This window comes from Labeo rohita, chromosome 1, assembly GCF_022985175.1.
Source record: "Labeo rohita strain BAU-BD-2019 chromosome 1, IGBB_LRoh.1.0, whole genome shotgun sequence".
Taxonomy (NCBI): domain Eukaryota; kingdom Metazoa; phylum Chordata; class Actinopteri; order Cypriniformes; family Cyprinidae; genus Labeo; species Labeo rohita.
The window spans coordinates 25184145-25245092 of record NC_066869.1 but is presented as its reverse complement, the minus strand read 5'-3'; the positions used below and the strand labels follow the sequence as shown (position 1 = coordinate 25245092).

The window sequence follows — 60948 nt, the reverse complement described above, 5'->3', positions numbered from 1 at the left end:
AACTATTTCAATTACCTTAATAAAGTAATGTAACACTGCATCTAGCAATGCCTTGGGGAAAAACAAACAAACAAACAAAAAAAGTAATAAAGGATATACACAAATCCAAATAAGAAATTAAACAGTTATCAAATAAACATATGTCCTAAACTCCTGAAACATTGAAAAGAATAGTAAAATAATGCGTGCGTGGCACAACTCTTTTGCAATTATTAACTTATGCATCATGTAGACGCCTATGCTGCAACACTTGTGGAAGTCTCCATTACACGTCACCACCCCGCACATCACCACGGGCCTTTTATGTCCTATCAATCATGTTGCACGCCCGTATGAGTTCATTCACACATCCGTGTGTGTCTGGATCTTATGGCTGCGTTGCGCGCGCGCGCACACACACGCAACTGCTGGCTTTTTTGTATCACTCTTTTCGTGACGGAATCATAGAGAGGACAGAGGGAGTTTAATTGAATAAGGGAGCAGAAGAGAGAGAGAGACACAGAAACAGAGAGTGAGAGGGACTCGATGTGGCCATACAGGCTGCGGAGTGTTTATTTATTTGTTCTGGCTCCCCCTTTTCTTTCTTTGTTACTATTTTTCAACTGATTTTCCAAAATGAGGTTAAAAGTTGGATTCATCCTTCGAAGTTTACTGGTCATCGGCACGTTTTTGGGGCTGGTTTTGCTTTGGTCTTCCCTGACACCGAAGGCGGTCGACGACAACCCGTTTGCTGGTTTACAGGTAAAGTATCGCTTTAATATTCTTTAGTTATCTTGATGCGTGAGTGTTTTCGCTGTGCTGTTACGCTGTTAATTTCACCCTGTGTTAGTATTCAGCTGACTCGGCTAGCATGATGATTAGCATGCTAACTGCTGCGGTTGTCATGGAGATGAGCAGCGAGAACTGACCGATGAATTGTAACAGACACAGACGTTTATATTTACCCTGAAATGTACCTAAATATGTGTTTCCATTCAAATGAACGGAAAACACGCAGATATGGCGGTAAGCTGCTAGCACGGAGAGCTAAATGTTGCTCTCTGCATCCCCATAAGTGTCAAATTCAGCGAAAACCCGGAAGGTCGTTACTGTAGTTACTGTTTTTTATTTGAGACGCGCGTCATTTATTTTAAAATCCCATGCAAAGCAGCTGTTTTCAAGTAAAATATGTTTATTTACGGTGATCTGTCAAGGTGGTTTGCTGTTTCAAAGCCGATTATCGACTAAAGGGGTCTTCAAAATTGAATAGGGGGTCGCTACGTTTGCAGACTGAATTAAAGGCCGAATACCAGCTCGACATAAACATTTGTACACCGACACACACTTCCATACTTTTACAAGAGAATGTGTAGATATTTAATTGTGAGCGCACTGACACGTGGCACCCTTGACAGCTTTCTGTCAGTGGCTGTAACAGCTGTCTGTTTTCCTTGGCTTGTCATTCTGGCGTTGTAGCTAACGTTGGATTAATTGCACACTACTTTAAACCGAGCATAAATTACTTGTATTGAGTCTCTAATTTGTTTACACGCTTCTGTTTAGGTTGTTTGCATAATGGTTTCGTATGTAAAATATTACTTGAAAGTTAACCCTGTAAAGCTGACGTGAAATAGTAGTCGGAGTTTATATTTTATAAATGAAACAGTCTATTGAACCAAAACAAAATATATAAAAAAGTTTACATATGTGTTTCTTATTGAGTATCATTTGATACATCAGGCTCATAAAGTAGGATATCTTACATAGAGATCTCAGCTTAAAATGTAAATCAGTGAGATTTTTATAACAGCATAGCATACATCTTACATAAAATGCACACAGATGTCAGGTGTATATCTCTATTGCCCAATAATATGTCTTTGTAAGATGAAATTTTATGTTTTTATGATGAAATCTCTGTGGCTTTTATTGTGGGACAAAACAATAGTGCAATACAGTGACGACTGAGAAATGGACACATAAACATTCCTTAAATGTTTGATGTATCATAACGTTTTTTCTTTTAAAAAAGCATAGTATAGATACTCAAGTAAACCGAAGTTGATTCTGTCTAGTAAATGTTCATATTAAGTTATTCATACATTTGCTGTATAAAAATCGTTAAGGATTTCAAAATGAAAACATGTGCACTACAATCTGTAACTATAAAAAACTATATTTTTAGAATTATACTATGAGTTCTATTTGCTTAGATTGTGTACAACAGGTTTTTAAGCAAAGTTTTGATCGTGTTGATATTTCATGTATTAAATATGTGTGTGTGTAGGGTTAATGTACTTCTGTTTAAACTAGTAACACTTCTTCCAAACTCCATCGCTTTGTCTCATATTTGTCTCATTTCATAGGCGAGAGATGCAGGTAAAGGTTTGCAGCCCAACCCTCCCAATAATGACATTGCTGACCAGTTCAAGCCGGTTGTTCCTTGGCCCCACGTTGAAGGAGTTGAGGTCGATCTGGAGTCCATCCGCCAGAAAAATGGTGACAAGCCAAACCCTGCATTCAAAGCCCAGAACCAGCAGAATGTCATCCAGAAGCAATACGTCACCTTTAAGCCTCACACCAATCCGTATAGTGAACCTGTGTTAAAGAAAGGAATTCTGGGCAACTTTGAGCCTAAAGAACCTGAGCCTCAAGGGGTTCAAGGCGGACCGGGAGAGGGCAGCAAACCGTTCGTACTGGGACCAGAATACAAAGATTCTGTCCAGGCCAGCATCAAGGAATTCGGCTTTAATATGGTAGCCAGCGACATGATCTCTCTGGATCGAACCGTTGGCGACTTACGGCATGAAGAGTGAGTATGAAGACGCAGGCTGTTTTGATTTGCGATTGTATTTGGTTGTGTGTAAGGGAAGAATGTGGGTGTGGTGGTAACTTTGGGGTTTTGGACATGTTTTGCATTGTTTCTAAAGGGTTTTTGTTTCATGAGATATTAACTGGATGATCCTTTCTTGTTTTAACATGTGTTTGACTACAGTTTTTATTTAAAAAAACTATTTACTTACGTTTTTAAAGATGCTCAGGCCAAACACACTATAGACAGTCAGGTTTTCCAAGTTATTTTTGTCATCACACCCAGAAAGATGAAAACGATAATGACACACCTTTTCAAACAATCTATTTCAGTTGCATAGTAGACAACAACCCACCTGCCTTTTAGCCACGTCATTTCTCCTTTTACAGGACACACTAACAGCAAATACCTATTTAGTTTGCTCATGGTACTAGGGCTGTCAAACGATTAATCGCAATTAATCCCATACAAAATACAAAAAGTTTGAGCTTGCCTTATATATGTGTGTGTACTGTGTGTAATTATTATGTATAAGTAAATACACACAAATTAATGTATATATTTAAGAAAAATGTGGTATTTATGTATGTTTTTTTTTAAATATATATAATATAAATTATATAAAATTATAATAAATACATATGCTTGTAAATATTTCTTAAATATATACATGAATGTGTTTGTATTTATATATACATAATAATTACACACATATTAGGCAAACTCAAACTTTTATTTCCTATTTGATTAATCTTTTGACAGCCCTACATGGTACTATCGTAATATCATGATTTTTGTGATGCAACACCATGGGACATGTACGTGCCTTCTAATATAAAAAGTGTACTGTATTGCAGTACATTAAGGGATGTGTCTTATACCCATTTCACTTAGAGGACAGTCAGTACTCAAAAGTTAATGTTCTGCTCTCTATTTATGTTCCTGACGTTAAATAGGATCGGCATCATGGCCATAATTCAGCCACCGAAATGTTGTTTGGCCACGTCACAGCTGAATGATAAGCTGCAGTCTCTCTCATTAACTCCCCTCAAGCTGGAAAGCTGGATTATCTGCCTGAGACTGCTTTATGAATTCGTACAGCTTCAGAAGTGACCTGAGGCTTTAACAACAGGTCTAACTTCATGTTTGACCCTTGTAGGTCATCCAGTTTGGAGACAAACTCATTGCTTAATAGGATCTCCTTTCTGGCATAGTTATGAAACTATGTGTTTTACTATCAACTATGAGTTGATTATAAAAACAACCTGCAGTTTAATCATTACTGCAGTTTTATGGCACTGTAGTCAGTGCCACTCCTTTTGCAGAGAGCTTGAAAGGTGGGTTTTAAAGAGATAGTTCAGCCGAAAAAGATATGGTCATTATGTGCTTATGTCATTCATCATGTACTGTATGATTTTTGTTCTTAAAGGAGAAGTCCACTTCCAACACAAATATTCACATATAATGTACTCACCCCCTTGTCATCCAAGATGTCTTTCTTTCTTCAGTTGTAAAGAAATTATGTTTTTTTCAATATAATGGACTTGTATGGCAGCCCGATTTTGAACTTCCAACATTCAGTTTAAATGCGGCTTCAAACGATCCCAGATGCGTTTGTAAGCGATCCGAGGAAGAAGGGTCTTATCTAGCGAAACGATTGGTTATTTTCATTAAAAAAATACAATTTAAACACTTTTTAATCTCAAACGCTCGTCTTGTCTTTTTCTCCATGAACTCTGTGTATTCTGACTGAAGAGTAGGGCTGTCAAACCGTACCAGGTTCGGTACTTTCGGTACTGAAATTTTAAAAACTTTCATTTCCCGCTCACATCTGAGTGCTGTTGAGCCGATTTTTAAACATCGCTGATTGGCTGATTTCAAATGCTCCTGTTGTGCTTATTTGTGAGCACTCGGTGAGGAACATGAAGCGCTTGTCATTGTAGCCAATCACAGTCATGTCTGTTGAGCCCGTGAACACTATGGCCAATCAGAAATGTTTAAAAATCAGCTCAACAGCGCTCAGATGTGAGTGGGAAATGAACGTTTTTAAAATTTCAGTACCGAAAGTACCGAACCCGGTACCGTTTGACAGCTCTACTCAAGAGACTTAGGGTCGAAAAACTCCAATTGTATTTTCTCCCTCAACTCATCCTACATCGCTGCAGAAGTTCCAACCCAGTTTTTTTTATGTGAACATGCAAAGAAGATCAAACACCCTTAACAAAAAAAGGTAAAACAGCAATATAGGATGATTTCGAAGTTGATGGAGAACATGAGATCAAAATCGGGGCACCATAGCAGTCCATTATATGGAGAAAAATGCTGAAATGTTTTCCTCAAAAAACATAATTTCTTTACGACTGAAGAAAGAAACACATGAACCTCTTGGATGACAAGGGGGGTGAGTACATTATTTGTAAATTGTTCTCCTTTAAGATATTTTAAGAAACCTGTTTTATTGTAAGGTCAATGGGAAACCAAACTTTTATGTTACCAGGATTCTTACAAATATCTTTTTATGTTACACAATCATACGTTTGTAACGACATTAATCAAATTCAGGAACATTAATTTAATTTCAGTTTAGTTCAGTCATGCTCATTCATTCAGATGTGTTGTAATGCCTCTACTACATGTTTTGACTCAATGCCAGGATGTCTTTTAATACAAGCATATGCATGCTTGCTTAAACTCACTTCCTCTTTTCTCTACGAAAAAACAACTTTTTCTTGTAGAGAAATCTGGATAGTGTCTGGACCCAAGTCAGGGCTGAAACAATGGACACTGCTGTTCTTTGGTACAGGCAGGGTGTAAAGGTGTGCAACAGCTTAAGAACTTGCAGTATTTGCACTAAATGTTACTGGGAACAGAAAAACCTGATCATTAGTTGGTAAATAGCCCTTTCAAGCTGATCAGGTGTGTGACATTTCAAAGTGCAACCGAGCTTAGTTCGGTTAGATGTATTTAACTTTCTCAGACTTATGTTGATTTAGACCAGAACGTGAATACATTAGGGCATTTGTATTGGATGTATTTCGTTTTGGGATATTGAATGGTTGGTGAATGTACAGAGTGATGCCAACTTTTGTCTGAAGATGTCAGTGTTTTGTTTGAAGTGATGTTTTTGAATTTAGTCATGCCTCATAAGACAAACACATTGAAGCATGTTAACAGTGAAACATTTTGTCATTTTAATTCTGGTATCTTTGCTGGCGCATCCAGGTTTTTTGAGGCAGTCATTTGGGCCTTGTGAAAATGACATTGCTCATTGCAACATGAAAGAAAACAGAAAAATATTCATTCATCTATTTGTATGCTTTTAATCCTTCCACAAATCAAACACAAACATATTCTAGCCTATTGATTTTGATTTGAGTAAAATAAGGTCATTGTGGTTAACATTACTGGAAGAAATCCTAACTGTAACTCTTGTTTTGAGTTTTAAAGCCGACTTCAATTTTAAAGACTTCAACCACCACAAGGATGTGGGTTTATGTGCTTCATAATTCTAACAACATTTGTAGTTCTTCTGTGGTAACTTCTTAGCAGCTTAAGTTTTTAAAACTCACATTTCATGTGTGATTTATATTCTAGAGCAAAACATCAAAGTTTCTTCAAGTAATCTCTTCAACACCATATTTTACACACAGATAAAAAACTACTATTCAAACAACCCAACAGAAATTCTCAAGGGATCAAATGATAAATTAGCCCTCTGAGTTGGCCTACAATTTGACGTCACGACCGAGCATTACCTCAGAGACTCATTGCTAAAATTAGCCAAAACATGCAACTAAATAGGATCCGTCGCCGTAGTTTTGAAGAACGGTTAGCACGAAGATGGTGACAGCTTGTTTGTGAGTAGTGCAGCACACCCTGATCTCCAGTGAGAATGAACGTCATGGGAGTGAGTTGCTCTTCCAGTTGAGTAGCTTTACCGTGCCATGTAAGACAAGTTAGGCCTTACACTTACATGTGACGTTAAAAGAAGCTAAACTGCAATAAGAATAAAAACTGCAGTACGTTGCAGACAGGAAGCAATTTTTGTATCGTTTTAGGAGGGAAATTGTGTGAGTTAAACATAATGAGTTTAATCTAGCCAAAATCACATGCTAGGCTTAGGCAAATGTCCTATTTACTTTACGCGTCAAGAGTTTCTTCATACATTTTCTATTTTCTAAGCTGCTTAAGCTTTTACTTTAAAACTCCTGTTTGCACTATATTAGAATCTGTACATAAACGAAACCCTAGTGCAAATAACCCACCTGGACTCGACAAACAAAGCCAAGTTGTTTCATTATTATGCTTTTTTGTGCTCATTCTTCAATTTCATAGCTCAAGTAGGCCTCTTGTTGTATCTTTTTTCCAACTACCTCCATATGAGCCTAAAACTTTTTAAAAATAAGACTGAGTTTGTGCAATTCATACTGTAGTTTACACAACATTTCTCCTCCAGTCAAACACACAATTGTCACTTATTTACTGAAAGTGAATGAAACTCGATGAAGAAACTTAACTTCGAGCTTAGAAAGAGAATGAGGAAGTGTGTTTGGGCATTGCTCTCCCTTTATACAGAGGAAACAGTGTGCAAAGTTGCTGTTTCCTGTCTCACAAATTGCTTCCACAGGATGGAGGTGGATGCAAGTGTGTATGAATGTACTGCTACTGTGTAAGTGCACACCATGAGATCAGATCCACAACAACATTTACTTCCAATATAGTGTGCGTTATAACTATGCATATTTGTCTACAGGTGTAAATACTGGCACTATGATGAAAACCTCCTCACCTCCAGTGTGATCATTGTTTTCCATAATGAGGGCTGGTCCACACTGATGAGGACGGTGCACAGCGTCATCAAAAGAACCCCAAGGAGATACCTGGCTGAGATCGTCATGATTGACGACTTCAGTAACAAAGGTAGTGTGAACATTGTTTTCATTTCGTCATCAAATACTCTACATAGCATATGTGTGTATTCTGTGCCTGGCACTTTTTAAAACAAAGCACAGGTACCGGCATTAGTTTGTCAAAAAAAAATAAAAATAATAAGTAATAATAAATAAAAAGTAATATTTACAATGCAAACATGGAAAAGAAAGGTGCGCTGATGCCAGTGTTTCTTAATAATCACAAAGGATACATAAATGTTTTCACTTGTTTCAGGGAGGAGCTACCTTAAATAAATTACAACATAACATTTTTCATTAGTCAGTACTGTGAGAATCGGTATAGATATTTCAGTAATTGGAAGTAGTGTTGCTTTTTTTTACATCCTCTGCACATTTTATTGTGTTGCAACAGCCAAATAAACAGAAGCAATAATGAAACACACTTTCCTGTCCACCTTATCAAATGTCTGAATCGAAGTGAATTGGCGGTCTTGTCTATATGGTAATTTCAAAGAAATTATTTAAAAGAGTTTATCAGTTTATTAAAGTGAAAAGTCGATCACTTTTTTCTTCTTAGTTATAGACTTTATATTTGCAAGTTCTCTAATTTTATTGTGCTTTTTGTGAATTCAGATGTAATTAGCTAAACGTGTATAAGATAAAAGTAAATTAGATAATCTGATGTATCTTTCTGATGCTGATTCTTATTTAATTGAAGTTGTGAAGAAATGTAAGTCGAGATACACTGCCATTCAAAAGTTTGGGATCAGTAAGATTATGCTCATCAAGGTTGCATTTACTTGATCAAAAATACAGAAACACTTTAATATTGTGAAATATTATTACAGTTTAAAATAATGGTTTTCTATTTTGATATATTATAAAATATGATGTATTCCTGTAATTCAAAGCTGAATTTTCATCAGCCATTACTCCAGTCTTCAGTGTCACACGATTTTTCAGAAATCATTCTAATATGCTGATTTATTACTTTTATTAACAATGTTGGAAACAGTTGTGCTGCTTACTATTTTTTGGAACCTGTCATTCTTTTTTAGGATTCTTTGATGAATAAAAACATAAAAAATACAGTATTTATTTAAACCAGAAATCTTTCTGATAATAAAAGCCTTTGCTATTACACAAACTTTTAAATGGTAGTTTATATTGTTTCAAATCATTTATATTTTAAATAAATGCTGTTTTTTAACTTTTCATGTATTAAAGAATCCTGAAAAAAAGGTTCCAACAAAACATTAAGCATCACAACTGTTTTCAACATTGATAATAAATCAGCGTATTATAATGATTTCTGAAGGATCCTTAAAGGAGAACTCCACTTCCAGAATAACAATTTACAAATAATTTACTGACCCCCTTGTCATTCAAGATGTTCATGTCTTTCTTTCTTCAGTTGTAAAGAAATTATGTTTTTTGAGGAAAACATTTCAGCATTTTTTCTCCATATAATGGACTGGTATGATGCTCCGATTTTGAACTTCCAAAATGCAGTTTAAATGTGCCTTTAAATGATCCCAAATACGGTTGTAAACGATCCCAGCTGAGAAAGAAGGGTCTTATCTAGCATAACGATCGGTTATTTTAATAAAAAGAATACAATTTATATACTTTTTAATGTCAAACGCTTGTCTTGTCTCACTCTGCCTGGACTGTTTTTGTTCCGGTTCATGACAGTTAGGGTATGTCTTAAAACTCTCATCTCATGTTCTCCCTCAACTTCGAAATCTTCCTATATCGCTGTTTTACCTTCTTTGTTAAAGGGGTCATCAGATGCCCATTTTTCACAAGTTGATATGATTCTTTAGGGTCTTAATGAAAAATCTACAATATACTTTGGTTAAAAATTCTCAATGGTTGTGTAAAACAACACCCTTTTTACCTTGCCAAAATCAGCTCTGCAAAAATCATCTCATTCTGGTCGAGGCTGCTTTAAATGCAAATGAGCTCTGCTCACCCAGCCCCTCTCTTCTCTCTGTGGAGAGACGAGCCTGTTTACTTTAGCCGCATTTAGCCGCGTTTAGCCGTTAAACTTGCTAACTAGCGCATTATTAGGAAAGGTGATCGCAAAGATTCATAAAAAACCCTTATACTCACTTCTGCTGTAAGTGAAGCTGGATAATGAATGATTTGCGCGAGCATAGATGGATATATGTAGATCGGGAGGCGCATTCTCTTCACAAACAAACGTAATCTACTGCATCTTCAGCGCCTCAGATGTCGGGAGTAAATGACGGCCACTATGTTCATTATTACATCCAGCAACACAACACCTCAATCACTCAATCAAAGATATTCTTGTCTAACTTACTGTAACAGCTGATCTAAGGTAAAACGGTCATGTCAGTCAACTATCGTGGCAGCGGCCTCTGTCGGTGTGACGCCACAATGACAGGCATCTGAGAATGGCTCGATATTAAAAAAAAGGGAATATTATTTTTACAGATTAATTAAAAACCACTGCATGGATTTTTATCATTATAGGGTAGATTTGTACATACACTGCCAACACACATTAATGTTCAAACAACATGTAAAAGTGAACTTAGCATCGATGACCCCTTTAAGGGTGTTTGATCTTCTTTGCATGCTTTCTTTGCAAAGACTGGGTCGAAACTTCTGTAGTGATGTAGGATGATTTTGAAATGATTTTTGAAGTTAAGGGAGAAAATACAATTGGAGTTTTTCGACATACCCTAACTTTCTTGAGTCAGAATACACAGAGTTCAGGAAGAGAAAGGCAAGATGAGTGTTTAAGATTAAAAAGTATTTAAATTGTATTTTTTAATGAAAATAACCGATCGTTTCGATAGATAAGATCCTTCTTCCTCAGCTGGGATCGTTTACAACCACATTTGGGATCGTTTTAAGCCGCATTTAAACTGCCTTTTTGAAGTTCAAAATTGGAGGACCATACCAGTCCATTATATGGGAAAAAAAAAATGCAGCAATGTTTTCCTCAAAAAAAAAACATAATTTATTTACGACTGAAGAAAGAAAGACATGAACATCTTGGATGACAAGGGGGTGAGTACATTATATGTGAATCTTTGGTTTGAAAGTGGACTTCTCCTTTAAGACTGGAGTAATGATGCTGAAAGTTCAGCTTTGCATCACAGGAATAAATTATTTTTTTGCTATATACTTGTAAAAACAGTTAATTTTACAGGGAAATAATATTTCACAATTTTACTGTTTGTTCTTCTGGATTTTTGAAAAAAAAAAAAAAAATGCGGTCTTGATAAGCATAAGAAACATCTTTAAAAACCATCAAAAATCTTACCCCAAACTTTTGAACAGCAGTGTAAATGTTTTTTTTTTTTTCATATTGTGATGTATATCCGAGTAATACAGATTATTAAAAAAATATTAATAATAAATAATAGTATGACAGGAACTATCCACTTGTTTTTGATTGGATACAGGCAAATCCACCAAATGCGAGCTTGGGGTCGACAGTAAGAAAGGGGTGGGGTTTAAGCAAACTAAATAATAGGGGTTATGCGCAACAGATTTCCGTATTCTGCTAAACAGGTCTTGTTGCTTCCGGTTCACATGTTTTGCATGCCTCGTTAAATATGAAGCTGTTTTATGCACGATGCCTTCAGAGTAGACACTAAAGATGATCGTAACCAATGTACATCACATATGTGGATTGATTTTATTCTTTTCACTAACATTTATATATAAAAATTTAATAAAACATCAACAGTAAAAACAGCTAGCTAGTTTAACTAATTACCTTAAATGTCCATCGATATCGCCATTATTTATTAGAGCTACTAACACGTTCTCTGACAAGCGGTAGCAATGAGACCTGTTTTCGTGATTTGGTCAGGTGACGTTCGACATATACATTGGAGAAATTGGACATGCATCACTAGAGAAGTCTGTTGTTTTACTGGAAGATTAAATTTTGAAATTTTATTCAAGAATTATAGGAATGAATGAATGAATGAGTGATATGCACAGATAAATTGTTCACAATAAAATAAACCTGCATTTACATAGCTCATAATTTTAATGTAGAGAAGCTGTAGTGGTCCAGAATACCTGAAAAAGTTTTAATGTCCATCCCTATTTAAGATCATTTTTCAAAATATGACTGTTTTGGATCATCACTGTCTTTTAGCAGTTACTGGTTTTTCAGGTTTAAGAAAGTAAAGAATGGTTTTAGGTTTGATACCCCTCTCTAGAGAGTCTATTCTGTACTCCTAAGTGAAAGAGACATATCATTACCACAACCTGTAGGCGGTCTGCCTGAAGACTAATGCTAGCCACTTGTTCATTAATATGGGGCAAGCAGACTGTTGCTGAATGGAGATCATTACTCTTTAAGAGATCGCTCACAGGGGAACTATGAATGAATGCAGACTTGGCCGATAAGAATCAATAAAGGGCAGATAGGCTCAGAATGTTTCATGCATTTGATAATAAAGGTCAGTAAAACTTTGTTCAGGCCGCACACAGTTTCGATTTGTTTTTCAAATGCAATCTTTAGGGCTGACTATCTGCATTTTTTTTTTTTTGTTTGTTTTTTTTTTGCAAGTGATCAAACTGGATCCACTTGCTCAGACATAATTAATGTCTAGTATATCTACACTGGTTGCTATAGTAATGATGTAGGTGTGAGCAATATGCCAATAACTTTCTTTTACAACTGAGTAGCAAGCCATAATTAAAGGGGTCATCGGATGCTAAGTTCACTTTTACAAGTTGTTTGAACATTAATGTGTGTTGGCAGTGTATGTACACATCTACCCTGTAATGATAAAAATCCATGCAGTGGTTTTTAATTAATCTGTAAAAATAATATTCCCTTTTTTTTTAATATCGAGCCATTCTCAGATGCCTGTCGTTGTGGCGTCACACCGACAGAGGCCGCTCCCACGATAGTTGACTGACATGACCGTTTTACCTTAGATCAGCTGTTACAGTAAGTTAGACAAGTTAGACACCTCCATTTTTTGATGCCGGAGCGGGGATGTAAGTTAAACAAGAATTGAACGATTGAGGTGTTGTGTTGCTGGATGTAATAATGAATGTAGTGGTCGTCATTTACTCCCGACATCTGAGGCGCTGAAGATGCAGTAGATTACGTTTGTTTGTGAAGAGAATGCGCCTCCCGATCTACATATATCCATCTATGTTCGCGCAAATCATTCATTATCCAGCTTCACTTACAGCAGAAGTGAGTATAAGGGTTTTTTATGAATCTTTGCGATCACCTTTCCTAATAATGCGCTAGTTAGCAAGTTTAAATGCGGCTAAAGTCCCAACAATGACTGATTGCAGAACAGCAGAACCATACGTCACAGCAGTCACACGGCAGCAACGCTGCGGCAGCAGGCTCAGACGGTAGTGGGCGGAGTCTCCGTCGCAGATCGGAAAAGGGTGAAAATAGCAATAAGTGATCAACTTATATTTTTTCTTGTCCTTTTCTTATTTTTAATGTTGTTATTGTTATTTGAAGAAAAAATAAAAATAATTATGAACACCAGAATTTGCTCTACTTATCTTTGTGGAGCGTTTCAAAGTTAAAGCTGTTAATGTTAAGTTCGTATTATGTATATGAGTGCTCGCGCCTGTTTATATATACACATATATACATACACGAAATTACTATTAACCGTAAGATACAGTTACACTATTAACTGTAATATACTGTATGTATGTATGTACATGCATACACACACACACACACACACACACATATCGTATCTTACAGTTAATAGTGTAACTGTATCTTACGGTTAATAGTAATTTCGTGTATGTATATATGTGTATATATAAACAGGCGCGAGCACTCATATACATAATACGGACTTAACATTAACAGCTTTAACTTTGAAACGCTCCACAAAGATAAGTAGAGCAAATTCTGGTGTTCATAATTATTTTTATTTTTTCTTCAAAATAACAATAACAACATTAAAAATAAGAAAAGGACAAGAAAAAATATAAGTTGATCACTTATTGCTATTTTCACCCTTTTCCGATCTGCGACGGAGACTCCGCCCACTACCGTCTGAGCCTGCTGCCGCAGCGTTGCTGCCGTGTGACTGCTGTGACGTATGGTTCTGCTGTTCTGCAATCGGCCCTATCTCGCTAAAGTAAACAGACTCGTCACATCACAGAGAGAAGAGAAGGGGTGGGGCAAGCAGACCTAATTTGCATTTAAAGCAGCCTCGACCAGAATGGGATGATTTTTGCAGAGCTGATTTTGGCAAGGTAAAAAGGGTGTTGTTTTACACCACCATTAAGAATTTTTAACCAAAGTATATTAGAGACTTCATTAAGACCCTAAAGAATCAAATCAACTTGTGGAAAATTGGCATCCGATGACCTCTTTAATATGTGCAGGCAGAAAGCTGGAAAGTTTTCCTCTGCATGTTATATCGCTAATGCCATTGCCGTGGTGCTCATTAGGTACATTAGACGATACCCTGCCATTCAAAACTTTGGGATCATTAAGATTTTTAATGTTTTATTTTTTTTTAAAGAAGTCTCTTATGCTCATCAAAGTTCCATTTATTTGATAAAAAAATACATGGAAAAAAATAAGATTTTTAAATATTATTGCAATTCAAAATAACAGTTTTCTGTTTTAATATACTTTTAAAATATGATTTATTCCTGTGATCAAAGCTGAATTTTCGTCAGCCATTACTCCAGTCTTCAGTGTCACATGGTCCTTCAGAAATCTTCCTAAAATTCTGATTTATTATCAATGTTAAAAACAATTGTGCTACTCAGTATTTTTTGGAACCTGTGATACCTTTTTCAGGATTGCTTAATAAATAAAAAATAAAAAAGAACAACATTTATTCAAAATAGAAATCTTTTGTAAAAAGTCTTTACCATCATTTTGTATCAATTTAACACATCCTTGTTAAATAAAAGTATTAATTTCTTTTAAACTAAGAAATAACGAAATAATTTACTGACCCGCAGGGCTTGAAATGAACTTTTTAACTTGGTAGCACTGGTGCTTCCAAATTCAAAAAGTTAGGAGCACCAAATAAAATTTAGGAGCACCCAAAGAATATTAAAGAGCACCACAACTGCCAGTTGAGAGGAACGGCCAGCAACATCCTGATGATTAATAGCTTCACCAGTCAAACCTGATTCTGAATTCTTTACCACACACTTCTTTTTAGTAATTCTGATGCAATTCTGATTGCCGATGCTTTACAAACAAATGGGCTATTTTAATAATTATTTATTGCCTTAAGAAAGGGACAAGAAAGAATGAAAATATGAGTACATGGACAAGATGTTTATTTTCTATATTACAGGTCAAACTCTCTGTAGCCATTTAAATTAGAGGCTACCACTGTATTTTTAAACTTAATCCACCCAAAGATGCTGAATGTATGAGCCATTTCTGATTTAAATTGGATTATGATTTCAATATCTGAAGCAAAAACAGAATGGTGTGACAGAATTTAGCTTTGTGAAATTATGCTACATAAAACACCTGAGCTTACTGAACTTACTCCGCGCACACTTCAAATGTAAGCGCATGTCAGAACTTCACGCCAATGAAATGTTTGCGCGTCAAGGTTTAAAGCACATGCAAATAATGTACTTGTGTGATTGCTAATAAGTGCAGTGTTTAGTGGGTGGAATTCTGTTGCTGAGTAAACATTTGGTGTGAATTTATGTCGCGTGAGACAGAGGCGCCACAACTGCAACTGATAGAATGTGCGCTGTAGCGCGATAGGCTTACTTCATTTCTTCAATAATAGCAGATTGTAGGGATATTTTAATCGTAAAAAATCAAAAATGTTCATATCGCATACTACCCCTAATTTCAATGCAGTGCAAATCTGGAACAGAGACTGGTTGAAAAAAACATTTGGAGCAAAAACCGGCCAGTTCCGAGTTCCAACGGAGCACAATGTGAGTGATTGACGGCTTATATCTAAAATCTGCATTAAAGCTAAGAATGTAAAGATGAAGTTTAATTGGTTATATAAGCTAATGTTGGATAGAACGTCTCACTGTATCAGTTCACAGCAGTCATATACTGTGCGGTACTCATTGAAAGTTTTGTAAAGAGATGAAAACAAGTCGCACAACAACAATTACTAACACTCGTACAAATACTGATCCCAAACTTTTAAACAGCATTATAAACCTGATCTGACAGTTTATGTGATTGCTTATATGTTTTCTCTCATTAGCTCATCTTAAAGAGAGGCTGGAGGACTACATAAAACAATGGAATGGGTTAGTCAAAGTGTTCCGCAATGAGAAAAGAGAGGGTCTGATCCAGGCCAGGAGCATAGGAGCCCGTAAAGCCACTCTGGGACAGGTTAGGGCCCTATTATCAACACATTGTTTAATGGGTCTACATTATTGTGATTTGCTTGAGTCACACTTTAGTTCTGTCCTTAGGTGCTGATCTACCTCGATGCTCATTGTGAAGTTGGGGTGAACTGGTACGCCCCACTGGTGGCCCCCATTTCAAAAGACCGGTATGATTTAAACTATAGGATGATTTTGTGTCCACTGAAAGAGACTTTGAGAATGCATTTATTCTTTAAATAATAATGTAAATTTAGTTTAAAATGCAAGTGCAGTGTTCTAGAAGTGTACTTTTTGTACTTTATGTATAATATGATACCATATTTTTAAGAGAGCGGTTTAAATTTGATGACTCTAAAAAAGGTCATGTGGTGTAACCTAAAAATGAATTGTTATATTTTCCTTGCATCTAGAATACAGGTGAGTGTGCACATCATTAAACGATTTTTTTTTTTTTTAAGTTTTTTATATGTATATATAAATATCATGATTGCATAAATATCATTAGTTTTTCATCAGTTTTGTGGAGTTGCACCACATGACATAAAATCTGAAATCTTGTATTGTCATAAAAAGGTCAAATTATTTGATATTTAAGACACTTTTAAGTGTTATCAGGGGACTACTCTATGAAATAGTCCTGTTTTATGTTTCTGCACACTGATTGGACGATGTTAACAAGTTATTCAGATAATAATATGAAATATTATTTTCCTTTCTAATGTGCTACCCAGGTATGTTTTATTTTCCTTTTTAAATCTTAACCTAAATGTATGTTGTGTTAATGTTGCAGAACGGTCTGCACAGTACCGTTGATAGATTACATAGACGGCAATGATTATACCATAGAGCCACAGCAGGGCGGGGATGAGGACGGTCTGGCGCGAGGCGCCTGGGACTGGAGCCTCCTGTGGAAAAGGGTTCCTCTGAGCAGCAGGGAGAAGGCTAAGAGAAAGCATAAGACAGAGCCTTATCGGTAAACCTCCACCCTCCCATAAGCATGATCATTAAACCCATTCTGTCTCTCTCTTGTTTTGTCTCCCCCATCCCCTTTTCCCCTTTTGTGTGTTTGTGTATGTCCATGTTTGCTTGCATGGACCTCCCCCTTGCCGCTCCTCCATCCTCTGTGGCTGCGTTCAGAACGGTGTGCACAGTGCCTCTCATAGACTCTATTAGCGGCACGACTTACACCATCGAGCCCCAGGGTGGTGGCGACGAGGATGGCTTTGCCAGAGGAGCATGGGACTGGAGCATGCTTTGGAAACGCGTACCTCTGAATAGCAAGGAGAAGCAGAAGAGACTAACTAGAACTGAGCCCTATCGGTAATTTAGACCCATAATCCTGAGCTGATTAGTGCTGACCACAATACATAAGTGGAGAGACCTTGTCGCTTACTTATAAAAACTGGTGGTGGTCTGCTTATCTCTGCTTCCTTAATGGTTTGGCTCTTATGATGCACATTAAATAATTTCTGCAAAGTGCTAAAGCTGTATACTAACTGCTATGAAGTGGTCATAAAATAATGAAGTGATTTTAACAAAATACTTCATATATTATGGCTCCACTATGGCTGCTCTGGTTTAGTCGCTCAACTACTAGAACTACTAAACTAATGACTAATAGACCTTCTTTCTGCTTCTCATTGCATGCAGTCTCCATTCAGTCTTGTTTATGATCTTCTCTCTCCTGTGATAGTGACTTAGCATAGGAGTACCCAAGTGCACATGTGCCTAGTCACCAAACAGGGGAAAGTGTGTATGCTGCTTGAATTTTTACTTGAACTTCTTTACAGTGTTATAATATGGTGTTTTCTGTTCTCTTCTCTGCAATGACATTTTTTAAAAGCTGTGTTGCTACAAGCAAGTAAAAAAGAAACACCAGAATTTTGCAGAAGGCACTAAGACAAAACATGGGCATTTTTATTTCATTTTTTGGGGGGGGGGAGCACTTTACAATAAGGTGTCAGTTTTTACCATTAGTTAATGTATTAACTAACATTAATAAACAATACATTTATTACTTTGTTAATGTTAGCTAAAAAAAAATACAGTCATTCATTGTTTGTTCATGTTAGTTCACAGTGCATTAACTAATGTTAAACAACTTGTGATTTTAATACTGCATTAGTAATTGCTGGAATTAACATTAACCAAGATTAATAAATGTTGTAAAAGCATTGTTCATTCTTAGCTGATGTTAACTAATCTAGTTAACTCATGTTAACTAACGAAACTTATTGTAAAGTGTTACCTTTTTTTTTAACTGCTTGTTTCTGTGTCTCTTTGGTTTTGTTCATACTGCAGGAAAAATCAGTTTTTTTCCCGCATAAATTTGATTTAAAAATGTTTTTCTACACCGACTGTACAAACTCAGGTTACCTGTGGTGAAAAAACACAAGTAATATGTTATGAACATTTAGGAGGAGACAGATTAGCAGATTTTTATTGCCAGTCTGAACAAAGCCTAATCTCTTAATGATGTAAAAAACTGTATTGTATGTGTGGGGAATGTAAGGGGAAACATTCCTGACAGGTAAATATGTGTGTTAGGTCTCCTGCGATGGCTGGAGGTCTCTTTGCAATAGAGAGAGATTTCTTCTTCGAGCTGGGCCTCTATGACCCAGGCCTTCAAATCTGGGGAGGAGAAAACTTTGAGATCTCCTACAAGGTAAACTTTTACTTTGAAGGTTCAGTGAGTAATATTTAGGAGGATCTATTGACAGAAATGGTGTTTGAAGACCTTACATAATGAACCGTTATGTTTTTATTACCTTACAATGAGGTGGTTACGATGGTCTCCGTACATCGAAGTAACTATTTTGCACCGCCATGCTTCTACAATAGGCCTAAACAGACAAACTGTTTCCCCACTGTGTTGTTCTTGCGAATAAAACAGACACAATTGCGAGTTATAAAGTCAGAATTGTGAGATATAAACTTGTTCTGAGAAATGCAATTGCTTGTTAAAGTAAGAATTGCAAGATTCTGAGAAATGAAGTCAGAATTGCGTGATAAACTCCAAATTGCAAGTTATAACGTCAGAACTGAGACATAAACTTGCACTTCTGAGAAATGTCAGAATTGCATGATAAAATTGCTATTGTGAGTTAGAAAGTCAGAATAGTGAGATATAAACTTTTTTATATCTTTTTACGTCATGCAATTGTGACTTTTTTTCTCAGAATTTTAAGTTTATCTCTCACATTTCTTTATAAACTCGCAATTCTGAGAACATAGTCTTTTTTTCCCCTCAAAGTTGGACTGTAACTCACAATTCTGACTTATTTTTCACAATTTTGAGTTTATATCACGCAATTCAGAATTTATAACTTACAATTGCGAGTTTATACAATTCTGAGGAAAAAAAAAGTCAGAATTTGCGAGTTCGTATCACACAATTCTGAGAAAAAAAATCTGAATTATGAGGTAAAAGGTCGCAATACCTTTTTTTAATTTTTATTCAGTGGCAAAAACAGGCTTTCATACAGAATTTTACTAGATTTTTTTGTTGTTTTTTTCCTAAGTTTGCATTCAATGATTTTTTTCCCCAAGACTTTTGTTTGCTTGCTTTTATGTTTATTTGTTCTATATTTCTCTGGTACTGATTCTGATTGGTCTCTTCAAGTTAATTCAGTCAGTTATTTCTAAATAATGATTTTTGTCCATGGCAACACTTGACTGCTCAGTGTTTTTATTGTGTGCTTGTGTTCAGTCTTACTAGCTGACTCTTCAAGTAGGATAATAAAATAATTTACTCAAATCAATACTTCATGCCAATATATTGATTTAAGTAAAAAAAAAAAAAGTAGGTTTAAAAAAAAAAAAGGGCAATACATCTTCTATATTAATTGCACAAAGCAACATATTTATCCAACTTAAGCAGTTTATTTGTGCGTGAACATTTTCTGAATTTGTGCCATGTGTGTGTGGCCTGTGTAGATATGGCAGTGTGGTGGGCAGCTTCTGTTCGTGCCATGTTCACGGGTGGGGCACATCTACCGTCTGCAGGGCTGGCAGGGAAACCCACCTCCTGCTCATGTAGGCTCTTCCCCCACACTTAAGGTTAGTTCAGCACTTTTTTTCCATAATTACACTTTTATGAATCTGAAAACAAAGTTGGGTCAGAGCTATACTTTACATTTTAAGTCCAGTCTGTAACCTCCACTCTTTTCTTTGGCTGCGTGTAGAACTATGTGCGGGTGGTGGAGGTGTGGTGGGATGAGTATAAAGACTATTTCTACGCAAGTCGACCTGAGACTCTGACGCTGGCCTACGGAGACATCAGCAGCTTGAAGAAATTCAGAGAGGAACATCGCTGCAAGAGCTTCAAGTGGTTCATGGAAGAGATCGCCTATGACATCCCTCTACATTACCCACTGCCTCCAAAGAATGTGGAATGGGGAGAGGTGCATATAAAATCAATACAAAGAAAAACACTGTTGAAGATATTGGCGTTTGTCATTATTCAGTTTTCTCTTTCAATAGATCCGTGGGTTTGAGACCAGCTACTGCATCGACAGCATGGGCCACACCAATGGTGGCAATGTTGAAATTGGGCCTTGTCATAGAATGGGTGGGAATCAGGTAAAAGAAAATGATTTAGCAGCACTACTTTGCTTCTTACAATTTGTATAGCTATTTTTTCTCATTTTATTTTGTATGCTATTCTCTAGCTCTTTAGAATTAATGAAGCAAACCAGCTCATGCAGTATGACCAGTGCCTGACAAAAGGGGGAGACGGATCTGCTGTCATCATAACACACTGCAACTTAAATGAACACACGGAGTGGAGATATTTTAAGGTATGTCACATTGGTTCCCGAATCAATAATAATATAATTTTTACAACAAATAAATAATTTTGATTGCATCAAAACATTTGGAATAATTATTTTTAGTCAAGTCCTATGCACAAATGAGCTGTATATAACACGTTACAATATGATTCAGTAGTCTAACACTAGTTTATGTCATGAAATGACAATAAAAAATGCTTCTATATTAATCTTGGTTAACTGTTAAAAATGTTGTATTATCTGTAGAATTTCAAGTTAATATACACTGTAGTTCAGAAAAGATTTGAAAAAAAAAAGTATCTTTTTCTCACCAAGGCTGCATTTATTTGATGAAAAATGCAGTAAAAATAGAAATATTGTGAAATATTATTATAAATTAAAATAACCGCTTCTGTTTGAATATATTTTAAAATGCAGTTTATTCCTATGATGGCAGAGCTGTATTTTTTTTAGCAGCCATTACTCAGTCTTCAGTGGCACATGATCCTTCAGAAATCATTCTAATATGCTGATTTGCTGCTTAGGAAACATTTCTTGTTATTAACATTAAAAACAGTTGAGCTGATTAAAGGGATACTATTATGCTTTTTCACTTTTTGAACTTTAGTCAGTGTGTGGTGTGTATCTTTGGGCATAAAAAAAGATCTACAAAGTTACAAATCTCAAAGTCCACTCCAAAGGGAGATATTTCGTTTTTTAAAAATCCCTTTTCAAGAACTACAGCAAAGGCTCCTTTGGACTACAACGTTTGTTTTCCGCATGCAATGATGTCACAACGCGGTTCATTAGAATATCATTAAATTAAATCCCGCCCACGGAAATTCAAATTGTTGTTGGTGTAGGGATGAGGTGGGGGATTAGCCTAACAATGCAGTGTGGACAGCCTTAACGAACCGCAGCACGGCAGGTATAAACACAATCATTGATTCAGAGCAGTAACGCGCAGCAGACGTGTGCAGTACAGGGGGTCGAAACACATGCCGAAGCCGCGGTCTACTCCGGTTGCCACGTCAGAGCCATAACGCGCCGCAGGCGTGTGCAGTGTGTGGTAAGAGATTTATTCATCATACAGTGTAGATAACGTTAGCTTCACTTATAACGCAGGTGTTTTTTAAAATGCATAAACTTGCACTAGAATAGGCTAGGCTAATCAGTGATGATGTTCTTTGATAATGTTAGGCTGCGTTTAGCCTTATGCTGGAGCTGGTTTCGGGCAATGAAACTAAGTATGTAAATAATTAAATACATAAGCACAATAATATCATGTATTGGCGATCTTGCAGGCTGACCACAGGACCCAGCACTACTGCAGTGTATTATTTACTCACCCTCCATGCATCCTAGGTGTATATGACTTCCTTCTTTCAGACGAATGCAATCTGAGTTATATTAAAATTTGGCTCACACAGCTCCGGGGGGTTAATAAAGGCCTCCTGTATCGAATTGATGCATTTTTGTAAGAAAAATATCCATATTTAAAACTTAAAAATCACTTTAATCTAGCTTGCGCTAACAGTTGTACACGGAACTTGCTTCTTTGACAAGGGGCGTGGCAGTACTGAAACACCGTCTAAGCTGTTCGCCAATCTCAATGCAGTGGGACAGCTAACCAATCACAACAAATTTCGTTTTTCAGAAGGTGGAACCCAGAACTAATCGAGTCATTTGTGCCAGGCTGGGAGAAATGTATTGTAATAATGTAAATTATGTTAAAAATAATCATTTTTTGAACCACCATGCATGAAAGCATGTTCTACTATACCCCCAAAACAAAATCAAGACTCTGTTAAAGAGCATAATAGGACCCCTTAAATATTTTACTAAAAAAAACATTATATTTAGATTTTTTGGCAACAAGAATGTTTAAAAGAACAGCATTTATTTTTTTATTTATTTAGGTAACAACGTAAAAATCTTTACAGTAATTTTTGATCAGTTTAATGGGTACCATAAAGGTACACTGTGTAACTTTTGGCACTCTAGTGGTAATAAACAAAACTGCATTCTTGCCGAAGACCGTTGTAGACGGAGCTACTTCTCTCTGTTTATGCATATGACGAGTCATGCAGGTAGCGGGCTATTCCGCAAACGGTTGTTGTCCTGACAGGTCTGAAGTCTTCCTAATATTATATTAAGGGCTTGTACTTGCTCATTATATAAAAGTTGTACCTTTAATTAATAAAAGTATTCATTTCTTTAAAAAAAGTTATAAACCTTTGAACAGTAGTAAAATGTAAAAACAATGTAATAACAATGAACAATATATTTAAGCAGATTAAACTAGATTCAAACTTAAATAGTGTAAAAATAGTTTTTGTTGCCTTATACCTAATTTATTAACTTTAGTGTAATGTGTAAACTTTACTCTGCACCATGCTGTATTAATTCTGATAGAACTTTTCCGATGCTTCTGATTTCTCACAGGATCTACATCGATTCACACATATACCTACAGGCAAATGCTTGGATCGCTCTGATGTCTTGCACAAAGTTTATATAGCTGACTGTGACAACAGTAAGAGCTCACAGAAGTGGGAGATGAACAACATTGTGGCGGTTTGAGAGCCAGGCTCGAATGTGCTTCAAGGATAAACACTCACTACAGCAACAGGTTTTACCAGTATACATGTGACTAATTAAGTTTTAGTCATCAGCCGAGTAACTCTGAACTCTGATCATAAACTTTTTTTCCTCCATTGAAGACAATGTTTACATCGGTTCATCCCCAGTGTCCATCGCATGGGTTTTTCTTTGGAATCTGTGGAATGGAGGGATCTACCTAAGAGAATGTTTTTCCCTTTCACAGAATGTGGACAATGTGTGCTGAGATAAATTATCTAATACCACTTTTTGTTGCTGCTCCATTATAAGATGCAGGTTGTCCATCAAGTACTGGGATGAATGCATATATTTTTTTAACACTGGACCTTCATTGTGTTTGAGATGACAACCTGCCACTTGAACTATTTTCGTCTTTGGCACAATGGCACATTTTTTGCCATATACTATGGGTATAGGATGGGAGTGGAGAGAAAAGGGAATATGGGGAATAGGATCAACAATGAAAAAAAAAAGCGATAAATTTATTTTTCTCTACTGCAATGTTTGCTTGGTTGGGTGAATAGATGTTTACTTATATGTGAAAATCAACAAATGATCATAAACTTATTCATGGCCAAAAATCATCTCAAGCATATGGAGCAAAGTTATGTTTTAAGGGCAAAAATGATTGCAATGTGTACATTTTTGTTTGTTTTGTACTATGTAAATATGATTATTTCTAAATTAACATTTTGAGATATGGTGGGCTTCCCAATGAAGGTGTAAATATCTAACTTATAATGGCTGTTTTCTCAAGAAAATAAATGGAACCTTTTTACCGGTCTGCTGATCTATTAAAGTACTCTTTTTAACAGGTTAAATGATGTTTCACCATTTAGATGAGCTGAAGTTGGCAGTTTTTATATTCTATTGGGAATGTTGCAGGTACTTTCCACAGAGTATCCTGTCTTTCCTGTAGCAAAATCATTATATGTTGGATAAAATATTAGCTAATACAACACTGAACCATGAAAACTAGGTCACTTTAAGCATGTTTAATGTTGAAGCCATGCTATTGTTTCTTTACTACAGAGTTGTATTCACAACAATTGCAAAGCTCAAATTTTAAGAAACTAAACAGGTTATAATTAGTTGCCAACATTTTGTTTTCCAGGATCCTGAAATAAAGAACCACCTCCCTTTATTAATGAGAAACTTTCATGCTATTTTGCACTCTATTCTTGGAAAGTGTCTACTAAAGTGGAAGCGATACCAGGCATTTGAATAATTACAATGGACTGTTTGTGTGCTGGTTAGGTTGTTCAAGGCAGCAGACCGAGCTTGTGCAGGAAAAGCATCAGCTGTGCAGTAGTCTCTTGGATGCAGGTGAGCAGATGTCATATGTATGAAACAGTACATCTTATTGTGACTGCGTAGAACAATATACCCAACCTAAATATAGGACCACGTCCCGTGACCAAGTAGGACGCCATCTCAGCCTGAACATAAATCATTAATGTACTCAAGTGTAACTCTGCTTACAGATGAGATTGTGTATGCATTTATGCCTCTTATTTTTCAGATCAAGTTATCCACTGGAGAGACTAGTATTTCCTTTTTATAGTCAACCAAACGACTAAAAATAAGGTCCAAAAATAAACAAACCTTGGTGCAAGATGACAATTGTACCCCATGCTTCTTAGAGCCCCATCACATTTATTTCACAGCCAATTCACAGTAAACTAAGCCTAATTGAAAAGTAGCAAATGGTTCAAAGTGTATTAGAAGTACAAAACTATTAAGAAATATAAAAAGACACCTACTTTTAATGTGGAGTTGCACCGTTTGTAAAACTAGAAGTACATACAGAACTGAAACAAATTTTTCTTTTTTTATTTTAAAAACCTCAAGTTTTAAATATAGTTTGCCTAATCCATTAATGTTTTTAAATATATCAATCTTAGTCGCTATCAGCACTAGCTGGTATAAAATATGGTCTGAGAAGACAAATTCTGCAAAATTCTTTAATAAGTCAAAATTGCACACAGTGAACAGGGGAATTGGTCATAATATACAAAATTTAATTAAAAAAAAAAAAAAAAGAGAAAGAAAAGTTCAGTCTACACAACTTTAAAGCTCGTTTTAAAACTTGAGACACTACACAAATTCAAATTGTTCCTTGTTTGTCTTAAAATGGCAGTAGAAATAATATGAAACAGGGAAAGAAACCAAAAGCAACCACAGCTATCAAGACAAAAAGCAGTGCTTAAAAAAAAGCTGTTACATTTACAAAACAGCACATGACCTCCATATGTATTGAATTATACACATTTCTGTACATGTATTGAAAAAAATTTAAATGCTAAAAAATGCATTCACATTGTTTTGCAAACAACTCAGCTCAAGTTTTCCTGATAGTTTAATCGTCATCATCATCCTCATCCTCCTCATCCTCTTCATCTACGTCCTCCTCTTCGTCGTCGTCGTCATCCTCATCGTCGTCATCAGCTTCTGCCTTCTTTCCTGTTGGCCGGCCAGGTCCACCCTTCTTGCCACCATCTGCTTTTCCTCCTTTGGCGCGATACGCAGCAACATCCTGGTGGTAAATTGTTTGTTAATATAAGCAAAACGGCTAAATGTACCTGAAGTACCTAAAATTGGGCCAACCTTTACCTTTTCATACTTCTCCTTGAGCTTCATGGCCTTCTGCTCATATGGAGACTTTTCCTTTGGTGAAAGCTTGGACCACATATCACCAAGCTTCTTCGCAATGTCACCAATGGAGATGCCAGGGTTGTCGTTCTTCACCTTAGGGCGATGATCAGAGCAGAAGACAAAGAAAGCAGATCTAATGGTAGAGGAGAGAGAGAGAGAGGAGAAAAAAAAAAAAAAAAAAAAAAAAAGTTAAATTTGACTCAAGTCAAAATATCAGAAATCTCATGGGACTACTTGTGCACTACTCACGGTGGTCTCTTGGGAGCATTTGGATCCTTCTTCTTTTTCCCTCCCTTTGCACCTTTAGGAGGCACGTAGTTTTTCATCTCCCGGTCGTAGCGGACCTTATCGGTTTTAGCCATTTCCTCAAACTTGGCCTTCTCCTTTGAGGACATGGTCTGAAAAACATGAGACTATGATTAGGTTTTGCCAGGCGCAGTGTGTGGCTCTTTATCCTCCCGCCCTACATTTGCCTCAGTCACTTGAGTAACAGATGCGTCGTGTAATTCCGCCCCACCCCCTCCCTAACAACAACAACCACCCCCCGGAAAAACATTGCAGGCAGCCCTTCTGTTCAACTCACCTTCCATCTTTCAGAGCACTTCTTGGAGAACTCTGAAAAGTTCACCGAAGTCCCTGGGTTTTTCTTCTTATGTTCCTCCCGGCAGGTTTGCACAAAGAACGCGTAAGAGGACGTCTTTCCCCTGGGCTTATTAGGATCTTTACCCATGGCTGTGATATGCTAAAAGTGATAAAAAGCACAAAAAGTGTTAAAAACGATTTAAAAAGCAGCAGTGTGTATTGTTGGTCAAACCACGTTAAGGTATTGCTTTCTGTACGCTCGTAAAGCAATGGAGAAATGATCGCTCACTAAATGCTAGTTAATCCGATCAAGTTCCTGCTTCGTTTCCACCAGATCACTCGACTAGAACAATAAGCGTCCCTCCATTTTGTTTTCCCGCCTAAACTGCAGGAAATATGCGCTAGAATGTCTACCGAGTGCAAATAGTTGCAGATTCTATGCTTTAAAAAGCAAATAAACCCACCGAAATAGCAGAATATACTACTTTAGAGGACTTTTAGCTGCTTCAGGCTCAGTACACGGGCGCTGCGCTCCATTACGACCTCAAACTCCTAGCCAGTCATGGCTGCTTACGCTCTTAACTTTACAAGATCACTAAGCTGGCAAAATCCTTCAAAATCTACGCGTTCACGAAACCAACAACGTTACAACTAATTTTAAATAAACACATTTGTTCCCACAAACACCACTTTACTTAAATTTTTAATAATAGTTAATCTTACGTTTCGTATAAAATACTTAATTTATACAATAATAATAATAATCAACGCCATGTAATGTTCTATCTTAGACATGCTTGATAAAAGCTCCATTTAAAAAAAAATTCCAAAAAGATCTATCGGATAAATAAGACGTGCTTACCTATAATCAGCCTCAACTGCTCGACAAAATGTACGTAGTCTTGTTGTAAACTGTTTTGTCGCTGTGCTGCAAGGCGCACAAACTTGATTAAATGCCCATAGACTCCACCCTCAGAGCTCTCGTCTGATTGGTTGGGACAAGTTCAAATTTGAATCGGTAACGTTCTGAGAGCGTTATTGCATTCCTATTGGTTGTCTATGACCGCAGTCAAGTTTCTTCGTGAAAATTAGATCCAGATGACGACGCAAGTGATCTCGTCAGCTATTGGTTGAACTGGGGATTTAAAATAATGAGCGGTAAGTCTTTGAATCAGGGAAATGTACCTCAGTTTTATTTTTATTTTGAAACCGCTTTTTGTTACAAATGTGAATCGGTTGCACACGCTGAGAGAAAGTGTTTGAGGGATCATCTCCGTGCCAAACAAAATCAAATTCCGGTTTTGTGGTAAAGTTTGTAGTGATTCAAACAATGTCGCGCCATTTGGACAAAAGCTGACGTCTGTGTTGATGCGAGTGTGAAGACGGCACGCCTTGGTTCTCGAAGTCCTGCAGCTCACACCTCCTCATACGTTAGAGTGTATGTTAAAACAATTCCATGGCTACATTTCAATAACTTTTCACCCACTTTGTCTGTTAAACGTCTTAAGCCGTACTTAAAAGTCACGTGGTTTCTGTAGTTTCTCATTTCTCTTCGTGTATATACATTTTCTAAATGTTACTAGGATTTACTGCTAAAAAAACAACCTTTTTACGTAACCCCAATTTCCCACCAAGAATAGATAATGTGTTGCTTTTTTGCGTGTTTGCAAGTATTGCTGCCCTGTAATATACACATTTGGTGACGTTATTGTTGCGTTCGTAAACATACATGATCACGTGATACTTTGACCTTTTGTGAGGATAAGGCGTTTTTGTTTATTTTTGAGTACCTTTGAATATTAGGAAGTATTCAAATTCAAGTATTCAGTATAGCAGAAGATAATGCATTGCATAGTTTATGAAAGCATTCCTAAAACTTATAACATGCATTAATTTTCTTCTGATCCTTAATATATAAACAAAGTCAAATCATTAGTATATGAAACTAGTATATGAAAACTGATAACAAGCATTAATTTTCTTCTGCTCCTTAATGTATTAACAAAGTCGTATCATTAGTAAATGAATCATTAGTATAGCACAATAAACAACAACCTATAGACTTGTTAGCTGCTGTTATTGCTATTATTTTGCGAATGCGATGAATTTGGGCCAGTGTTAATATCTTATAAATACACATATACATGTAAATGAGCCAGTGTGATGGGGAAAAAAAAAAATAAAAATAGGCGCTTTATTTAGCTGTTTAGTCTAATCTGAAGTCTTGGGCAGTTCAAGCCAGTTCTATGCAATGTGTGGCCATAAAGGTTCACTGTAGAAAACACTCTCAGCTGTTCTGTCTCAGACAACTGAAAGGCCAAGGGGGGATGGACAACTGATACGTGCATGAAGAATGACTGCAGTAGTTAGTGTTTAACAAAAGTAATATGAACAAAATTATGTATTTATATAAACTTTGAAAATATTACTAAAATGACACAAACATCTGATGTCTTTGTACAAAGTTACATATTTTAGAAATAACTGTAATGGATGACTAAATGAAGACATCAGCATGAATTAGCATGACATTGTTACCACCTATATTTGAGCATTAAAACAACACCTCACATTCTCCTGAATCACATCTCACCTTTTGCCACTGCATTTGAATAGGTTAGGACAATTGAAGTGTAAAACAGCCAAATGGCTCTGTAAGTACCCTGAGCACAAAAGGCATGATTGAAAGGCTAATTCATGTCTGAGCTGTGGTCAAATAAGAGGACTGGGTAGAACGATTTACACTAAACCCCTTTTGCTGTAGAATTTACTTAAACAGTTTTCACTCAGAAATTGCTAGTATGTTTCACAAATAGTTACAAAAAATCGGCAAGTTACATGAAATAAATGAAGTGGAAATACTGAAATTGTATTTTCTTTTAAAATGTACCCCAGTAATATTTGTTATATATATAGAGAGAGAGAGACATGATACTGCAATAAATTTTATAGCTTTAACTAAAAAAATTGTTTAGCACAACAACCAAAGCTGTTGGTTTTTTTGGTCATTGTGTGTCATTTTTTTAGACTTAACGTAAATCATAGGTATAAAAAAAATTTACAGGTGAAACACTACGCCTTTATCTCTCTTTTGTAACAAGCCTTTCCGTTTAGATTCGTACATGAAGCATATCCTGTTTGCATCTGTGGTGTGGCGCTATTAGAGTGCTCCAAGATCTGGCAAGAGCAGACATGCTGATACCAACCAAAACGATACTCTTATCGGAAATGTGAAGAGTGCTATAATTAGTTTTGGTTGATTGTACAGCAAGCTCAGTAGCAGTGCTTCTTTGCAGGATTGTATAGTGTGTGTGTGTGTGTATATATATATGTATGTATGTATGTATGTATGTATGTATGTATGTATGTATGTGTGTGTGTGTGTGTGTGTGTGTGTGTGTGTGTGTGTGTGTGTGTGTGTGTATGTATGAAGAGTTCAGATGCAAAAGCCTGTAAGTCCATCTGACGTTTTTCTTTAAAATAAGCATTTTTGTCAGGCTCCTATGTATAATTTTTTACTGATTGGGCTGAGGCTGGGATTTAGTGAGTTTGAAGTAAAAGTATTTGATGGACCTATACTAAGTGAATGCTCTCAACACACAGTATCATTACCTCATTTTTGGCAGAGGTGGGTTTTAGAGGGTTTTGCATCTGAAATATTAATATTAGTAAGCACAATTATTTTTTAATAAATCATTTCACAGTGCATTTGCCAGAAAGACTATCACAATGGCACCATTTAAAGCATTACATTTTAAATATTGCCCCGATCATAAGCTTTCTTCAAAACCGTGTCTCATACTGTACTCTCTCTAGTTTCCAGAGGTAAAACTTAACGAAACTCGATAAACATCCCCTAGTGTTGCGCCAGTAGAAAGAAGTGAGATATATCTATCTATCTATATCTACCTATCGCAGCAGATTAATCTGAATATTTAATTTTCCGATCGCTATTCCGAACTATTTCCTCGAGACTCAAGACTTCTTGCATGGAATTACAAAAGAGATCTTAAGGCCAGAACATACATGTCTTTAACCCAATTAAATGTCCCAAAACCATCGTAAGCTTTAGTACATCGTAGACCTATTGAAACCAATGGAGCTACGATCAACTTAAGCTTACGATGCTTTTGGGAAACGCAGCCCAGTCCCATTATTTAGTCACAGTTATCTTAATCATTACATTGGACAGAATGCAGGGTTCGTCTTACCAACTCCGGAGATTTGCAAAAGTATATCTATTTTCTATACATTTTGCATATCACTGTATTTCTGTATAAATATCTACCACGCTGACGAAGAAAATCCAAACAACAAAAAAAGCACTTTCTGTTGATCATGTGCATATATTAATAGATGGTTCAAAATAGCTACAAAGACGGCTCTGTTCGCCGACCGCCGCTGACCGGTTCTGGTGTGTCTGTAAACTAAAATTGGCGCCCTCTTGCGAAATTCTTAAAGCCTTCAATGGCGAATCTGAGCTCATAAATATTAATTAAGCAAAGCTGACCCTGCTTCGCAGCCTTCCAATAATAAGGGCGACGTTCTGAATATTAATTAGGCAGTGTTGACGTTGCAGCGCTGCTCCCGGAACTATTGTTCCCATTAAATTCCCTTAGGAATTTTTAAAAAGTATTTGTTAAAGCGTTATAAGCCATGAGCTAAGCCAACTAGCTACGAGGAGAACCACAACATTACAATATATAAATATATATATTTGAAGCATAAAGTAAATGAAAATCGGACAAAAAAGACGAAGGTACACAAGGTTAGGTAGCTAGTTAAAGGCTTTAAAGAACTATAACCCCATGAAGCACTGTGAATGAAATGAATAGAATTCAAATGATGGCGAAATATAAAACTATTAGTTTAAAGCTCAACAAATTCATTTTGTAGTTAAACAAGTTAACTGCAAAATACACATGCACATAAAAATATTTAAACAGCCCTTTCCTACCAGATCTCTAGCATACATGCTGCGCTCTAGCGGTCAGATCTTGTAATTACCGTGAACAGCACAGCAGTTCACTGTTGCAGATACAGTCCTCGTTGCACTCGTTGCCCTGCAAAAAAATGGTTCTGTAAAGTGTCTATTTGTTGCATGTTCTTCACTCCCTTAGTAAAGGTATGGCAGTCACGACCCTTGTAGCATGACATGAGGGGATTGTTCTGCTGCTGTCTATATCCAAGCAGCAAAGTAGAGAATACAGTGCTAATCAATGGTTTGGAAAATACGACTTTTAAATGTTCTTAATAAAATATCTTGCATTTACTATGGCTGCATTTATGTGCTCACAAATACAGGGAAAACGCTAATAATGTGAAACAGTATTATAGTTTAAAATAAATTGTAAGATGTTTTAAAATGTAATTTATGCCTGTGATGCAAAGCAAAATTTTCAGCGGCCATTACTCCAGTCTTTAATGTCACATGATCTTTCAGAAGTCAGTAAATATGCTGATTTGCTGTTCAGAAAACATTTATTATTATCAGTGTTGCAAACACTTGTGGTACTTAATATTTCTGAAGAAACCATGTACCATTCAAATGTTTTGTGTGTGTGTTTAATAAAAGTAAATGGTTTTATTTAGCAAAAATGCATTGAACTGATCAAAAGTGACAGTACATTTATAATGTTACAAAAGATTCCATTTCAAACAAATGCATTAATGAATCCTGAAAAATGTTTACACAAAATATTAGATGGCAAAAACTGCTTTTAACATTAATGATAATAAAAACCATTAATAATAACTGAGTACCAATAATAATTGAGCAGGAAACCATGTGACACTGAAGACTGGAATAATGATGCTGAAAATTCAGCTGTGCCTCACAGAATGAATTTACATTTTTAATTATATTCAAATAGAAAATAGTTTTTTTTTTTAAGTTGTAATATTTTATAATCACAAAATTGTATGCTAACATATGAATTTGCAATAAAGTGAAATGTTTTTTTTTTTTTTTGTTCTATGATTTTCATTAAATTATTTTACTGGATATTTGTGGATACTAAAAGGCAGAGGATATTAGAAGAATATGACAATATTATAGTTTTTATTATTATTTTTAATTTTTGTTTTGTTTATTTATTGTTTTTCTGTAGTACGTCGAATTTAGGCTATGCCAACTATATAATGTGTGTGTGTATGGGTGTATACAGGTTTATATGGTTTGAGGACATAAATGTCCGTAATGACATAGATATTACATCATGAACATTGTTAATGAGAACCTGTGTCCTCGTAAACCAAATGGCTTAATAAAAACATACTAAACTATTTATTTATTTGTTTTTATCTAAAATGCAGGAAGTTTTGTGGGGGGTATGGTTTAGGGATAGGCTAAGAGGATAGCAAATACAGTTAGTACAATATAAAAGCCATTACCTCCATGGAGAGTCCAAACCACAAGTACAATCACTACTTTGTGCAATTTACGAATGTGTTCACTTGTTGAGGAGCTTGCTGTAGCCTATATGTAGCCTTGTTGCTCGTCAGTGGACTTGTACTATAAACACGCAACGACCACAAGGTGGCGCGCTTACCCTATGTTCTTATATTTTCTGAAAGATCTGGATTATCAACAGCTATGAATATTCTGCAATTTATTTTTCACAGATACTAATCAGTGGTTTAGAAATATTTATGGGCCTGTTATAGATAGACACAATACGATGTGTTACGCCTTTATTTAATTATTTATTCGCACTACAAAATACATGTCGCCTGTTTTTCTTACAGAGAGTGTAGCTAATAAAAATACAGACGTGCGCTGTTTTCAGTATTATACTTTGAGACAGCTATGGATTATTGAGATGAGTTTATTCAGCAAATGAAAAAGTACTTATGAGATTCATTAAGTTTCGTTCACTGTTGTGGCCGCATGTGGATGTATTCCTTCTCCATTAAAGTGTTAAAGTAATAATTTTCTGGAGAACAGTTTTGATATTCCGTCATCCGCATGGTTTTAAGTGCAACCCTCATTGATCGTTGTTGTGGAAAGAAAATTTACGGTGCAGTTCACCGCTAGTGATTGTGAACAGTGACAGTTTCAGTAGTGGCTATTTGACAGCTCTAATCACCCAAAGTTTGTGCTCTAATCGCGCAGAGATCAGTGTCATAACAACAATCCTTTTTAAAGCTCCCACTGAATCACAGAGACTGAAACAGCGCTTTAGACCACAGGTTTGTGCAGTATGCCAATGTTTTTTCTTTTCTTTTCTTTTCTTTTCTTTTCTTTTCTTTTCTTTTCTTTTCTTTTCTTTTCTTTTCTTTTCTCTGAATTTTACCGTTTATACTAGTTTGACAGTGCATTGATATTGTTCTGGAATTCAACATTTTATTAATTTAATACACACAAACTACATGGGTTTGCATATTGCTGCCCATAATCCAGGTTTCCTAAAACAATACTTAGTTGTCTTCATAAAATTGTTATAATCGAATAGTAGGCAATAAATATTTTCCCACAAATATCGAAACTCCAAGCAGACAGTAAGTAAGATCGTACGAATCATCGAACAAGAGTCATCTTCAGGACAACCAAGAAAAATTACACCAAAACTTAGTACAGTTTCAATTAGGTATGCAATGACTTTTATAGCACTTTATTTTTTATTCACGTTTATTTTATTAATTGTTTGATTTAACGCATGTGTGTGATTTTATTTGATCTGTGATTTGAAATGTTAAGTTCATTCATAAGATAACAAATAGAATAATAAAGAAAGAAAATTTATTTGAGAGGAAACAAAGAAAACACGTATTTGACACCAACAGTGGTGAACAATTGCTTCATTGTCATTGCCAGGTTCAGTCACTTCAGCGGTGTGGCTCCATATACCTTGCAGAAGGCTTGCAACTCTCCGTACGGATCTGAGAAAATTAACAGATCCAGATTAAATCAGATAAATGGAGCAGTAAATGAGCAGAATATGTAGAAGTAATAGGCTGTTCTTCACAAAGCAGTAACACAAGTATTTATGTAGAAAATAACTTGAATCTTAAAATAAATACATAAAGTAAATGAGGTTACAGGTAACTCGCAAGCTATACGTTAAGCAAAAAGTGGCAAAATACAAAAAAAGGTTGACATTTAACTACTCGTGAACAAACAGCGATTCATGTGGAACTATTCGCGCCTTCACCTATTTCAGGGCAACCTATAGGTAGCCTCTGTAGCAAAGGCTATTACGAATTCACTTTAATGACATTTATTATGAATTAATCCGATTCAGTCAGTATTATCACATTTGAAGTTGACCCTTCGTCATAAAATATTAGCACTGTTGTTGCAATGTCCTAATATTGTGCCAGCTACACTGACCACCCTCTCCAGCATCATGGAATCAAGGTGTTGCGTTTTCCTTTGACCATGATCAAAACCAGTCTGCGGCAAGCAATGAAAGCAGTGGGGTGTGGTGTATCACAGTGGACTGGCCACCCGTGAGAAGACCTAATACCAGCAGACCTGTGGACTTGTGTGCCCAATAAACATGGGGCCGCTCAGTCCCAAATCAATCTGCCACCCACTTCCTAAATCAGTAAGCGTGCATGAGTGGGAAAAGCAACGATGGCAATTTAGTTGCACTTTATGGTGGGTTTCTCGTTCACCCATGACAAAAAAAAAAAAAAAAAAAAAAAGGATAAGTTCTTGAGCAAACTGTAAGAAACATTCAGATGTACCTTATCGCTTCTGTTTCAACTTATATAACGAGGTCTGGATGTTTGGAACAAGCTCGCAACAGGCATACAAACATTTTAGTTTCAGCGTGTACTCCCTCATTGACCCCAGATTATTTTCGATAAAAGTTCGTTGGCGGAGGAAATTATTTTTTTTCCTTTAACCTGAATGTTTTCTTTTGTATTATAATATTTACAGCCATTCTCTGTAAAAATCAGTTATTGTTCATTAACGAATATTGTCAGGATTACCAGATCTTGTAGGGTTTTTTTTTTCTTTTCCGTTTGCAGGCAAATACATAAGCCTGGTAGACGCTGATCGTGCCCTGTACTCGACTCTGTTTTAATATGGGCAAATAACGTCATTTTATTTTTGTTTTAATGCCGGACTGTTTTACAAAACACTGTCAGGCCGTACTCGAAAGAAGTTTTATTATGAGCAAATAACGTCATTTTATTTTTGTTTTAATGCCGGACTGTTTTACAAAACACTATCAGGCAGTACTGGTAGACAAGTTCTAAGTGCATGGCAAGCAGATCTATGCAGTCACCTGCAGGACAAACGCAAAATTACACTTAAACGTAATATCGCAATCAAAATGAGATTTAATGCCAGGTTTGTTTAAACAAACAAGGAATTTGTTTTGGTGACAGAAGAAGCTTCCAGTGCACAGAACAACAGCATGGACACAGACAGTAAAAATAAATAAGTAAAATAAGCAAATAAAGAAACAGAACACAATAGATAAATTACAAATGTACACAATATACAATGTATGTACACAAATGTGTATGTAGCTTAGTTGCAATCCAGTCGATACATTGTGTCTTTAATGTCAGCACAGTTTTTATTTTGCCAGTGATCACAGTAATGTTAAATACATTTAGAAAAAGAAAACAACTTAAAAGTAATAAATGGAACAAAATAATAAATAGGTAAATAAGTGAAACACAATCAAGGAAGTGGTATGATTGTTGTAGACAACTGTATGAATTAAATTCAAAGGGGGCGTTTAACGGGGAAATGGTCTAATGAGCTTTGCAGGCTGATGAATAGGGGATTGGCGAATGTCCCAAAAGCGCAGCTTCCCGAAATGCACTGCTTATTACTGGCAACAAGGTGAATGTCGTGCTCAATATCCTTATCATTATCAGGTTCCGTCACAGGGCCTCTGTCTCCATATCTCCGCTGACCCCTGAATCTTGCACCCGGAATCGCAAAAGTAAGAAAGTCCTGTAAATAAACAGATCGCTCGGCACAAAATTAGTCGATATTTAGGTGTATGTAAAAGAATAAAAAAAATTCCGGCCATATATTATAATATATTTTTTTTTAACTTAGCGATAAGCACAAACGAAGTCAGGAAAAGAAGCTTGACGTCTTAGGCTATATAAAGCGTTCTCGATGTTAATCTCATTTTTTTTAGCTTATAAATGTTTAATTAAGAACTCGTTTTTACAAAAGCTGGAGTTTTGTCTTTTTTAGTTAGATTTTCTCAATAAAACCTGCACCATAGTATGATAGCGACGTGTTTATCAGACTTAGCAACAGAGAGGCCTTAACTTTTCAGGCCGCTGTCTTTTCAGCATAGACATTAATCATTCGCCAGAGTCGTATGTCATTCTCTGGACATCTTATGTTTAGATTTGTGATATAAACCGGAACAAATTTTGAAAATGCACATCCAATATGATCATGCTGGGAAGTGTTTGTGGTCTAAAATAGAAGGCACCCTTTGTAAATTGGAATGCCTGATGAGATACATTAAGATGTAAGCGAGAGCAACAGAGAGAGAGAGAAAAATGTGATAGTAAATATACAGAGAGAGAAGGGTAGCTCAGAGCAGGAGAGCAGATAGCTGTCATCGCTGTGGTTTAACACAGTCAGCCACAGACTGCTCCAGAAACTCTCCATTACTGCCCATGATGGATGGGAGAGGAACCTATCCCCGGATATACTGGCCTGAGGGGCCCCTGAGTGACAGGAGAACCTGGGGTTGCCATGGTATCACTGTTTCCATGGTTACACCCTGATCTGCTCTTTATTATTGATTTATGCGTTTCTGTCCTTTCTCTGCCACTTAGAAGCCACTCTTCCCAAAAGTTGCACATTTCGGTTAGGCACCGGCACCACTCTCGACTCATACTTCACTGTATCAGCCACAAGCAGTGACTGAACGTTTGTATTTTACCACATGCCATATGAGGTTATTTTTACAGTCTGTTGTTGCATATTCAAGGTCTGTGGTGTGCACGGTAACAGATGTTTTCATGATTGGGAAAACTGACCAGCCATATGTGTATTGCAGGTCTGAGAACTGGTTCACCACTGTTAAAGCTAGAACTGTAGTTTATCTCTTGGCCCATCTCCTTGAATATTCATGAATGAATTTTCAGACTCCGCAAAGACTGAAGACTCATTTTTGTAATTATTTGTATCACACTTTTATAATGCAGTTAAGAAAATCCATTCATTACTCGTTTCATATCCTCTCATTTCATTACATGGCCATGAATATCATGATTGGGACGCATATCAATATATTTCAATACATTTTTTACATTCTAGTATATCCAGTATATAAATGCAACAACGCAACAATGCTGTGCTTGCATTTTGCCTAGTTCATACTGAATTTAATATAAAGGCACTTGACTCCTGGTTAATTCATTTTATTTGTACATTAAAAAAAAAAAAAAAAATCCAATACTGCGGATTTATGTGTTAGGGAGTTTCTTTCAAATTCGCTTCACTCTTTCCTCTTTCGATAGTCCCGATGTTAGACCCATAAGAGTATCAGAGGGAGCTTAAGATGGTCTTTATAGACCATCGACAATCAGCCAGCAATCGTAATGACAGCTTGGGCCCCCTAGGCAATAATGAAGGTGTCTTCTGGCTAGAGTTTACTTGAAATTTCTCTTTGTTCCCGACCGTGGACTTCGTTTTTCTAAATGCGTGTTTAAACTTTTCCGACTGTTGTAACCAAAAACAATGTTTCCCGAGACCGCATCATTTTACACTCTTTATATATAGTATCAGTTTTGCCTTGAATTAAATTATATAGCCTACAGTGGTATTCTTATTCTTATTAACATTGTACTTGTGATTGCATCGATTTAAAACATCAGCAGGCCACGTTTAATGAACGGTTGGCTTCAACAAAGCGAAAAGAAATTGCCAAGACAGTAATATTTTGTAATATCTCCTACGCTTCATTCACATTTTTGTATAGAATCGCAATAAAAAAAATCACAATCACTTCGTAACAACGTTATTATTTTTAAGCACTAATTTCACATTATTATTATTATTATTATTATTATCTCAGTTTGACTGGCGTCATCAGGAAATAGTCTTAGAAGCAGTAAAGTTATGTGCTTGAATATTAAGCGAAGACAGTCTGTTCCAGCTACTATATAGACATGCATTTATTTTGTCTAATTGGTCAGTTTAAAAGGTTAACACTGAATAATTTGTGTCTGTGATGAACGAAGTCTGTTTATTATTCACTGAAGATGTATTGCACTACTACTCCTATTGGTTCCATTTAAATGAAAGGTATAAAAAAGCTTGTATTTGGTGAGGGTCAGGCAATGTCAATCCTGGACGCTTAGTTGAAAAAACATTACTATTAGGCTTAATAGATGGTAATATGAGGCCTCCCGTTAATGATTTGATCGCCATCTCCTTACACAACCAACAGTGAACATGTGAGAAGATGAACATATGAAGTGAAAAGAAATCTTCACCGTCAGGCGCGATATGAAATTCACAACCATGAAATTTTATAAGCTGTAAAAGCACCTTTAAAAGTAACATTTGTCATTACAGTATTCCTGTTACATTTTTTATATTATTATAGCCTACTAGAATAGTATGAATCTCACAACAATAACTGAGTTATATAGCCCATTAAGTAACATGTTATTTTATTAGAATTACACATATATCGACACTGTATCACTGAACAATATAATGTAAAGTGTGACCCTTTGACATTTAGCATTTCTACTGTGTGCTATTCCTTTGTTATTGGCTGTATGTTCATGAAGACTGCACCCGAATTGATTAGTATATTTCAGGCTTGCTCAATTTTAACATATTTTAAAAGAGACACGCAATAAACGATAATTTCGTCGCCTGTTAAGATATCTACTCGAAGCGCTCAGTTCCGTTATTTTTGACAGGTCGGTTTTTGAAAATGCAGCCATTTTCATGTGATTTTTTTTTTTTTTTTTTTTTTCATCGGGATTTATGCTCTCGTTTAAAGGTTTTAAATGTTTATCACCGACAAAACAGAGCAGTCGCCTCATGCTCGCAGGGATAAATGGAGTGTTAGAGGACTCGCTTGAAATGACACGCATGCCCTGACCACTTGGGAGGTCTTTCTCTCCTCTCACAGGCTCAATACGTGAAGGTTTTTATGCAATATAAGCTTTTTCTGAAATGTCTGTGAAGGAGTCGTTGTGCTGAGCTCTGAGGCCAGCTGTTCAGCACACGTAAAGCAAATGCGCTTGGAATTTATTTTTAGCTAATTTGAATATTGTAATTACATGTAGCCTATATGTAACACTTTATATTTAGCCTGCATGATATTTTACGGTCAAACCTTTTGTTGTGTAAGATGTTCTTTAAATGATGTTGTAACTAAGCTGTCAAAATATAACATTTACAATCAGATTACATTTTTTTTTTCAAACATAATTTTAGTGCACTGAATCTATTAAAATATATAAAATATGCCATATGGCAAAAGCAGGCTACTGTGCAATAGAGTAATCGCACATAATGTTGTAATTGCAGAATTTAAAGTCGTTATCAGTGTTGAAGGCCAATATTTGTAAAAGCATGTCATCGCCAAGTTTTTTTTTCCCTTCTTTTTCGTAAAAGTACACATAAACGATTTTTAAATAATTTTCAAAACGTTGTCCACCGCAATACAAATGGTAAAAAATCAACATAAGTAGTAGGCTGCAATTAAAAAAAGTAATGACAAAAACAGCACAGCAGCGATAATCATTTCAAACGGCTGTTTTTTAAAACACATACGCCTTTGACAATAGTTAAAGAAAGCAAGCTCTCATTAGCTTTTCAGTAGTTTTGTTATAAGCCAACAAATCACTTTCCAGGAGGTAAAACCAGTTTACCGTAGTACACGTCAGTGATCCTGCCACTAGCTCGCCATGCAGATGTATAGCCATCTCTTCTCGTCAAACATAACCTAGTGGGGCGAAGCGTCTTTATTCCTTCAAAACTCATTCAGCTCATTCTTTCCGCGTTACCGTTGTTTGAGGAGTCTGGGTGCAAGAGTGCCTGAAGAACTTTTGGAGGACGGTTTGGAAGAAGAGGGAGTTGTTTCTGTGAGAAACTCAATCTCGCATACAGTAGCGGCCTCCATCTGGGAACTGTCACAACTGACAGCACCACGGGCACTGGCCTGATCTTCCGCGCAACATTCAGCAAAACAGTACACTGTCTCAGAATGGCACATTGTCTGGTTGTTTAATAATTAGGAAAACAGCTGATCATTTATAACCTAATACATTGGCGCCGCAATATTTGAAAAGTTTGGCTGATCGATATTCCTGTCTTGTCAATAACGGAAAACGTTTTAAGGGTCAATGACTTAGAATCCACTTATTTACAATGAAGGCGATTTCTTGTGTAGCCATTTAACCTCTGGGTAATAAATAAAGGCAATAAATAAATAATGAAATGTAAAGTAAGAAACGTTATAACAAAAAAATGGCGTGCCAGTGTTTAATTCATTCAAGAACAGGAGGATTCCGTAACTTTAGGTTTTGTCTATTTTATTCGAAAACACGTACTTGAACTTAACACTTACTTACGCATAGTCAAGTTTACGATTTATTCTTCTTGTTGAAAATAATATAGTGTGTTTAATTCTATATTTCAGTCAATAACTTGTTTTGTTGCAAAACGGCCAAAATGGCTGCAAAATTCGGCAGAACGCACCCACATCATTCAATTCGCATAACCTAAATTAACTTAGACTGTCATCTCTGTTATATCGAAACACATTTATGTGGGACAAAATGTAAAAATTTAATTTACATTTAATTACACTGAGGTGATCCAGTCTAATGATGTATTAAAAATGACATTAGTGTACAGAAAACGAACATTTTTTGCTTAAAAAAAGCCCTGCATATCTGTTCTGAATTTAAAATTAGATAAAGATTGTGACATTTAGGTTTTTTTTTTTGGAGGGGGGGCGATTGTATATATATTGAGTTCTTATAGATTGTGTATATATATCTTTTCTTTTTTTTTTCGAAATTGTTTTATATATAAAAAGTAATTGCTACACAGCGGATTTGATGCTTGGATTTAGGTTGAGGTAGGATCACAGGCCTTGTGATTACGTTTACCATATAGGCACAGGATGGCTCTGTTCTGACGTCAACATGTCTACTAGCCACTGCTGCAGACAGAAAAAAATGGAGGAGGGTCTTATGAGCTAATGGTTTACAGATGTCCGTAATACCAAGAAAAAGATGCTGTTTGGGCAATGCTTTAAAATATGATACGACGCTATAAGTTTGAAAACATCGTTTTGGAGAATTGCACAAAAGAGACCCACTATTTATTATTATGCTGGGAAGTGGCTTGTGCCATTGGCGAGAAAAAAAGTTGGTATAAAGAAGACTAGACCATACTTTTTTTTTTTTTTTTTTTTTTTTTTAATCCTGGTCGGAGTTCGTGAGTTTTAGAATTAGAGATATTGAATCATATGGGACATGAGGTGATGGGAAGTAAGAGATAAAAGAGCTATATACCAACGAAATTGTATATTCCTGAGTTAGACGACTTCTAGTTTTAGTGCCAGAGGAAATAAGGGCTCTATACTACTTTGGGCCTTCAGGAATCGTGGTGTCGAATGTAAGATATGTGTTCTCTTCCATTTGGAGAGTCGTTCATGTTACAGCAGCGGCAGCAGGTCACAATGAGGTCACAGTATTATCTGTATTCTTAATCAAGGGAGTACGAACGGTTAATTTTATCTGAGACGCCATCTTGACACTCTCAACAAATTATCTACAATTATTAGCGCATAGGACCTGTGGAATCAGACAATACATTGTAACGTAAGCGGTAATTTAATGCAACTGGATGGGCCTTAAATCGTCTGTGTGTCTTCCTATCTAAGCAGATTTACTCTGCCGGAGATGTCAGTTTAATTGCATGCCTTTGCGTAAAGAATCTTAGACGAAAACTATGAGGCCTGCGCCGAACGAAAATCGCGTAGCAAGTAGCACGTTAGCCCAAAAATATTCACCTAAAAAGCTAATAGCAATAAAGAAATATGTTGGAGAAAGGAATAGACTGGTCTTTCTAAATTGGCTACATTGAATGCACCATTTTTAAAAATCGTAAAACATGAAGAATCTATAATAAATCACTGACGTCATTGTATTATTCCATAATTCAGCGGATACTAGTGACTCTACTGTTGTTATGGCCGTTGCCAAAATTTGGTTCTATGAATTGTGGTGCTAACCCCCCTCCACACCAATGGGAAGTCTCAGATACACATTTTGATCGGCACCTTATCAATCATTTGCACATCCGAGCAGGCCTTCGTCTCTCCAGCAAAGTCTGGCCCTCCTCCGTATTTTGTTGTTAACGTCATTTGGGCATTTTCCACAGGCTCCAGCGAGTCTGCTCAATCATTTATTTTAGCAGTTATGGAATTAAACGTCTTGCCGTTTTCCCTCCTTATCGCTATTAAACAGCTTATAATTGTGTTTTGTACGACATTTGGCCTGTGCAGTTTCAGTGTTAGAATCGTGATTAAAAATACTTTTTGAAGATAGCCTAATTGATATTACATGAGTAGCATTCTTTGGGATTTATAGTATTCTGAATTTTCCCTAAATCAGTAAAATACTATTGTGATTTTTTTTCTGTATTACATCACCACTGTAGAAAATAAATACCCTATACAGTCATTAAATTTTATCATAATTTTCATTAATTAAATTATAATTTTTTTTTGGCACCTGCTGCAGAAGCCGTATCACCTGTTCAACACTCGTGTTCATTTAATGCTGCATGTGCAGTTTTCATGTACACTGACACGTTTCCAATTCGGATGAATTAAATACAAATCTTAATTTAACACAATAACAATAACTGATGAATATTATCATTATATATATATATTTTTTTTAAATGGTAGTTACTCGAACTACAGACAGCCCTATTACCCGAAACAGCCTGAATATTAGGCCTACTTGGAAAAAGTAATTAAGCAAGGCCGATAGCTACTGCTAGCATTAACAGATTTTTTTTGTAATCGTTTGTAACTTTTTTTTTTTTAGTATTTAGTGTTGCAATCATAAACTGTTCACAACAGCCACATTGCTGAACCTTACAGCAGTTTTGTCAAATGTAAACATTTGTCTTCAGAACTTTAGATTATCTTTTAAAAAGTCAATATGTCTCGAAGTTTGGGCTGCTTGAATCATTCTGTTTGTGCTCGAGGAGCTGCTGGGTATGCATCGCGTGAGTGCTGTTTGATTTGACTGTCACGTCTATTTAAGTATTATTGGAAAATATATTCAACAGTCTCTCTAGGCCCCGAAATGTATCATTAATTTTTTATACTGTAGTCTATGTTCTGCTTACAAACAGCACTTATCTTCTGTGAATAATTACTTAGTGTGCAATTTACCAAGTGGCATCTTTAAGTTAAGTTACATTTCAGTACAACAAAAGGTCTAAGATTGTTAAAAACACAGTGGTTTATTGAATTAATTACATTGTTTACATCTCCAATATTATTTAACTTTTGTGTCTCTGGACGGAAGTGCACTGGGTGGACTCAACAGTTGTTTCAGACACCAGCATTGTACGACCACAAAATGACATTATAACACTTCATGACATTTTCAAATAAAACATTTACTATATCATAACATCGACTAATCTTCCTCATAATTAAAGAAGAGGGAGACAGAGATAGATACTGGAAGTGAAAGAGAGACAGTATGAGACAGAACTTCACGTATTCCTTAGTGGCAGATATCTCATTTTGATTCACAATGGGACAAGAAAACAAACAATAATAAACCAATATCAGACAGCAACACACAATCTCTTACCAAGAGAGTATCCTCCTTCTAAAATGGAATGGTTTTTCCTCAAATATCCACTGTCCGTAGCGGGAAATTGCACATAAATATTCCATTAAATAAAGTGAGAGAACAACTAAAAATGAGTTCAGAGGGCCTCATTTCGTGTCTTTTGCATTAGTCTCATTGTTTCAGTTCCAATGCCCATACATGCTGCGGCCAACCAGTTCTCCCTTTAGTTTTCTTGTCATTGCTGCTCCCTGAATTTTTCAAAACGTCGTTCTGTAAAAAAAACCAAAACACAGAAGTGATTATTTGTATAGCTATTGCACATTACCAAATTTGATCAACGTACTGGTCACGGTAAAGTCAGCAAATGTAATATTTTAATTTATACAACAAATATACGGGCACAGCAGCGTTCACAAAAAGTTTTTCCACAGAATAATGTTTAAGCCTTTATATCAAAGTTAAAGCAAGTTTCCATTCTATGTAAGTCTAATATACGGCAATATTGTTTATCGACATTTATGAAGATCTGTTTACTCTATTTGGGATCTTACCATTTCTTTCTTTCGCCTTTCTTCTTTGGCGTCTGTCTTTTTGAATTCCGCTTTGAAGGCCTCTGCTTCCCCATTCTGTTCGTCTTTGTCCAGAATGTCCATAAGGTAAGCAATGTAACTGGTAGCCAAACGAAGGGTTTTGATTTTGGACAGCTTCGTATCCGCGGGCACGTTGGGAATGCATTCCCTGAGTTCTGCAAAGGCGCTGTTGATGCTCTGAGTCCTGCGCCTCTCCTTTCGGTTTGCCGTGGGTCTACGTTTCACTGTTCGGGGTCCCATTCCAACGGCGCCGGCCCCCGGTACTCCTCCGTAGTGCGAGTGGTCGAGCCCGGGGGCTCCTGCTGAGTATTCGGGGCTGTACGAGGGTGCCATACTATAGTCTGGAGGAGACATCTCCGGATGGCTGATAAGCCACCCATGAAAATAGGGGGGTTCTTCATGACAGCGACTGGCAGCAGCTGCAGCAGCGAAGGAGTAGCCGTCATGATGCATCACCGGGTGGTGGGGAAACCCTCCAACTAAACTCATGGCGACAGACTTGTGTACCCTAAGGCGAACCACAGACGGAGTACGCTTTAGCTCTCAGATCGCGCGTACTTTGACTTGACGATTTAGACACCGGCTTTCTCCCCATAAAAAGTATTCATTTGTTGCTTTCTAACAGAAAGTAAAAATGCAGTCCCGCTATTTGTCCATAACAAAAATACCGCTGAATTTCTAGCAGATCATTAACAGATGAACAAAACAGGCTTCAGTTGTAACTGCACTCGAGTTATTACTGAAAAATCACTTACTTACACTTATATTCTCCACTGCAAATATCCATCACGAGAAAGTCCCATTGCTAATAGTTATTAATGTTTTAGCGGTGTTCGGAGCCTTTTTCTGAATTTAAAACCCGTTATGGAGTCAATGAGGTGGAGCGTTGGATGGAAAAAGTTCCAATCCCAGTCGATGTTGTGCACGCAATTCGCAGCCTGATTCACTCTGTGGAAGCAGGCGAATTCCGCCGTTTGATCTCCATGTCAGCTACATCTTTTGAGCTGCTTGGGTTCATATATGTCGTCAAAACTGTTCTCAGCCAATAACGTTGTAGAGGAGGAGGGACATGAACTGCATCGTTAGGGTGTTTACGCTCCCAAATTGCACGAACCCTTGCAAAGATAGCGTAGCCTACTTATAACGTATATATACAACATGTATAAAATAAATGTGAAATACGTGCAAAAGGGACTGGTAACGTATGCTGCCATTCCATGTTTATTTGATATTTATTGCGTGTTTGTGGGGCGCGCTTGCGTGTGTGTGCCAGTGATATTCATGTTTGTGTTTTTATTCGTTTTAAATGTATACTTTGCGTGTGTGTGCCACAATAACTTCAGTCTTTCGTAAATTTAATTTAAAGTCTTTGTCGCAGCATAAAATTGGCTAAATAAACTGAGTTCATCAGATAATCTTAAAGTATCAACAATGGTATAAGATGCCTTTTTTAACAAATACAAGAGATATGGATCCTAATTAAACTAGAAACCTGGATAAGATTGATTTTATTTCTTATTTATTTTGTTGTTTTATTATTGTTAGTTTTTTAGGTATCACTGCTTTTTGAGGAAAACAAAAACAAAGAAAAGCAAAGTGCACAGCAACAGATTTGACGTTAAAACTTAGCCTACATTATTCAGTCCCTCATAGAAACTGAGGTATGCATTTTTTATCTGGAATATATAATAAGAAAGATGTGTATATATCATAATTTGAATAAGCTTAAGCCGGCTGTAAATTTTCTTAATCATGTGAACTTTTTAAAAATGCACATATGAGATAGACAGATAGATAGATAGATAGATAGATACATAGATAGATAGATAGATAGATACATAGATAGATAGATAGCGTTTAGGAAATATTATTATACTTTTCGCCTTGTCACTACAAACGAGTTCATATAAAGATAGGCTATGCACAGCGTTATTTTAAAAATAAATAATAATAAGGTGAAAATGCTGAAATTTAGTGTGTATGTGTATATAAATTAGACTAAATATTTAATCTATATACACATTCAGTGAATGAAACGAGATGTATTTTTTTTAATAGTAGTAGTAAGATAAACTGATGGCTTTCCTGTCCGTATTAGGCCTATAACTTGGTGTGTTGCGTAAAACTGTTCAGTGGACCAATAAAAACACTAAAATAAGTATAGAAAAATATTATAATAATGTAAAATAATATCGTAAAAGCGTTTAATCGTTTTGACTGCATTTCAATTTTTTGACTGAAATGTTCACGCCATCGTCAGCTTAATGGGATAATTTTTGTTCTGTTTAATAAATAAGCACCATCGCTGTTTCATCGTGTTAATTCCAAATAAGCGCGTAGTTGAAAAATTATTGGCGCCATTAAAGTTTAAACATCACCAAAAACAGGACAGTGATTTTGACTGTAATATATGTTTATATCGTATGTTTGTATACGAAACACTTTTCAAGAATTATGTTTCCGGGATCTGTTAATCCTCAATTGGCCGTTTATTTTGCACGACATCCATGTTTGAACACATATTTTAAGTGTAGTGCAGAAAAGTGTAGAAAATTTGAACTGAATCCAAAAGACTAATTCTAAAACTGAGCTCTGTTGCTTGTAATGCCTCTTCCACCGTGCGAGTAACGCTGCTGATTGCGAGCCTTTTCGGTGGACTTAGAACTGACATTTGAGTCTTTTAATTTTGACAGTTCACAGTGTATTGCTCCAGGTGCCAAATATAACAGCGATGTTAAACAATGTGTGAATATCTATGGGCATAGCTATTCTTGTCTGTGTGTCAGTGTGTAAGTGAGAGAGAGATGAGGGGAGAGGCAGAAGGAGAGAAAGAGGGAGTGGTGTGCATGCGTGTGTATTTGTGTGTGTGTGTGTGTGTGTGTGTGTAAATTTCACAAATTTCACAAAAGAAGGTTCATGATTTATTCGTGTTTAAGTGTTGTGTGTGGGGTTCAGGCGTAATTCATCTGTCTGAATGGAAGTTCTCGAGTAATTTAAATAGGCCGAGTCTCCAGTTAATGACATATAATCAGCCTGCAGGTCACTTGGTCAGACTCCTGGTACAGACCCCTCCTCCTCCTTCTGATCTCCTTTCAAACTGAATTTTGTAAAAATAAAGAAAGTTATGCAGAACTAAATATTTGAGAATGAGAGAGGCACTCAATATTCGTTGCATGGATCAAAACTAATAGACTATCTATGATTAGAATGTTTGAATATGTTTTGCCATTAGCGGGAATGAAGTAAATGATGAATGGGGAAAAAATAAAATAATAATAATAGCAAATGACAGTAAAATCTGCATGGCTGTAATTCTGTTTCATTAAAACTAAATTAAATTATTCATAAAGGGTTTTGTTTTTTTTTGGTTTTGTTTTGTTTAGTTTTTTTTACAACAAATCTAGATTTACAGTATGTTACAATTAAAAAGAAATTCCTAAAACCGTGATGTTGTCTTAAACCTCCTCGTATGCCGGCGTAGTGTCTATGCTAAATAGGCTGCATATAAATCAATATTTTAAAACTATATTTGATAATTATATCCCACCTCTGCTTTCAGTTTTCCTGCTCAGTTCTGAATGTTCATTGTTGTTACGTAGTTTAGTATTACACTAAACTATTACATGCTTTTCTGTCATATTAGACGGTCTAAATTTTAAAATGTGTTTAAAATGAACATTTTCTTTATTGACATACCTGATCTTGCAAAAGGTTGAAGCCTAATGTCCCATCCCCCAGTCAGTGCAGTGACCGGTGGGCTCCTTCTTTCCTCTGGAGGTCTCATTAAGAGAGTCGTGTGCTATTTTCAACGTTTCCTCAATCCAGTGACTTAAAATAAAGGCGCTCAGTCACACCGGCGGAAAATCCACCCAAATCACGTTACCCAACTCTTTGCCAGACGTTTGTTCTCTTTGCCGATGTAGTTGTGATAATTGACCGTCTCTGAAAACTGACATGTTTTCCCACCTTGCCTCTCCACTAATATGCCGACAGGTAAGCCGTAACAAGCGCCTCAGCTTAATTTATATCAGTATTAAGCCCATCTGATATGTCAACTGATATGGAACAGGCAGAAGGCCAGATTTAGGGGACATTTACGAGATTTTAATACAATTCATCTGACCTCATGAATCACAGTCATTATAAACAGGTTATTCTAAACATGCGGTGAACTTGCAGTTGCTGTGGCACACACCTTTCTTTCTTTCTTTCTTTCTTTCTTTCTTTCTTTCTTTCTTTCTTTTTTTCTTTTCTTTTCTTTTCTTTTCTTTTCTTTTCTTTTCTTTTCTTTTCTTTTCTTTTCTTTTCTTTTCTTTCTTTCTTTCGCTTAAAAAAAGACAAAATACAAAAAACAGTTTCAAAATTGTCGTTAATAGTGAGTTATTTAATTACTTAATTCCTTTATTTCCCGTTTTATTTTTAATTAAAAACCCATAATAAAATATATTTATATATATATATATATATATATATATTGCATTCAAGCACTCCACGATTTAGCCTAATTAAAAATGTTTAAGTCACCAATTAGTTCTTCACTGAAAAGTCTGAATTAATTTACAGTATTTGTACTTTATATGTAACTTTTTATATAACGAGTATTTGCTTGATTATTTATTTACCTTTATTTAATTACCGATTATTTGAATATAAAAATAATAGGTAACGTTTAAATTACCTAAATATCTAGAAATTAAATAATTAAATTACACAGGCACTCATTAAATAGTAGATCTTGGAGAAAAAAAGAATATTTACCAAGGATATAATAGAAGGAAAGATGGAAAAGGTTTTTTTTTCTTCTTCTTCTTCTGTTTTTATTGTAGAGTTTTCCTCAAAAAAAAAAAAAAAAAAAAAAAAAAAAAAAAAAAACCATGAACACGAACATGAACATGAACATTCAATGCATTTTGTAGCATTGTAATTAACATTCAATCGTGCAACTGTAAAAGTGAAAAAAAAAAAGCTTTTAGGAGTAAAACTCCCATCAATATGACATTGTACAAGCTTCTTTTATTGCATTTTCTTTTCTTATTCTATTTATTTTATTCTATTTATTTTATTGATAGTTTTTTTTTTTTTTTAAAAAAAAAACAGCTTGATTTAAAATCTGTTTACATTTATGCAGGCTCTAAGCCATTTTCACACTAATTAATCATAAAACGTATGTCAAATACATCTAAAATGGATTTATAAATGTAATAAAATATTAAATATATAATATTTTAAGTTATTTTATACTAATGAATGAAAATTTGGTACAGGTGGGTAGATTTTGAGTTTTTAAAAGGACACTAGCTGAAGGATAATTTTAACACCATATATAGCTATATATACCATTGTCTTTTACCAGTATAACTTTTATATATTTCCAAGTCTCTGAGGCTGTGTTTTGTTGGTAGCTGTAGTTCTTGTGAATTCCTGCAATCAATTTTCAAATATTCATTCTGGAGAACCCTCCTCTCTTTTTCCTGTCACTCTTTTCCTTTTCTCCAACCCATCCATAATTCTTATCTATACTAATCATCACTCAGAAGCCCATGTCTTCTAACACCTGTTCACCCCCTAACACATAATATCTCATCTTCACGTTCAGAGCCAGCCAGAATGATGTGTTCTGGTGCTCCCAGAATGCCCAGGTTCTGAAGCAATTTGTGGAAAGGCCGGTTCAGCTGGTTTCCAGTGATGGTTGACTCTCCATCTGATCAGAACCACTGCCACTATCTTCATTCGTCTCCAAGTTATCTTCATTCTCTCCGTATGTTTTCGCAGACTTGCCCACTGGACCGCAGACTTGGCTCTTTTTTTCCCTCCTCCTCTTCATCTTTCCATCACCACCCACTTCTGTTTTCATCCCCCCTTTCTTCTTGCACTGTTTTTGATAGTTCAAAGTCTCCTCACCTCTATTTCACCAACGCTCACTTCCTTTCACCGCACACCCATACAGAGAAACACAGGATCAACCCTTCCATTGTTTCTTGCCCTCCTGAGTTACTCTCTGATTACGTAAAGCAGAAACGTGTGAGAAAAAGGACCGATCTGAATAGAGGGTTAATCTCCATGTGCCTCTTGATCAGGCTGCTGTCCGCTTCGCACCATTGAGGTCAATGTTGAAGCCCTACAGATAGTAATACGAGTAGCTCACCTGACACATGTGGGAAATACAGGCCTCAGAGCCAATGCGGTCAGACGAGCCCCTGTGTAACAGACACGGGCGACTCATCCGTTCACACACCAGACTCACTTTCGTATTTGCCATGCAGCCATTTCCTGCTGATGTCTATTTGCAGCCACATTAGGTATTATCACCAATCAATCTCTACCCAAATAAAATGAGAGTGAAAAATCATTACACTAATGAGGACAGCTTGTTTTCAGTCAAGCTCAGTTTTCCAATCATCATCATCATCATCATCATCATCATCATCATCAGTCTGCCCTCCGGTGTTTCTGCTGTATGTTGCACTAATGCAGCTACTACACCACCTAAAGCAATTTCACCTCCCAGAGCCTCTGCATTTACCGACCGGACTTTTTTTCTGCTGCTCAGAGTAATTTCAGAGACAAATGAGATTCATAATTCACATTCTTTGGCCCTAACACAATACTACTAACCAGTTTATGCAATACATCCCAAATCCAATAAAAAAAAACAAGGAATCTGGGCTTTAATCAGAGCCATATGTGCACATGCTTGCAGTGCACATCGTATGCACAACAACATGACATCTTACGCCAATCGGTAGACAATGCAATGTGCTGTAACTGACTTCTTCCTCAGTTTATGAGGCAATAAGGTTTTTCTGAAAAGGATGTGGCATTATACTTCATTTCTGTCATGATTTTTCATTTTTGGGCGAACTATAACGTTAAACAGGCTTCATTAATTTTCGTCATGGATATTTGAGGTTGAACATCAGGGAATCTCCTTTCTCAGCTCCCCATAATATTGTCTCATTTAACAAGCTTTGGTTTATTGTGTCCCTCAATCAATCACACACTTGTGGATTACTCTGCTTTGCATTACATCCTCCTAGACTCTGAGCCACACATGTCTGAAAGCCCTACTTATCCAATCATGCGACATGGATGAGAGGAACTGTTTGATGATCAGCTCGTTTCTTTAGTGTTACTACAGCTGGTATGTTCCCTAGAAGATTATGGACTGTTGCAGGTCTGATTATTATCAAAACATTCAGAAATGAATTGTGAGGCCATGAATCACTTTATCTCATGCAGCTGTTTAAAACTTTTCAGAATTTGACACTCTATTTGTGGAGCCAAGTTGTTGTAATTTTCAGTTTAATCATTGTGTAAGAATGCCAATACACCAGCTCCTTCTTTTTTTGGTAAGATGATGGATGGGAATTGCCAAGCAAAAGCATCTTTTTTCAATGGCTCTGATGTGCCAAGCACAACAGGGCCTTTAACTTGCTTGTCATTGGCTGCTCTCTTAACACGTGCTTGCTGTATTTTGGCCAGGCCAGATTTTGTTTTCCCTAAGTCTTGGTGTAAGACTTTGCACTAGGATTTCTAATATGTCTTCTTTGAGTCCTATTTGGCAGTGCTTGTGTTTTGCGAAGCTGAGAAAAAAAAAGCATAACTAAACTCCAAATGGAACATATTACAGTTAGTGTCTAGACTGAGTCTTCTGTATGTAAGGTCCTCACTAATAAGTCATTGTTTTCCTTTTGGAAAACAGTGTGAAAACCACTTTTAGTGCAGAGCAAATGTCTTCCTATTGCTGTCTTCTCAGAATGTTCTCGTTCCAGGTCTTTTCTTTCCATTTCCTCTTTCTGTTTTCATGGAGGTATAAAAACATACAAGAATTAGTTTGTTATTACACACTTTCACAGCTCATTAATAGACGTATATTTTTATGGCAGTTATTGCGATACAACAGCAACTCATTTCCAGCATTTATTTGACTAAACAATGGACGTGTGTCGGTGCTTGTGTTTCCCTTCCCTCTGAGTGGAGCCATTAGGCTTTGTGAGACTTCTACGGTGGGTCATCATATCAAACCTTAGTGGACAGACACCAGGAACACCAAACATCCAGTCCATTAATAACGTGGTGAGGGTAGACTGTCACAGCAGCTATGATGGAGAGTTTTTTCTTGACTCTGCAGTATTTCACCTTAGTCCATCCATGCCTCCACCAATCATGAAGTGTGTCTAGGTTTACACGGCATGGTCTTTATTCACCAGTGAAAGTGGGTGGGTCTTTCTGTTTGTATGTGTAGGAAAGAAAGACAAAGAGGGCTGCTTTGGAATTCCAAAGAGATAAATATCTAGATATGAGTCAAATCCCAGGCATCCAGGGACATCTTTACCGGACTGTTTGGGCATTACTTGGCCTGCGTTTGTGGTCCAGGCCGATTTATAGTAGTGCCGCTCGCGTCAAAACCGACGTATATCATGGCAGGGCTCTCTTGGCGGCCATTATCCCCCCCCAACAATGTAATCCATGCACACAAGTGTGCCTAGCGCTAATTTATGGCATACTGATGGATTTACACCACTCTCCCCATTAGTGTGTACATTACCTTGGGCATGTTATGTAATGGTGTTAGGGAGATTTGGGGAAAGGATAACAAGTAATAAATTTGGGCTCTTCTGCAGTGAGAACGAAGAGTCTGGGTTCAGACTGGTCAAAGACACCGTCTCGCTGGACCTTGTTAGTACTTGAAGTAAGTTGATAGGCGTTGAAAACATTTTAGTAGTGAAAAAAAAAATCATAATGAAAGCTCAGTTGACAGCAGTTGGCATAATGTCGATTACCACAAAATGATTATTTAAACAGCTACACAGCTCAAGTAATACACACATTTTAAATGAAGAAGTAACGTAAGTGCAGTTTTAGAATTTTAAGGCTTCACATTTCTGTTTATAAATCATCCAAAACATTTTCCAAATAAATCTTCTAAAAATTCTTTCCATTCCATTGTTTCTCGCTGTAACCTTAGTGGTTTTTTAATGAAGAAAATTGACTTTTTTTAATGTGGTATTTAACATTATTCTACAAATGTGTCCTTGGACCCCTTCCGGGTCCATCACTGCTTCCGGATGCCTTCCGAGCTCTATCAGATACCACGAGAAAACAACAAAAGGTGCTAATGTATACTCACAATGTTATATAATATTACCAAAAAAAATATCATTGTAACCTTTAAGTCCACACCGAAATCCCAGATAGCCTGCAATGAAAATATAAATAAGTAACTATAAAAATCTTTTGTGTTTGGGACCCTGTGAGCACGGAGACTGTAGTGTACACCATAAGTTTGAAAAAGTTTAGCTTAAACATTAAATATGAATAAACAGTGCTCATAAACGGCTGCTGAGATAGCATTCTCAAGTGAAGCAAGTTGAGGCTTGGACCTGGAAACAGCATTATACGTTACCATAAGAAGATTATCGATTTTTCTTTTATGGCAAAAATCTTTAGGATATTAAGTAAAGATCTTGTTCCATGTAGATATTTTGTTAATTTCAGACCGTAAATGTATCAAAACTTAATTTTTGATTAGTAATATGCATTGCTAAGAACTTCATTTGGACAACTTTAAATGAGATCTTCTCAGTATTTAGTTTTTTTGCACCCTCAGATTCCAGATTTTCAAATAGGTGTATCTCGGCCAAATATCAGCCTATCCTAACAAACCATACGTCAGTGGAAAGCTTATTCATTCAACTTTCAGATGACTTATAAATCTTAATTTAAAAAAAATGACTCTTATGACTGGTTTTGTGGTCCAGGGTTACAAATGAAGTTGATAAAGCTTAGTTTCAATTGCACCCAGAATATTCCTTTAATTACTTAAGCAATTAAATAAGAGAATAACTCATACATCATAAAAAGTTAGTGATGATGTTGAAATTGGTAGAAAAACATATGTTGGACACCAGCTTAGTACACTTGTCTTATTCAAGCTCTTTAATTACCAAGGATTTCCAAATGTCTCTAATTTTAGATGGCGCACCACCGCTAAGGCATCGTCCAAACTATTAAATTGTAGGCCATTCTTTTGCACTCCGGTCACTGATGGCTCAGAGCTCTTGTGGAAATTCTCAATGACATACTTGCCTGCATCTTAGTGAGTCATTATGACTGAAAAAGGAAAGATAGAAGAGAAGAGATGTCTGATTTCCCATTCATCCATCCCTAAGCACATATCTGAGCAAATAAACACTAAAACAATTTACTGAAAGTGTACACAGTCGAAGTGCCAACATTAACACTTCTCTGCTGAAGCACAGCCAGGTCATTTTTTCAGGGTGATATTTAATGTGAACTAAGATGTCCTTTCCATTTGAAGAATAATAACGGCTTTTTCTATATTTGGCCAGGGACATCAAGACCTGGATATTGAAGTCCATGATCCTTAGAGTTTCTCATATAGATGATGAATTGCCTTAATTAATGTGTGTACACCTGGCAGTTTTAGTGTTTCTCTGATAAATTTAGCCTCTTATTGGCATACTTGCGATGCCAAGCCGAAATGAATTGTACATACTCAATGATTCATGTTTTCTATTTGGCCAAAACTGTCAGAAACACAACGGCAAAAGTGAGCATCTTGAAAATTCAGTAATGGGAGTGATGGCAACCATCCAGTTCGCCTGAACTGGTAAAGAATTCATCTAAGTTGTAACCGAGGACCAGAGATCCGTGTCGATAAAACAAGTAACGTTGTTCAAGTAACAAATGGCATGAACTTTAGAGCTAATTTGGAGGAGTTCATCTTTAAAAAGTGGGAAAAAAGTGATTAATGAATCTAGGGGAAACTCTTTGGCTCTCCGTCAACAGGACAAATTAGAGCAGCTCTGTTAACCAATGGATGGCACTAGCTTCTGGAGTGAGGAGCGGTGAATAATTCTTATTCTTTTAAGGGGAGTGTTTTAATTTGTGAAGATGAACAAGATAAATAATTTACGATTCAGTCCTACGCATTTTAGTGAACACAAATCTGGCTCCAGTGATTTACAGCCATGGCCATAACTTTACCCAATGTGCTAAAATCTTTTGCGGTGAGGAAGTGTGCATATTTATGTCGACATCTCCCCAAAGATATGGTGACAGAAAATAATCCGTTCCGGTATTAGAAGACATATTTTCTGAGGATATAGAACTCAGCCGAAGGTCATGTGGATGCTAAAATATTGTTAACAGGAACACATACATCAGTGCAGTGGAGCAACACCCAAGAAAGTGTTTTTGGGCATGCTGGACATTCTTTCTCAGGGCTTTACACCAAAATCTTTTTAGTGAGAGCCTTAAAAGCAGCACTTTTAGGAGTAGGAGCATATCATGGAGTGAACTCTAAAGTGTCAGGGAAAAAAAGGAGGGAGAGGATACAGATAACTGCTGGGATTGAAGAGGAGTAACTGTGGGAATTATGACCAGCTCACATTGATTGTGTTTGCACGAACCGCACTGACACGGTGTTGCCTAAGCTGGAGATGCCGGACCCCTGTGATCACACCACATGTGCTGTTGCAATATTTAGAAGATGCTTGCATTCGCTTTTACCCTTTCTGTGTTGGAAATGATGCTAGTGGGCGTTCTTGGTTTCTTGCCCAGTTCAGTATAAGTCATACATTTGTTATGAAAGATATATAGCGTAACACTTTATATAACTAACTTTAAATTATTTTTTTCTGTATAATTTAAAAGAAACGTTTCTGTATTTTATAGTTTTATATCCGCAGTTTATTTTGCTTTCATCTCTATAAGTGTACAAAAGCAAGGTCACATGGCTCTTTTCAAGATGATATAATTAGTCATTGTGAATTATTTGAAATTGTTGCACTCATGATTTTGAAAATGTGTTTGATGTTTTGGTTTTTATGAATCCCACTTATCTTTCAGACCACTTCAGTGTCCCACATCCAAACGTTTGCTGTGTTTACATCTGAATCCCTTTTTCCAGGATTTGATCCAACTACATGTACAGGGACTGCTTGCTCAAAGCCGAAAAGGGGAAAGATATATTTTTTGTTTTGCCACAAATCATAAAAGTTTGAGAAGGCTCAGGATGTGGAACTGTAAAGACAAGCTCCAGACTCTGATTATTTTAGTGTTGTCACCACAGTAAAGGAATGTGCTGCTGAACTCTTAAAATAACAATAGACGTCTCATAAATAAGTGTTTTAACAGGGCAGCGGAATGTAAAATCCTTCCTATTTGAGAAATAAATAAAAGAGCTTTCATAGGTGCATAAAAATCGATTTATTCACTGAACTATTTTGATGTTAATACAAAATGATAGACACATGTAATACCACATTATTTGAAAATGACCAGATGGTGCATACTAGGGGTACTATTAATGCAACTGTAAATATGTTTAATATAGTTCACAATGTTCACACAGTATGTAAATTATAGGTGTACGTGAACTTCACAAGCAATTTCACAAACTTCATTTAGCTCTGTAATTATAACAGACACCCCAATGTTGGCCTTCATCAATAGCACATGTGGTTAACGTTGATTTAGGACTTTGTGTTCCTCAAACACAATTTTGTTTTATTTCCTTCTTTTTGTCTGGATTTTAAGAGCGTCTTAGATCTGAAGAATCAAAAAAACATGACTGGCCTTTTAAGAATGTTGTAAAGTTTTATCACAGCAGAAACCTCTCCCAGTTGAAACAATGCCTGACATTTAGTCAAACCAATATCTCATCAGCTTTGTTGCCCATTGCTGACTATGCATCTAAGATCATTTTTTAAACTCACTGATCTTTGCAGGTACTAGAGGTAGACAGATTGTTTTGTTTTTAATGTATTTTACTTATTTTATTTAATTAGATTAGAATTCCTGATAATTTACTGACTCCCATGTCATCCGAGAAATTAATCAATTAATCAATTTCTAGTGGACTTTAATGGGAGCAAACAGGCCAACAAGAAAAGTCTTTGTGGTTAAAAAGTAAATACATTTTTATTTTTATTTTTTTTATTAGAAAATGAACATTTTGCTGGATAAGACCCTTGGCTGGGATCACGCAGAGCCCTTTGAAGCTGCACTAAAACTGCAGTTTGGACCTCCAACCCATTGATCCCCACTGAAGTCCACTATATGGAGAAAAATCCTGGAATGTTTTCCTCAAAAACCTTAATTTCTTTTCAACTGATGACATAGAGGTGAGTAAATTATCAGGACATTTTTATCCTGGAAGCGAACTAATCCTTTAATAATTTATAACTAGGCATTATTGTAGACAAATTTAAAAACTATAGACAAATAGTTTTTTTTTCCCCCACTATTGGTCAATTTTAGAATTATTATTAGAATTAGAGTTTCAAAATAATGACTGTAGCTAGTTACTGTGTAAAATTTAATAGTTTTATAATGGTAGTAACTGATTTTTTATTTATTTATTAATTTTTTTTTTTTTGAAAAATCATGTTTTCTGTCCTCTGTAATAACTGTCAGCAACAATGTACTGGCTCTTGTTATTCAGAGATGTCCTGTTGGAACCTCTCATATAAGAATTCTCCCTTCCCCTTTTTGGCAATGAGCAGATAATTCCTTTTGCTGATGATGCTTTAGGATGTTACTATCAAAGATGTTCGCAGTTCAATTACCAGAGCCTCTCCCTCTGCACATGTTTACGTTCACATGGAAGTTCAGGGAGCCGTTTGAAGAATGTCAGACAGATAACTAGTACGCTACATTCTGGCATAGAATGAGAGCCGTAGCCAACATGTTCAATTTGTAAACAAGGCGGTCCATCGTTTGAGGATAAAGAGGGAGTACGTCTCCTTCTCTCTTTGTCTCGCTCTCTGCATGAACTTTTCTCCTTTCCCTGGAGGGCTGGAGTCATCTCCAGCAAACCTCTGGATGTTGAGTTCCTTTCTATCCGGGAGATGGATGGTCATGTTCTAATTCACGATAACTGATAAGCTCTTATTTGTTTGGAAGTTTTTAGAGGTTAGGGAGGAAAATGTGACCTCTTGAATCACAAAAAACTTGAAGACTTGAGTAAAAAACTTGAGTACTTGAAATGAGTGGTTCCATGTAGAGATTCACATATAGGGGTCTCAAAAATAATTTGGTAATTATGGGTCCTATATGATTTGGTGTATGTGATGCCACACACTCGTGTGTTCCTCTCACATTCACATTTAATCATTTAGCAGACACTTTTATCCAGAGTGACTCACAATAGAGGACAACAGAAGCAATCAAACCAGTAAAAGAGCAATTATATGAAAGTATTGGGAAAAGCTCAGAATGTCTTAAAATAATAAATACAGAGTAAGAAGTAGATAGAATAGAGAAAGCTAGTGTTAAAGGTAATTATTATTTTTTATAATAAATAAAAAGAAAACAAGTAAAAAAGAAGAGAACACCGTTGTCAGAGGGTCTTTTTTGTTTTTAATAAATAAAAAGAAAACAAGTAGATAGAATATAAATAGAATAGAGAGTGCTAGTGTTAATGAGTCAAGTTTTTATATACAATAAAAGAAAACAAGAAGATAGAATTGAGTGCTAGTGTTCAAGAGTCAAGGTTTTTATGTATAATAAATAAAAGAAAAAAACGAAATATAGAATAGAAATATAATATGGAATGTTATTGTTAGAGGGTCAAGTTTTTTATAATTAAAAGAAAAAAAGGAGGTGGAATAGAAATAGACTAGAGAGTGCAAATGTTACAGGGTCAGTTTTTTTTTTTTTTTTAATAAATGAAAAGAAGCCAAGCAGATAGAATAGAAATAGAGAGTGTTAGAGAGTCAATTTTTATATATAATTTTATATATAATTAAAAAAACCCAAGTAGCTAGAATAGAAATAAAATAGAGAGTGTTAATGTTAAAGGGTCAAGTTTTTTAAATGAATAAAAACAGGTAGAATAAAAATAGAATAGGGAGTGTTAGTAAGTCAAGTTTTTAATATGAAATATGAGAAAACAAGCAGATAAAATAGAAATAAAATAGAGAGTGTTAATGTTAAAGGGTCAAGTTTTTTAAATGAATAAAAACAGGTAGAATAAAAATAGAATAGGGAGTGTTAGTAAGTCAAGTTTTTAATATGAAATATGAGAAAACAAGCAGATAAAATAGAAATAAAATAGAGAGTGCTAGTGTTAGAGGGCTGAGGTTTTTATAATAAAAAGAAAACAAATAGATAGAACAGAAATGGAATAGATAGTGCTAGTTAGAGGTTCAATTTTTTATATATATAATAAACAAAAGAAAACAAGTGAATAGAACAGAAACAGAATAGAGGATGCTAGTGTTTTTAATAAATAAAACAGGTAAAATAAAAACAGAATAGAGCATGCTATTGTTAGAGAGTCAAGTTTTTTATATAAAATAATAAGAAAGCAAGTAGATAGAACAGAAATAGAATAGAGAGTGCTAGTGTTAGAGAGTCAAGTTTTTTTATAATAAAAAGAAAATAAATAGATACAACAGAAATAGAATAGAGAGTGCAAGTGTTAGAGGATCAGGTTTTTTAATACATGAAAAAAAGTAGATAGTATAAAAATAGAATAGGGAGTGTTAGTGAGTCAAGTTTTTATATATAATAAAAAGAAAACAAGTAGATAGTATATAAATATAATAGAGAGCGCTAGTATTAGAGGGTTATGTTTTTTAATAAATAAAAAACGAAAAAGAGAATAGAAATAGAAATAGAGTAGAATAGAAATAGAATAGAGAGTTTTAGTAAGCCAAGTTTTTTTGTATGTAATAAAAAAAAACAAGTAGAACAGAAATAGAATAGAGTGTGTTAGTAAGTCAAGTTTTTTTTTTATATCTAATAGAAATAAAATAGAGTCCTAGTGTTAAAGAGACAAGGTTTTTATAATAAAAAAAGAAAACAAATAGATAGAATAGAAATAGAATAGAGAGTGCTAGTGTTAGAGTTGGGCATTCAGAGAGCAGTAGGTAAAAGTC

At 36.0% G+C, this 60948-nt stretch overlaps 3 protein-coding genes and 1 long non-coding RNA gene across 5 annotated transcripts; 1 reads left to right on the top strand and 3 right to left on the bottom strand.

The window, feature by feature from the left end:
• Positions 1–311: 311 nt before the first annotated feature.
• galnt7 (UDP-N-acetyl-alpha-D-galactosamine: polypeptide N-acetylgalactosaminyltransferase 7) lies at positions 312–24195 on the top strand. 2 transcript variants are annotated; one of them, XM_051106872.1, is made up of 12 exons: positions 312–741; positions 2346–2791; positions 7545–7711; positions 15891–16021; positions 16105–16184; positions 16808–16990; positions 18565–18682; positions 19954–20076; positions 20202–20420; positions 20500–20598; positions 20688–20816; positions 23235–24195. In XM_051106872.1, exons 1-12 carry the CDS (start codon positions 616–618, stop codon positions 23370–23372), a joined length of 1959 nt encoding a protein of 652 aa, XP_050962829.1. In that variant the 5' UTR covers positions 312–615; the 3' UTR covers positions 23373–24195. The 2 variants fall into 2 exon arrangements, with proteins under 2 accessions (XP_050962829.1, XP_050962822.1); XM_051106865.1 differs by lacking the exon at positions 16808–16990 and adding an exon at positions 17155–17337 and having other exon boundaries at positions 313–741.
• Positions 24196–25361: 1166 nt separating this feature from the next.
• Positions 25362–27668, bottom strand: hmgb2a (high mobility group box 2a). The gene is made up of 5 exons (XM_051106884.1): positions 27511–27668; positions 26650–26808; positions 26316–26464; positions 26025–26199; positions 25362–25947 (listed from the first exon to the last, which is right to left on the bottom strand). The coding sequence occupies exons 2-5, from the start codon at positions 26794–26796 to the stop codon at positions 25771–25773; spliced, it is 648 nt and encodes a 215-aa protein (XP_050962841.1). The 5' UTR covers positions 26797–26808; positions 27511–27668; the 3' UTR covers positions 25362–25770.
• Positions 27669–34375: 6707 nt separating this feature from the next.
• On the bottom strand, positions 34376–40708 carry LOC127179083 (uncharacterized). Its single transcript, XR_007829474.1, has 2 exons — positions 40485–40708; positions 34376–34529 (listed from the first exon to the last, which is right to left on the bottom strand). It is a non-coding gene; the product is annotated as an uncharacterized LOC127179083 (long non-coding RNA).
• Positions 40709–44087: 3379 nt separating this feature from the next.
• On the bottom strand, positions 44088–46015 carry hand2 (heart and neural crest derivatives expressed 2). Its single transcript, XM_051126484.1, has 2 exons — positions 44999–46015; positions 44088–44717 (listed from the first exon to the last, which is right to left on the bottom strand). The coding sequence occupies exons 1-2, from the start codon at positions 45524–45526 to the stop codon at positions 44619–44621; spliced, it is 627 nt and encodes a 208-aa protein (XP_050982441.1). The 5' UTR covers positions 45527–46015; the 3' UTR covers positions 44088–44618.
• Between the last annotated feature and the right edge of the window lie 14933 nt (positions 46016–60948).

What these genes read in the sequence shown, in the direction of transcription:
- galnt7 (XM_051106872.1), top strand. Translation starts at nt 616, where the DNA reads ATGAGGTTAAAAGTTGGATTCATCCTTCGAAGTTTACTGGTCATCGGC. An exon ending in TGACGACTTCAGTAACAAAG is followed by an intron (nt 7,712 to 15,890) that starts GTAGTGTGAACA and finishes TTCTCTCATTAG; the next exon opens with CTCATCTTAAAGAGAGGCTG. An exon ending in GCTCTTCCCCCACACTTAAG is followed by an intron (nt 20,077 to 20,201) that starts GTTAGTTCAGCA and finishes GGCTGCGTGTAG; the next exon opens with AACTATGTGCGGGTGGTGGA.
- hmgb2a (XM_051106884.1), bottom strand. Translation starts at nt 26,796, where the DNA reads ATGGGTAAAGATCCTAATAAGCCCAGGGGAAAGACGTCCTCTTACGCG. An exon ending in AGTGCTCTGAAAGATGGAAG is followed by an intron (nt 26,465 to 26,649) that starts GTGAGTTGAACA and finishes CATGTTTTTCAG; the next exon opens with ACCATGTCCTCAAAGGAGAA. An exon ending in AATGCTCCCAAGAGACCACC is followed by an intron (nt 26,200 to 26,315) that starts GTGAGTAGTGCA and finishes CTCTACCATTAG; the next exon opens with ATCTGCTTTCTTTGTCTTCT.
- hand2 (XM_051126484.1), bottom strand. Translation starts at nt 45,526, where the DNA reads ATGAGTTTAGTTGGAGGGTTTCCCCACCACCCGGTGATGCATCATGAC. An exon ending in AAAGGCGAAAGAAAGAAATG is followed by an intron (nt 44,718 to 44,998) that starts GTAAGATCCCAA and finishes TTTTTTTTACAG; the next exon opens with AACGACGTTTTGAAAAATTC.